A 71112-nucleotide genomic window follows, 5' to 3' on the forward strand; every position below is an offset into this window, starting at 1 on the left:
GACTTTCCAGCTTAAAATTTGGAAGCACATTTTCCTTAAGAGGCTATCAAGTAGCAGTATCTTCACATGTTGATCAGCTGTTACAGACGTCCCTCCAATTCACAACTGAATAGCATGTACCCTACATATTCAAATTTTTCATCTTTCACAGCGCAGAAACAAACTTATTAGGAAAACAGAACAACCACAATCAAAGATGTTACAGAGTCCACACAATTCTAACAGGGAGAGCCATGGTCAAGGAGTGGTTTTCTTTAGGAAACAATTCCAAAATACGACATGAGAATAGAAGTAATTTAAAATGTTCAAGACACTAAATGCAGAGCTGATTCCATATTGCCATTTAATATGCTTTGTATTATAGGATATAAAAACGAACCCTGGCCGGGTGCGGTGGCTCACGCCTGTAATCCCAGCACTCTGGGAGGCCGAGGTGGGCGGATCACCTGAGGTCAGGAGTTCAAGACCAGCCTGGCCAACATGGTGAAACCCCGTCCCTACTAAAAATATGAAAATTAGCCGGGCATGGTGGTGCGCGCCTGTAATCCCAGCTACTCCGGATGCTGAGGCATGAGAATCGCTTGAACCCGGGAGGTGGAGATTGCAGTGAACTGAAATCACGCCACTGCCCTCCAGCCTGGGCGACAAGAACAAGACTCTGTTTCAAAAAAAAAAAAGTTTCTGGAACTACTAAAATACTTGCATTTACAAAATAGTTGATAAAAAGATTCCTCTGGGTTTTACAAGAAGGGAGACAGGGAGCACTGATGAGACGTGGTATACGGTGAATCAGACTGGGCATCAGAGGCTGGGCCTCCTCAGTTTTCCTTTCCCCATTTTCTGCAGATAAATCTTTAGTTTCTTGGTTAGCCACTTAGGCCCGTTTTCCCTTTGCTCCCCTTTGCCCTTCTGTTCACACGTTTTTGTCTGAAGATGTATCCTTCGTGGCTGCCTTTTTCGGCTTCATTTCCACTGGTTTTTTTGTTCTGTTTTGTTTTGTTTTGTTTTGAGGCGTAGTTTCACCCTGTTGCTCAGGCTGGAGTGCAATGGCGTGATCTCGGCTCACAGCAACTTCTGCCTTCCGGTTCAAGCGATTCTTTTGCCTCAGCCTCCCGGGTAGCTGGGATTATAGGCGCGCACCGCCATGCCCGGCTTATTTTTGTATTTTTATTTGTTTCACCATGTTGGCCAGGCTGGTCTCGAACTCCTGACCTCAGGTGATCTGCCCGCCTCAGCCTCCCAAAGTGTTGTGATTACAAGCGTGAGCCACCGCACCCGGCCTGGCTTCCACTTTTGCAGGAGCAGGTTTAGCTGACAACCGCGCGATCTCCTCGTGGGCTCTTCCTTGGCGGCCCCTGTGGCGGAGCTGATCTTCTTCTTGGGCATCCTGGTGGCGGAGAGGGCGCATGCCGGCTGTCTGCGGGCCGCGGCTGCCGAGAGCCTTGGCGAAGCTGGGCTGCCTGGACGCTGCTGCTCCTCCCGCCGCCCGAGCTGCCGAGACCCACAGCGGGGGCGGTGGGAGAACCGAATGGAACCCGAAACTTTCTTATTTTGAGACAGGATCTGGCTCTGTCACCCAGGCTGGAGTGCTTGGCTCACTGCAACGTCTGCCTCAAGTGATCCTTCCACCTCAACCTCCCAAGTAGCTGAGATTACAGGCGCGCGTGCCACTATGCCTGGCTAATTTTTGTACTCTTTGTGGAGATGGGGGTCTCGCTATGTTGCCCACGCTGGTCTTGAACTCCTGGGCTCAAATGATCCTCCTGGCCTGGCTTCCCAAAGTGCTGGTTGTAACGCCAGCAGTTTGGGAGGCCACAGTTGGCGGGATGGATTAGCTAGCAACAAACATTCCAGGCAGAGAATGGTGCTCTCTCAACTCTCAGTCAGCAAGGGGCTAGTATATATTGAAGGGCCTCAGGGCATGTCACCCCAAAGTCATCGCGTCAGCATATGGATTATTTCGACCTGGATGCCTGTGGGAAAAAGCAGATGCATCTGACCTCCCCCTTCCTACCTAAAAGTAGATCGTAAAATTTATCATGAGAAAAACGCCCTTCCTGCGCCAGGAAGAGAAGAATGTTCCTATCAGCGGGGGCCAGGAGTCCATATGCTAAACAACTCAGCTACTAACCCTTATCTTCCTTAAGTTCCCCACTGTTTCCTGGTCACTTCCCCTAGCCCAAGCCCCTTTGTCTTGTCACATCCCCACAATTTATCATTCCTTTTTTTTTTTTTGAGGTGGAGTTTAGTTCTTGTTGCCCAGGCTAGAGTGCGATGGCGCAATCTTGGCTCACTGCAACCTCTGCCTCCCGGGTCAAGTGATTCTCCTGCCTCAGCCTCCCAAGTAGCTGGGGTTACAGGCGCCCACCACCACGCTCGGCTGATTTTTTGTATTTTTAGTAGAGATGGGGTTTTGCCATGTTGGCCAGGCTGGTCTTGAACTCCTGATCTCCGGTGATCTGCCCGCCTCAGCCTCCCAAAGTGCTGGGATTACAGGCATGAGCCACCGCGCCCGGCCTTCATTCTCTTTTTTGTTTTGTTGTGGTTGTTGTTGTTTGAGACAGCGTCTGGCTTTGTCACCCAAGCTGGAGTGCAGTGGTGCGATCTCAGCTCACTGCAACCTCTGCCTCCCGGGTTCAAGCAATTCTCATACCTCAGCCTCCCGAGTAGCTGGAACCACAGGCATGAGCCATCATGCCCGGCTAGTTACAGGGTTTTCCTATGCTCTCCAGGCTGGAGTGCAGTGGCGCAATCATAGCTCACTGCAGTCTTCAACTCCTGGGCTCAAGCAATCCTCCCACCTCAGCCTCTTAAACTGCTGGGATTACAGGTGGTAGCCATCATGCCCTGCCCCAGAGAAGTCTTTAGGCTTCAGCCGGGCACGGTGGCTCAGGCCGGTAAACCCAGCACTTTGGGAGGCTGAGGCGGGAGGATCACTTGTGCCCAGGAGTTGAAGGCTGCAATCAGCTATGACTGCACCACAGCACTCCAGTGTGGGCAACAAAGTGAGACCCTGTCTCATAAAACAACACTGTAGGCCCAGCACGGTGACTCCTGCCTGTAATCCCAGCACTTTGGGAGGCCAAGGCAGGCGGATCACTTGAGGTCCAGAGTTCAAGACCAGCATGACCAACATGGTGAAACCCCGTCTCTACTAAAAATATACAAATTAGCCAGGTGTGGTGGCAGACACCTGTAATCCCAGCTACTTGGGAGACTGAGGGAGGATAATTGCTTGAACCCGGGAGGCGGAGGTTGCAGTGAGCCAAGATCGTGCCATTGCACTCCAGCCTGGTTGACAGAGCAAGGCCCTGTCTCAAAAAGAAAGGAAAAGAAAAAGAATACACCAGAAGGTACCCAGAGAGGCCAGTGTGGATGTACAGCGAGCACATAAGATGCTGGTTAGGGACAGGCGCAGTGGCTCACGCCTGTAATCCCAGCACTCTGGGAGGCCCAGGCGGGGGGATCACCTGAGGTCAGGAGTTCAAGACCAGCCTGGCCAACATGGCGAAACCCCGTCTGTACTAGCAAATACAAAAATTACTTGGGCGCGGTGGCATGTGCCATAATCCCAGCTACTCCGGAGGCTGAGGGTGGAAAATCGCTTGAACCCGGGAGGCAGAGGTTGCAGTGAGCCGAGATCGCGCCACTGTACTCCAGCCTGGGCAACAAGAGCGAAACTCCGTCTCAAAAAATTAAATAAATAGGCCGGGCGCAGTGGCTCACGCCTGTAATCCCAACACTCTGGGAGGCCGAGGAGGGCGGATCACAGGGTCAGGAGATCAAGACCATCCTGGCCAACATGGTGAAACCCCGCCTCTACTAAAAATACAAAAACTTTGCCCTGTATGGCGGCGCGTGGCTGTAGTCCTAGCTACTCGGGAGGCTGAGGCAGGAGAATGGCTTGAACCCGGGAGGCAGAGGCTACAGTGAGCCGGGATCACACCACTGCACTGCGGCCTGGGCAACAAGAGCAAAATTCTGTCTCAAAAAACAAAAAAACAAAAAGAATCAAGTAAGTCGAAGCCACACTGATAACAGCCAATTTTTGTGAACCAAGGGAGTGTCAATTCAAGAATTCACATAGATGTTTACTTTTGCTATCTCCTATGTGCCAATCAAGATACAGGCTCTGGGCAATCAGAAACAAATGAGGCTCACTCGTTCCTCTCACAGTACTCAGTCCTTACTGAGAAAAGGACAAAAGAAAATGTCCTGTCTGGAATGCAGGGAAACCAGAACTTCAGGTCAGGGGACATTTCCATTGAATTGTATGGAGTTGAAGCTGAAAATACTTTTTTTTTTTTTTTTTTTTACACCACAACATGGGTTATTACGTGATTTTTTTACTATACAAACAAAAAATACAGAAATGCAATATGTGAATACAGCTAAATGCAGAATGGTGACTTTTTTCTCTTCAAGAGGCCATGATTCCCATTTCTAGTAAAATAAAGAGACCGCATACAGGTTGGTTATCAGATTCACAATTTTGCCTAGAAATGATCTGTAAATGCATTTTTCCCCCCTGCTACCTACCGTAAAGCGTAAAAAGGGAGTTAAAGCAAAGTTTCCTTGTTGGTTCCTACCATATGAAAGATGCTATATTCCATTTTACCAGGGTCAATATATGGAAAATATCTAAATTAAATATTATTACAAAAATGAAGCCGTAATGAGATTCTGGCTAAAGAGGGCACTAAATGAGAATAATATATATTTAAAGAATCCAAAACAAACAAACAAAAAGAAGTTGTTATAAAAAGCTCTAGGTGCACTGTAAGCATATAGGGTTTTTTTTTATGTGTTTTTTTTTTAAACAATGGAAGTGTCAAAAAATAGGGTCAACTGTGTTAGACTAAATTACATTATTGTATATGCTGCATTGAATGGAACCTTTGAATTATAATTATCATACAGAAGCACAGTTTGCATCATATTATGGCAATTCATCGTCAATGAAAACCTTCCAGAGTCCTTTTATTTTGGAATCTCCTGTAAACTATCAAACCACCAGAACATGATTGTACAACAGTAAAATGTTCTCTTGCATTAAACTGAAGAGACCTGTTTAATAAAAAAAGAAAAAGAAAATGTAGGAAAGGTACTTAGAGCTGTTACTTTCTAAGTACACAACACCCTAGACAATTCGAGGCATCTTAATCTCCATCAAGAACAACAACAACAAAAATAATTTTTGTCATGCTCTTAAATCCATCATTATGGATCAAACTGGTGCAAATTGGTCAAATGAATCCAACAAACACTGATGTCCAAGCTGGCATATTGGCAACTAATACATAACTGGTGGTCAATAGAGAGTTTAAAAGATCTTCCCTTTCTTCTTGTTCTTTTCCAAGGTTCTCGAAGAGTTCTGTTGTTCTAAAATACATTGTTGAGCTTCCCAGTTTGCTTTCTCATCCTCAAACTGACGACGTTTCTCCTCTAATTCTTTGTGCTGTGCTCCCAAATTCTTTTTCAGTTGCACATGGCACCGCTGGAGCTAAATCACAGCACAATATATACCCCAAGGATACTGCCTTCCTCTGACCCTTTTGCCATTAACTTCAGTGATAATATTACTACCCACCAAGCAAGAGGTAAACGGTCCTTTATCTTTTTAACACGTTTCTTTTCTTCTTCATCATCTGTTTCTGGAAATTCATATATTTTAATTTTATGTTCTTGGATTTCTTTCATTATCTGTTTTGTAAACTGTTGGCATTCCTCTGGTGTGAGTGTGTCTGCTTTGGCAGTAAGTGGGATGATATTCACTCTTTCATGCAAATGTTTCATAAACTCAATATCCAGTGGTTTAAGTCTCAACAAAAGGCAATGTCAAGTAGCTACAAACATGCACTACCCAATCCTGCCTGAAGGTGGGAGTCTTCAGTTTTGTAATGGTCCTGTTATCAGGCCTCTGACGTCTGCTCACTCGCGATTCTGCATTTAGGTAGTCCTCAAATTTACTATCAATGTAATCGATAACAGGCTGCCAGCAATTACTACTATCCACTGCATCTCCAAATCCTGAGTTATCAACTATCGTGAGCAGCAACTAAACACCACCTTCTTTGATTAAAATTTTGGATTGTTCCATCCAGGCTTCTATTTTCCCATACAAGTCCAAAAAACGCCCTTGTTTGTTAAGTTGATATATGTAAACCTTTTCTCCAGGCTGTTCCTTGAGGTTTACATAATTGGGAACTCCTTCAAGCATCTGTAAATAAACCTTTTCACCTGTAGATCTCTCTATTTTCAGTTAATTTGCAGACCACCAACTACAGGAGCCAAGTTGAAAGAGAAAAAAGTTTCTCTTCCCAGCACTTTCTTTAGGATGCTTTTCATTGCTTCCCAACTGGAGGCCTCGCCCCTCCACCCACCTGCCCTAGTCCTCAGCTGCCTCCAATTCTGTCCACTTAAATACAGACTCCCGGTAGTAGAGGACTTTTTTGAAATTTTATTATTATTATTATTTTTGACACAGAGTCTTACTCTGTCGTCCAGGCTGGAGAGCAGTGGCACAATCTCAGCTCACTGCAGCCTCTGCCTCCTGGGTTCCAGCGATTCTCCTGCCTCAGTCTCCTGAGTAGCTGGGATTACAGACACCCGCCACCATGCCCGGCTAATTTTTGTATTTTTAGTAGAGACGGGGGTTTCACCATGTTGGCCAGGCTGGTCTTGAACTCCTAACCTCAGGTGATCCTCCTACCTCGGCCTCCCAAAGTGCTGGGATTACAGGCGAGAGCCAATATGTGCACAGCCCAGGTATTAAGGAATTCAATCTCTATTTCTCACCAATGAATTAGGCTCTGGAAGTTAGTAGATTTTAACAAATACTTGTTAAACTAAGTTCTTCTCAAAGGTCTTTAGGAATATTCAGTAAAAGAGGACTCTGTAAACTAAAAACCAGTTCTGTTCCAGTAAATCCTCAACAGATGGAGAAAATGAGACTATGCCCCACCCCTTCCCCTTAGGGCCTCCACATTGATTAGAGAGGAATTCTCCTTTTAATGACTGACTGAGCTATCACTGCTCTCTGTCAGTAAAAACAGCAGCAAAAAAAAATGTCTTGGCTGGGCGCAGTGGCTCATGCCTGTAATCCCAGCACTTTGGGAGGCCGAGGTGGGCAGATCACCTGAGGTCAGGAGTTTGAGACCAGGCTGGCCGAAACCCCGTCTCTACTAAAGATACAAAAATTAGCCGGGCGTGGTGGCAAGTGCCTATTGTTGTACCTGAGCGAGTTAGAAAAACGCCACACTTTGAGATGAATTAAGAGTCCTTTATTAGCCAGTGCCTGAGAGACTGCTAAGGCTTAATATTCTCTCAGCCCGGAGGAAGGGGCTTGATTAACTTTTATACCTTGGTTTAGGAAGGGGGGAAGGGGCGTCTAGTTAAAACAATTTTACAGAAGTAATCAAAAAGTTAGAAGGATAAATGGTTACAGGAAAGTAAAACAGTTCCAGGTGCAGGGGCTTTAAGACTATTACAAGGTGATAGACGCGGGGCTTTGGGCGTTATCAATCAGACGAATTCTTGGGGACTGCGGATATAGCTTCCCACAGTATCTTATCAGTTAACTGCATTCTTGGATGTGCTGGGAGTCAGCTTGCACAAGTTAAGTCCTTGAGGAAGGGACTGCCAGTGAAAGAGCCAAGATGGAATCTGTCTGGTTTTCTTAGCTAAGGGAGAGTCAGTTCAGGTGGAAACAAGGCTAGGTGATTAAAGGAAAGGGAGAGTCTAAAAACAGGGTTAGTAAAAACCAGGTTGGGTATTACACTATAATCCCGGCTGCTTGGGAGGCTGAGGCGGGAGATTTGCTTGAACCTGGAAGATGGTGGTTGCAGTGAGCCGAGGTCGTGCCACTGCACTCCAGCCTGGGTGACAGAGCGAGACTCTGTCTCAAAAAAAAAAACAAATTTCTTGGCCAGGCGCTGTGGCTCATGCCTATAATCCTAGCACTTTGGGAGGCCCAGGCCGGCAGATCGCTTGAGGTCAGGAGTTCGAAACCACTGTGGCCAACATGGTGAAACCCTGTCTCTACTAAAAATACGAAAAAGTTAGCTAGGCGTGGTGGCAGACGCCTGTAATCCCAGGTCCTCGGGAGGCTGAGGCAGGAGAATCGCTTGGACCCGGCAGGTGGAGGATGCAGTGAGCAGAGATCGCACTACTCACTGCCCTCCAGCCTGGGCGACAGAGTGAGACTCTAACAACAACAACAAAAAAAGAAAAAGAAAAAGAAAATTCTGACATCAAGCTCATTGAAATGTATTCTTCCCTTTCCTCAGCTGCTGCCAAGGTGCTCGGTCCTTCCGAGGAAGCTAAGGCGGCGTTGCAGTGAGGCCCTCACTTCATCCCGCGACTAGCACCGCGTCCGGCAGTGCCAGCCCCACACTCGCCCGCGCCATGGCCTCCGTCTCCGAGCTCGCCTGCATCTACTAGGCGTTCATTCTGCACGACGATGAGGTGACCGTCACGGAGGATAAGATCAATGCTCTCATTAAAGCAGCTGGTGTAAATGTTGAACCTTTTTGACCTGGCTTGTTTGCAAAGGCCTGGCCAATGTCAACATCAGGAGCCTCATCTGCAGTGTAGAGGCTGGTGGAGCTGCTCCAGCTGAGGAGAAGAAAGTGGAAGCAAAGAAAGAAGAATCCGAGGAGGCTGATGATGACATGCGCTTTGGTATTTTTCACTGAACTTCTTTTTATAATGTGTTCAATAAAAAGCTGAACTTCAATTAAAAAAAAAAAAGAAATAAATGTATTCTTTGCATCTGGCATAGTGTGCCCAGCGCGTGTAATCCCAGCTATGCAGGAGGATCATTTGAGTCCAGGAGTTCCAGTCCAGCCTAGGTTAACAGGTAGAACCCCTTCTCTGGAAAGAAAAAAATGTAAACAGGCATTCTTTGTGTATTATGTTTTTGAAACAGGGTCTCCCTCTATACCCCAGACTGGAGTGCCTTGGTATCATCACAGCTTACTACAGCCTTGACCTCCTGGGCCCAATCAGTCCTCCCACCTCAGTCTCCGGAGTAGCTGGGACCACAGGTATGCACCACCATGCCCGGCTAATTTTTTATTTATTATTCTCTTTCTCTTTTCTTTTTCTTTTTTTTTTTTTTTGAGATGGAGTTTTGCTCTTGTTGCCCAGGCTGGAGTTTGTAATGGCGTGATCTTGGCTCACTGCAACCTCCCCTTGCTGAGTTCAGGTGATTCTCCTGCCTCAGCCTCCAGAGTAGCTGGGATTACAGGCACCTGCCACCGTGCCCAGCTAATTTTTGTATTTTTAGTAGAGACGGGGTTTCACCATGTTGGCCAGGCTGGTCTTGAACTCCTGACCACAGGTGATCCACCCGCTTCAGCCTCCCAAAGTGCTAGGATTACAGGCGTGAGACACCACGCCCAGCCTAAATAATTCTTTTTTTTTTTTTTTTTTGAGACAGAGTCTTGCTCTGTCGCCCAGGCTGGAGTGCAGTGGCCCTATCTCGGCTCACCGCAACCTCTGCCTCCTGGGTTCAAGCGATTCTCCTGCCTCAGCCTCCCAGGTAGCTGGGATTACAGGCGTCTGCCACCGTGCCCGGCTAATTTTTATATTTTTAGTAGAGACAGGGTTTCACCATCTTGGCCAGGCTGGTCTCGAACTCCTGACCTAGTGATTCACCTGCCTCGGCCTCCCAAGGTGCTGGGATTGCAGTGTGAGCCACCACACCCGGCCATATATTTTTATATATATGTATATATGTGTGTGTGTCTGTATGTGTGTGTGTGTGTGTGTGTGTGTATATATATATATATATATATATATATATATATATTTTTTTTTTTCCTAAAGATGAGGTCTCCCCATATTGCCCATGCTGGTCTCAAACTCCTGGCCTCAAGCCATCCTCCCACCACGGCCTCCAAAAGTGCTGGGATTACAGATGTGAGCCACTGCACAGGGCCAAAAAACCCCACCTTCTTTTGGGGGTTAATAGGCACCTGAAGCCAATAACAATAAAATAATAAAAATAAAAAAGAAACCAATAATAACAGGCCGGGCATGGTGGCTCACGCCTGTAATCCCAGCACTTTGGGAGGCCGAGGCAGGCGGATCACCTGAGATCGGGAGTTCGAGACCAGCCTGACCAACATGGAGAAACCCCATCTCTACTAAAAATACAAAAAAGTTAGCCAGGTGTGGTGGCGCATGCCTGTAATCCCAGCTACTCGGGAGGCTGAGGCAGGAGAATCGCTTGAACCTGGGAGGTGGAGGTTGCGGTGAGCTGAGATCGCGCCACTGCACTCCAGCCTGGGCGACAGGAGCGAAACTCCATCTCAAAAAATAAATAAATAAATAAATAAATGGGCACCTGAAATCTCTTTTTCCGAAGTTGCAAATTATCCAATTCATGCGTTAGAATTTAGTCACATTTCCAGGCCTGTCCCCTGACTTCCATTTCCATTTCCTCAGTGATGTCCCCCAACCTCTCTGCAGATCCAAGCCTTTTCATTGAGGCCGTTTTACACATCAGCACCATCCAACAGAACTTTTTTTTTTCTTTTTTTTGAGACGGAGTCTTGCTCTGTTGCCAGGCTAGAGTGCTGTGGCGCAATCTCGGCTCACTGCAACCTCTGACTCCCTGGTTCAAGCGATTCTCCTGCCTCAGTCTCCTAAGTAGCTGGGATTACAGGCACATGCCACCATGCCCAGCTAATTTTTGTATTTTTAGTAGAGACGGGGTTTTGCTATGTTGGCCAGGATGGTCTCAAACTCCTGACCTTATGATCCGCCTGCCTTGGCCTCCCAAAGTGCTGGGATTACAGGTGTGAGACATCGTGCCCGGCCCATCCAACAGAACTTTATATGCAAGGATGCACCTGTTCTGTACCTGCACTATTCAATATAGTCCTGATGTGGGCCAGGTGCGGTGGCTCATGCCTGTAATCCCAGCACTTTGGGAGGCTGAGCTGGGCAGGTCCCTTGAGCCCAAGAGTTTGAGACCAGCCTGGGCAATATGGTGAAACCCCGTCTCTACAAAAAATACTAAAATTATCTGGACATGATGGTGGGTGTGTGTAGTCCCAGCTATTCAGGAGGCTGGAGGTGGGAGAATCTCTTGAGCCCAGGAGGTCAAAGCTACTGTGAGCCGTGATAGTGCCACTGCATTCCAGCCAGGGTGACAGAGTGAGACCCTGTTTTAAAATATATATATATTTATATTTATATATATTATTATATGTAATATAAAAATATATATTTATTTATCCTAACCTCCGAAAGTGCTGGGATTACCGTCGTGAGCCCCCAAGTCCAGCCTAATTTTATTTTTATTTTATATTTATTTATTTATTTACTTATTTATTTATTTTTTGAGACAGAGTGTCGCTCAGGCTAGAGTGTAGTGGCACAATCTTGGCTCACTGGAACCTCCATCTCCCAGGTTCAAGCAATTCTCCTGCCTCAGCCTCCCGAGTAGCTGAGATTACAGGCACACACCACCACGCCCGGCTAATTTTTGTATTTCTACTAGAGATGGGGTTCTACCATGTTGTCCAGGCTGGTCTCCAACTCCTGACCTCAAGTGATCCTCCCCCTCAGCCTCCCAAAGTGCCAGGATTACAGGCATGAACCACTGCACCTGGCATATTTATTTATTTTTTTAGACAGAGTCTCACTCTGTCACCCAGGCTAAACTGCAGTGGCTTGATCTCAGCTCACTGCAACCTCCGCCTCCCTGGGCCAAGCGATTCTCATCCTCAGCCTCCCCAGTAGCTGGGATTACAGGCTCCTGCCACCATGTCTGGCTAATTTTTGTATCTTTAGTAGGGCGGTTTCACCATGTTGGTCAGGCTGGTCTCGAACTCCTGACCTCAAGTGATCTGCCTGCCTTGGCCTCCGAAAGTCCTGGGATTACAGCCGTGAGCCACTGGGCCTCACCTTTTTTTTCTTTTTCTTTTTCAGACAGAGTCTCACTCGGTCGCCCAGGCTGGAGTGCAGTGGCCCGATCTTGGCTCACTGCAACCTCTCCCTCCTGGGTTCAAGCGATTCTCCTGCCTCAGCCTCCCAAGTAGCTGGGATTACAGGCTCCTGCCACTACGTCCAGGTAATTTTGTATTTTTAGTAGAAACGGGGTTTCACCATATTGGCCAGGCTGGTCTCAAACTCCCGTCCTCAAATGATCTGCCCGCTTTGGCCTCCAAATGTGCTGGGATTACAGGTGTTAGCCACCGTGCCCAGCCCTGTCCACATTTTCTAACAAGCACTCTATTCAGCCATAACTCTTGAGCATGGAACCCAAATATAAATTGTGTGGCTCTGAGTGTCTGGCAAGGCAGGCTCTAGAAGAAGGCAGCTGGAAGACGGTGTTCTTGACCACTGCACGGTTCAGCCACTTTAGAGATAATTGATAGTTCCAGTGAGGACTTATTCAATAGAAATATAAAAAGCAGGCCAAGTGCAGTGGCTCAAGTCTATAATCCTAGCACTTTGGGAGGCTGAGGCGGGAGGATCGCTTGAGCCCAGGAGATTGAGGCTGCAGAGAGCTGTGACAGCGTCACTGTACTCTAGCCCGGGCAACAGAGCAAGACTCAAAATGAAGAAACAGATTTTGGCTGTGCGTGGAGGCTCATGCCTGTAATCCCAGCACTTTGGGAGGCCAAAGTGGGTGGATCATGGGTGGTCAGGAGTTCAAGACCAGCCTGGCTAACATGGCAAAATCCCATCTCTGCTAAAAATACAAAAGGTAGCTGGACATGGTGCTGGGTGCCTTAATCCCAGCTACTTGGGAGGCTGAGCCAGGAGAATCTCTTGAACCTGGGAGGCGGAGTTTGCAGTGAACCCAGATAGCACCACTGGACTCCAGCCTGAGCGACAAGAGAGTGAGACTCCACCTCAAAAAAAAAAAAAAAAAAAAAGCTGGCTCCGAGCACGGTGGCTCACTCCTGTAATCCCAGCACTTTGGGAGGCCGAGGTGGGCAGATTGCCTGAGGTCAAGAGTTCGAGACCAGACTGACCAACATGGAGAAACCCCCCTCTCTACTAAAAATACAAAAATTAGCTGGGCGTGGTGGCGTGTGCCTGTAATCCCAACTACTCGGGAGGCTGAGGCAGGAGAATCTCTTGAACCCGGGAGGCGGAGGTTGCAGAGAGCTGAGATCCCGCCATTGCACTCCAGCCGGCAACAGAGAGAAACTCCGTCTCAACAAAAAAAAAGAAAAAGAAAGAAAAGAAACAAATTTTGAGCATATACCTTGACAGACTCCCCCCTTGACCAAACTTTACACAGGCTGTCCTGAGCCCTCCTGACTAGGCCTGGGCCTTGGCTGCTATCTTATCTTTGACCTTACCAGCCCACTCTTAGCAGAAATTCCTGCTGAGTTATCTCTTGACTCTTCCCATCTAACTGCCCCTGATATCTGATGAAGTGCCTCATCCACCACCTTTGATGTAGGAGGCCTTGGCCCACCTTTAGCAAGAATCCCGTTAGGCCAGTTGAAGCAGAAATCCTCTGTCCAGGGTGCCTCCTTTGTAATTTTCCATCCATGAACCCATCTCTCTGTTCTTTGACTAAATCCCATTTTTGCTTCTTTTTTTTTTTTTTTTTTTTTTGAGACGGAGTCTCGCTCTGTAGCCCAGGCTGGAGTGCAGTGGCGCCATCTCGGCTCACTGTAACCTCCGCCTCTCCAGGTTTAAGCAATTCTCTGCCTCAGCCTCCGGAGCATATGGGATTACAGGCGCGTGCCACCATGCCTGGGGAATTTTTTGTATTTTTAGTAGAGACGGGGTTTCACCATCTTGGCCAGGCTGGTCTCGAACTCCCAACCCTGTGATCCACCCACCTCGGCCTCACAAAGTCCTGGGATTACAGGCGTGAGCCACCGCGTCCGGCCTTTTTTTTTGAGACAGGCTGGAGTGCAATGGCATGTTCTCAGCTCACTGCAACTTTCGCCTCCCAGGTTCAAGCGATTCTCCTGCCTCAGCCTCTCGAATAGCTGGGATTACAGGTGCCCGCCACCACACATGGCTAAATTTTGTATTTTTTGTAGAGATGGGGTTTCGCCATGTTGGCCATGCTGGTCTCGAACTCCTGACCTCAAGCGATCTGCCCACCTCAGCCTCCTAAAGTGCTGGGATTACAGGCGTGAGCCACCGCAGCCTTTGTCCACTCCTTGCCTCGATACTGAGGTCAGCAAACATTTTCTCTAAAGACCTAGATAGTAAATGGTTTAGGTTTTGTGGGTCACATGGTCTCTGTCACAATTTCTCAACTCTGCAATTACTATAGCAAGAAAGTGGCCATAGGGTCAGGCTCTGGCTCTCCTGCAATTCCCACGCTTTGGGAGGCCCAGGCATGAGGATCACTTGAGCCCAGGAGTTTGAGACCAGCCTGGGTAGCATGGCAAAAACCCATATCTACTACAATTGCAAAAAATTAGCCAAGTGTGGTGGCACGAGCCTGTAGTCCCAGCTACTAGGGAGGCTGAGACAGGGGGTTGCTTGAGCCCAGAAGTTCAAGGTTACAGTGAGCCATGATCCAGCCACTGCACTCCAGCCTGGGCTACAGAGGAAAACTCTGGCTCTTTATGAAATAAAAATGAATAAATAGGGTGGGGGGCTAGGGGAGGGAAAACATTAGGAGAAATGCCTAATGTAGGTGACGGGTTGATGGGTGCAGCAAACCACCGGGGCACATATATACCTATGTAACAAAACTGCACGTTCTGCACATGTAACCCAGAACTTAAAGTACAATAAAAATAAATAGATAATTAAAAAATGAATAAATAAATAAGCAGAGCCCAGAGGCTCTTTTCTTTCTTTCTTTCTTTTTTTTTTTTTTGAGACGGAGTTTCTTTCCTGTTGCCCAGGCTGGAGTGCAATGGCGCGTTCTCAGTTCAGAGTCTCTTCCCTTTAGAGGCTGAGATGGGAGGGATACTTGAGACCAGGAGTTTGAGAATAGCCTGGGCAACATGGCCAAGACCCTATCTCCAGTTAAAAAAAAAATGCCACCACGCCTGGCTAGTATGTATATATAGCATTTTTTTTGTAGAGACAGGGTTTCAGCATGTTGCCCAGGCTGGCCTCAAACTCCTGAGCTCAGGCAATCTGCCACCCTTCACCTCCCAAAATGCTGGGATTACGGGCTTGGGCCACCACGCCTGGTCTAATCTTTCTTATACAATGTCCCCCCCAACACCCCCGAATCGAGGATGGACGCCAGCACCCTTTAGGTGTTCCACATATTAAACCATGTGTATTAAATCTTGGAGTGTTAAGAACACAGGCAAACAAAATAAGCAGCCATTAACCGGGGAAAGGTTTAATCTAGTCTGGCAAGAATCTTTCCTTCCTGAACTCATCCCATTGCAGAAAAGGTGGATAAAATGGTAAATTCTCCTTAATGTCATAAGGAGGTTTATCATGCACCCACCCAAAGTCTGTAGATAAACAGTGACTGAGAGAAAAATGGGATTACAGGAATGAATATTGTACATAAAAGGATTTCTCAAACTGTTAGGCTGTTTACAAAAAAAAAATGCTAATCTCATTGTTATGGGGAGCTGGGGCAGATTATGCAAAGGGCTGGGTTTCAGGGTGAGGATTCAGGGTGATTATCATGACAAGGAGGTCTATTGGTTTGCAAACGATGACCTTTCAGCTCAGCAGGAAGAACTTCTGATTAGGCAAAATTTCCTCTATCTGTCCGCTCCTCCCAAGAAGCACGGGCTATGAAATCTCATGTCCTAAATATTTGGGATTTCTGATTCCTTCTGTTATTTTATTTATTTATTTATTTTTTGAGACAGAGTCTCACTCTTGTTGGCCAGGCTGGAGTGCAGTGGCATCATCTGGGCTCACTGCAACCTCCGTCTCCTCGGTTCAAGCGATTCCCTGCCTCAGCCTCCCAAGTAGCTGGGATTACAGGCATGCGCCACCACACCTGGCTAATTTTGTATTTTAGTAGAGATGGGGTTTCGCCTTGTTGGCCAGGATGGTTTGGAATCCCTGACCTCAGGTGATCCACCCACCTCAGCCTCCCAAAGTGCTGGGATTACAGGAATGAGCCACTATGCCCAGCCCATCTCTATATTTTTAAACAAATTATACAACAAAAAAGTAAAATATCACATTGGATCTTTTTTCTTTTTTCTTTTTTTTGAGACAGAGTTTTGCTCTTGTTGCCCAGGCTAGAGTGCAATGGTGCGATCTCGGCTCACCACAACCTCCGCCTCCCGGGTTCAAGCGATTCTCCTGCCTCAACCTCCTGAGTAGCATGCGCCACCACCCCGGCTAATTTTGTATTTTTAGTAGAGACGGAGTTTCTCCATGTTGGCCAGGCTGGTCTTGAACTCCCGACCTCAGGTGATCCGCCCACCTCGGCCTCCCAAAGTGCTGAGATTACAGGTGTGAGCCACCAGGCCCAGCGGATCTTTCTTCTTTTCTTCCAGGGATGGGGTCTTGCTCTGTCGCCTGGGCTGGAGTTCAGCGGCAGGATCAGGCCTCACTGCAGCCTTGAACTCATGGATCCTCCCACCTCAGCTTTCCAAATCGCTGAGATTACAAGCTTGAGCCACTGCCTGCAGTCCTCTTTCAAATGCACTTAAAAATCGTCTTTGACTATACTCTTTGTTGAATGTTGATTAAATTCAATTGCACTAATCACATTTTTTATATTCAAAAATACAAATGTTGGCCGGGTGCGGTGGCTCACGCCTGTATTCCCAGCACTTTGGGAGGCCGAGGCGGGCAGATCACCTGAGTTTGAGAGTTTGAGAACAGCCTGACCAACATGGAGAAACCCCGTCTCTACTAAAAATACAAAATTAGCCGGCGTGGTGGCACATGCCTGTAATTTCAGCTATTCGGGAGGCTGAGGCAGGAGAATCACTTGAACCTGGGAGGCGAAGGTTGTGGTGAGCCGAGATCGAGCCACTGCACTCCAGCCTGGGTGGCTGAGGGAGACTCCGTCTCAAATAAAAAAAAAAAAAAGTCAGCAATGAACTCGCTGTGCTGGCCCAAGGGCAGGAGAAGAAAGCCGCCCTTAAAGGAGAAATTTGCAAAGACAAAATGAGGTGATGAGAAAAAGCTGAGTTCTAGGAAATACCTGAGAGATCATCCAGGTGGTTCACAAATAGCAGAAAATCCAGGTGCAGTGTGAGAGGAGTGAGTAGGTTAGATAGGAATCTGGATGGCTGAGCTGTAAGGACATAAGCACTGACCTCCCGCAACCTTGACGAAGATCAAAGCAAGAATTTTTTTTTTTTTTTTTGAGATGGAGTCTGGCTCTATCACCCAGGCTGGAGTGCAGTGGCGTGATCTGAGCTCACTGCAACCTCTGCCTCCTGGGTTCTAGCGATTCTCGCCAAACATGCTATTTGCTGTCTCATTTCTATCTCTCGCCATCCTTTGCAGCAAATGCTGTACATTTTCATTGATGAAGGAACTAGGTTTAACCAGAAAGGTTGAGCACATACTCCCGTAGCTGGCTAGGATTACAAATGGGAAGGAAACCCTGGCCTCCTGGGGCCCCAAGTCTTCCCCTTCCTTGAGTCATTTATTATTGTGAGCACTTACCATTTTCAAGCCCCTCCTTACCTCTCCAACCCCCACCTTTTTGAGTTCCTCTCTATGCCTCAAGGTCAAAGGAACTCTAGTGGTTTCATTAAATAAAATCAGAAATGTTTCCGCTTGATAAAAACAAAGTTGCTCTCAAAAATGTTCACTACCGCACTGTTTTTTTCTTTTCTCTCTCTCTTTTTTTTTTTGAGACTAAGTCTCACTCTGTCGCCCAGAATGGAGTGCAGTGGTGTGATCTCGGCTCACTGCAACCTCCACCTCCAGGGTTCAAAGGATTCTCCCACCTCAGCCCCCTGAGTAGCAGGGATTATAGGTGTGAGCCACACCGCACCCAGCTTTTTAATTTTTTTTAAATTTATTATTATTATTTTTGAGATGGAGTCTCACTCTGTCACCCAGGCTGGAGTGCAGTGGGGCGATCTTGGCTCACTGCAACCTCTGCCTCCTGGGTTCAAGCAATTCCCCTGCCTCAGCCTCCCGAGGACCTGGGACTACAGGTATCCACCACCATGCCGAGCTAATTTTTGTATTTTTAGTAGAGACCATGTTGGCTAGGATGGTCTCGATCGCTTGACCTCGTGATCTGCCTGCCTCGGCCTCCTAAAGTTCTGGCATTATAGGCATGAGCCACTGTGCCCAGCCTATTTATTTATTTTTTGAGACACGGTCTCACTCTGTCCCCAGGCTGGAATGCAGTGGCACAATCTTGGCTCACTGCAACCTCTGCCTCCCGGGTTCAAGCAATTCTCTTGCCTCAGCCTCCCAAGTAGCTGAGATTACAGGTGCGCACCACCATGCCTGGGTAATTTTTGTATTTTTTTGGTAGAGACGGGGTTTCGCCATGTTGCCCAGGCTAGTCTCGAACTCCCGGCCTCAAGTGATCGTCCGCCTCGGCCTCCCAAAGTGCTGGGATTACAGGTGTGAGCCACTGCGCTCTGCCAAAATACTATATTTAAATATTTGTTGAGTGGATGACTGGTGGAATGATTTTCTTCTGGTTATTTCTCTGTGTTTTCCAATGTATTTATAACGAATACATGTTGGCGTTACTAGTAATAGGGATCACCTAATTTCTATTTGAATCAGTGTTTGAAAAAATTTACGAAGGTGTGTCTGACTAAGGCAAGCTAGGATCAAAGGGAGCAGGGTGGCTTGGGGCGGAGACCAGGGGGAATGAGAGGGTGGGAAGGGGTGGGCTTTAATCCTATCAAAGTTGAGTGGGCTCTCAGCCTATATAAGAACGCAGCCGCAGTGAGCCCTGTTCTTTCTGGAAAACCTGAGGTGTGGATGTATCATTGGCCTCTGTGAGTATTGCCAGGTTATTTTATTTTCTTTTATTTTACTTTATTTTTTAGGGTCAGGATCTCACTGTCGCCCAGGATGAAGTGTACAGGTAGGATGATGGCGCCTTGCAGCCTCGACCTCCTGGGACTCACCCTTTTAGCCTCCAGTAGCTGGGACCCCAGGCGCGCACCACCATTCCCATGTGCGTTTTTTTGGCTTTTTTTTTTTTTTTTTGGAGAGATGGGGTTTTCTATGTTATCCAAGCTGGTCTCGAACTCCTCGGCTCAAGCAATCCTACCACCGTAGCCTTCCGAGTAGCTGGGACTACAGGCTTGAGCCACTCCGCCCAGCCGGGCTGTACTTTTGTTCTATTTCTGTGATTTTTTTCAGTCTTAAGGACGAAGGCCCCACTGTCCCTCACACGTGTTCCTTCCTACTTGGATGGTACTCAGTCCTCATGGCTTGGATCTGGAGGCTATGGGCGGGGGAGTGCTTTGAATATCTATACGTGGAAAGCCTTGTTTTCTTACTTTTTAAGAAAGGGTAGTTAAATTCGTGTTTTGTAGACCTTCAACAGTTCATCAAGGGCTACTCCCCACCTCCTTGCTTAAAAGCCTCTTCTGATGGGTAAGTGCTTCCACTTGCGATCGCCGCCTTGCCGCATCCCCTCAGCCTGTGGCACTCAAACTGTGGGGGCACTTTCTGCTCTCTGGTGAAAGTGCCGCCATCTTTTGAGTGTTACCGCTTGAGAAAACTCAACCTGCGGAGAATATACCATTTTGATTGGGTGGGGGGGGGTGGGTAGCAGGATGGCCCTAGAACCTGCCTATGGCCGTTTCCTGGTAATATAGATTTCTTGGCCAGGGCTCTTGCAGATGGAGCTGCTCACCCTGTGGGCCTCAAATGTGGAGCACTATTCTGATGTCCAAGTGGAAAGTGCTGCGACATTTGAGCGTCACCGGTGACGCCCATATCAACGGATGCCGTGGAGCTCGGTCTTCTGCAGGAACTAAAGAGCCTGTGGTTTTGATTCCCAGCCGGAAACTGTCTTGGGTACAGGTCCCTTACAGCGTCTGGCTCCGGAAAACCTGGGGAAGGAAGGGGGCCTCCTGGGCTTTCACCTGACACCACTAAGGGAATCTGGGTTAGATGGTGAAAGGAACAGAACGTTCAGAGGGCGGCTGTGCGCCTGCGCCGGGCACGGTGGCTCACACCTGTAATCCCAGCACTTTGGGAAGCCGAGGCGGGGCGGATCATGAGGTCAGGAGATTGAGACCATCCTGGCTAACACGGTGAAACCCCATTTATACTAAAAGTACAAAAAATGAGCCGGGCGTGGTGGCGGGCGCCTGTAGTTCCAGCTACTTGGGAGGCTGAGGCAGGAGAATGGCCTGAACCCGGGAGGCGGAGCTTGCAGTGAGCTGAGATTGCGCCACTGCACTCCAGCCTGTGCGACAGAGCAAGACTCATTCTCAAAAAAAAAAAAACAAAAAAACCAGCAGCTGTGACCAAGGGGCTTGTATGCACAAAGAAAGGAATACTTCTTGCTGTTGGTGTTATAATTGATATGTAACTTTCCTCTTCCCCCATAGCAAGCAAATTTATTGCTGACATTTAACATGTGCTTGGATGATTGGAGGCCAACCTCTCGTAGGCAAGAAAGTCACAGTGATGGCAGATCCTTGCGATGAGCTCATACTGGGATACTCAAAATGGGGGCGCTTTCCTTTTTGTCCGTACTGGGAAGTGCTCCGATTTTGGGGTGTCCCTGTTTGAGTAGGGCATCACGAACCATCCTGCTTCAAGGGAGCCTGCGGGTCTTTGACTGCAGCTTCAGCTATGACCTGGAGTTCCCGGCTTCTCTGTGGGGCACCAGTCTGTATGCTCCATGTTAGATAATAAAATGGCATATTCTGGGGTGGGCAGGATCCAGGATTCACCTGCAGATGAACAGGGCAGGAAAAGCTTGATATGGGGTGTCGGGGGAATCTGGTTGGCTTTAAAGGGAATTTGGGGTCCTGTTCCTGAATTTGGTAGGCAGCATGCACGTAAGACTGAAGTGGGTTTGGCCAGAGCATGGGCTGGAGTGCTTCCACCCTGCTACACGGACAATGCCACAGTCTCACTTTTCCTAACTTTTTTTTTTTTAAATAAAATGTTGTGAACAACATCATGTGTTTCTGGTCTATTGGGTTCCTCTGCCACCCACAAGTGCTGGGATTACAGGCATGAGCCTCATGTCTGGCGTTACTGAACCTTCTATGACCCAGGTACATTGCCTAAAAATACTTGTCAGTATTTTGTGCTTCCCTTCTACCCCTGCTAGAACTTAGTTATGCTCTTTGATGAGAGTTCTGCTCTTTAAACTTCAAACAAGTTTAAAAAATAAGGCCGGGCACAGTGGCAGCACTGCCGAGGCCGAGGCAGGCTGATCATGAGGTCAGATCAAGACCATCCTGGCTCACACGGTGAAACAACATTTCTACTAAAAAATACAAAAAAATTAGCCGGGCATGGTGGTGGGTGCCTGTAGCCACAGGCTGAGGCAGAAAGGACATGAACCCGGGAGGTGGAGCTTGCAGCCAGCCGAGGTTGTGCCACTGCACTCCAGCCTGGGTGACAAAACGATACTGTCTCAAAAAATAAAACCACCCAGGCTGAAGTGTGGCGGCACCATCACAGCTCCCTGCAGGCCTGAGCTCCCTAGATCAAAAGATCTTCCCATATAAGCACCCCCTCACCCCACCCTTAGCTGGCACCACAGGAGTGTCCCCTCCAAGCTCCACTAATGTTTAGTAGAAATTGGGGTCTCATACATTGGCCAGCTTGGTCTGAAACTTAGGGGGAATCAAACATCCCTCCTTTAGTAGAGATGGGGTTTTACCATCTTGCCCTGTGTGGCCTCCCTGAGATGATGAGTGTGAGCCACAGTGCCAGGCCTAAGTTCATTTTTGGAAGGTTTTTTGAGACGGTCTCGTGCTCTCGTTCAGGTTGGAGTGCAATGGCGCAATCTTGGTTCACTGCAACCTCCGCCAGCTCAAGCGATTCGCCTGCCTCCGCCTCCCAAGTAGCTGGGATTACAGGCATAAGCCACCACGCCTGGCTATTTTTGCATTTTGTTTAGTAGAGATGGGATTTCTCCACGTTGGCCAGGCTGCTCTGGAACTCCTGACCCCAGGTGATCCACCCACCTCGGCCTCCCAAAGTGCTGGGATTATAGGCGTGAGCCATCATGTGGGGCCTTCAGTAGGTTCTTAGTTGCTGTTTGCCATATCACTGGTTTCCAGGTCTGCTGGCCACTATCCCCTGTAACTGTTCCTATCCCCTGTAGGTGTTCCAAACCCTTGCGGCTGCTTTGCCCATTCCACAGTATCTGAACTGAAGTAACATCTCAAATTCAAGGGAGTTTTGTTTTGCTATTTGTACCCGCAATTCATAAAGCAGTTGTAGCCTCTGTCCCAATACCACCATCACTGGTGGGGAGTCCGCCACGGTAACCAGTAAGACTTCTCTTTATATTTGACCTACCTGGGCCTCCTGTCGTCTTTTCTACGGGCAGCTTGGGGATTGTTAGTTGAGGGGGTTTTTTTGTTTTTTGTTTTTTGTTTTTGTTTTTTAAAGAGATGGAGTCTCGCTCTGTCGCCAGACTGGAGTGCAATGGCATGATCTTGGCTCACTGCAACCTCTACCTCCCGGGTTCAAGCGATTCTTTTGCCTCAGCCTCCCGAGTAGCTGGTATTATAGGCACCCACCACCATGCCCAGCTAATTTTTTTTGGATTTTTAGTAGAGATGGGGTTTCCCCATGTTGGCCAGGCTGGTCTCACTAAACTCCTGGCCTCAAGTGATCCACCCACCTTGGCCTCCCAAAATTCTGGGATTACAGGTTTGAGCCACTGCGCCCATCCATTAGTTGAGTTTCTTAAGCTTGTTTAGGGTTTAGCCTGTATGGCCAGCAGGGTGTAGGTGGGGGTGGTTTGTAAGCAGGGCTGTTTGCTTCAGAAGCAGCTGTGGAAACAGGACTGAATGCAGACATATAAAGAATATTGGGTAAATAACTTTTTAAAAAATTTACAGATAGGATCCCACTATGTTGCCCAATCTGGTCTTGAAACCTAAACAATCTCTTATCCCAAAGTGCTGGGATTGCAGAAAGTTTAAGGTACAGTTTTACGTGGTAATGGTGGGCCATTTTTAGTTTTTTTTTTTGTAGACGATCATGTCATCTAGGCTGGAATGTAGCGGTTCTATCGAACTAGGTGTAGCCTCCACTTCCTGGACTCAAGCATTCCTTTTTCCTCAGCTTCAGTAGCTGGGTCTACGCGTGAATACCCCTTCTGGGGTAGATAAATAGTAGTACATAGAGTAGATAATTTTTTTGTGTTCAGGCGGCACCTTAAGGTTGGTGTAAAAATTCTTGGCCTTCTAAAGAGCTGGAATTACACATGAGCTGTTGCACCTGGCCAATGGGACAATTATGTCTACAGGACTGAGTCAGTATCTGATCTCTGGAGTTGTAAGGTCACTTTTTCTGAAATTGCCTCAGTCTCCTTGCAGGTTCTGGTCTGTAGATCTCCAGTGTGTGGGCTGAGCACAGCATGGGGACCTGATTTCCCACCGGGCACTGACATAGTTTAAAGATTCTTAGTTCGAATTCCTAGTAATGGGAATATAGGTTTCTGTGTATTGAAATGGGAATATGGATTTTTTTTTTTTTTTTTTTAAGACAGAGTCTTGCTCTGTCACTAGGCTGGAGTGCAGTGGCACAATCTCGGCTCACTGCAACCTCCACCTCCTGGGTTCAAGTGATTCCCCTGCCTCAGCCTCCTGAGTAGCTGGGACTATAGGTGCCCTCCACCACGCCCTGCTAATTTTTTGTATTTTAGTAGAGATGGGGTTTCACCATGTTGGCCAGGATGGTCTTGATCGCCTCACCTTGTGATCCACCCGCTTTGGCCTCCCAAAGTGCTGGGATTAGAAGCGTGAGCCTCTACACCCAGCCAAGGGAATATGGATTCCTTTTTTTTTTTTTTTTGAGATGGCATCTCACTCTGTCACCCGGGCTGGAGTGCAATGGCGTTATCTCGGCTCACTGCAACCTCTGTTTCCCAGGTTCAAGTGATTCTCCTGCCTCAGCCTCCCGAGTAGCGGGGATTACACGCATGGCTATCACGCCTGGTTAATTCTATATTTTTATTAAGAGACGGGGTTTCTCCATGTTGGTCAGGCTGGTCTTGAACTCCCGACCTCAGGTGATCTGCCCTCCTTGGCCTCCCAAAGTGCTGGGATTACAGGTATGAGTCACCACACCCATATATATATTTTTTAAGATGGAGTCTCGCTCTGTCGCCCAGGCTGGAGTGCAGTGGCGCGATCTCGGTTCACTGCAACCTCTGCCTCCCAGGTGCAAGCGATTCTCCTGCCTCAGCCTCCCCAGCAGCTGGGACTATAGGTGCATGCCACCACACCCAGCTAATTTTTTGTGTTTTTAGTAGAGATGGGGTTTCACCGTGTTAGTCAGGATGGTATTGATCTCTTGACCTAGTGATCCGCCTGCCTCGGCCTCCCAAAGTGCTGGGATTACAGGCATGAGCCACCGTGCCCAGCCTAATTTTTGTATTTTTAGTAGGTTTCACCATGTTGGCCAGGCTGGTCTCGAACTCCTGATCTTAGCTGATCTGCCTGCCTCCACCTCCGAAAGTATTTGGATTACAGGCGTGAGCCACCGCATCTGGCAGGCTCTGTATTTTTGTTGAAAGCACAGTGTATAATAGGTTATGGCCAGCCTACACGTGGCCTTGTAGGTGTCAGTTCTTGGCAGGGCCCAGTGAATTCCAGGCAGGGGGCCATCCTGACATGCCTGCCACGTTAAGATTTCAGGCATTATCCCCTCCAGCAAGGGAGGATCAGGGCTGTTGGCATAACAAGCATTCTGAGGGTTAGCTTGCATACCAGTCTCTTCCCAAATGCTGAGTGCCCCATGTATCCTGTGACATTTGAGAACAGGCTTTCCTCAACTTGGCACAATTTGCCTTTGGACCAAGTGCTTTGTCCTGTGCATTCCTTGCTGGATGTTGGCATGTATTCCTAGTGTCGTCCACTAGATGGCAGTGGCACCCACCCCAGAGCTCAAATATTACTATGTCCTGATGTAGCCAGGGCTTGGCAGGGCTGGGTGGCCTCTGAGGGCCCCTACTGGCCATTTTTCACCGTCTCCCTCTGTTGCCCAGGCTGGGGCGCAGTGGTGCAATGACAGCTCACTGCAGCCTCGACCTCCTGGGCTCAAGCGATCTTCCCACCTCAGTCCCCAGAGTAGCTGGGACTACAGGCATGTGCTGCTACTCCTGGGTAATTAATTGTACTAATTAATAGTAGTTGGCTAATTAGTAATAGTGGAGTCTTGCTATGTTGCTTAGGCTGGTCTCTAACTCCTAGACTTAAGCAACCCATCTTGCCTCCACCTTCGAAAGTACGGGGGTTACAGGCGTGAGACACCGCACCTGGCCCCTGTTGGGCTTTACCCCTCCTGTTAGGGGCCATCAAACCTCTCTTAGTTGGTCATCCCTTAAAACTCCGTCAAACTTTTTTTTTTTTTTTGAGATGGAGTCCCACTCTGTCGCCCAGGCTGGAGTGCAGTGGCGCGATCTCGGCTCACTGCAACCTCCACCTCCCGGGTTCAAGCGATTCTCCTGTCTCAGCCTCCTGAGTAGCTGGGACTACAGGTGCCCACCACCATGCGTGGCGAATTTTTTTTTATTTTTAGTGGAGACAGGGTTTCACCATCTTGGCCAGGCTGATCTCAAACTCCTGACCTCGTGATCCACCTGCCTCGGCCTCTCGAAGTGCTGGGATTACATACATGAGCCACCACGCCTGGCCAGCTCTGTCAAACATTAATTTGATCCCAAGCAGAGGGACTTTTGATCTCAATCTGCATGAGTCTGTCTCTAGGAAGGAGGCTGATCATTATGCTGTGGGGGTGATGAGCACCCTCCCATCTTCCTCTGTCCAGATCTCAGGGGAGAGCCAGCAGATAGGACCATTCAGCAGCCAATGTCCAAATAAGGTTTTGTTACTCGAAGCGCTGCCAACCTACTGTGGGTCATTTTATTCAGGTCCATCCCAAATAACCTGTGGACACAAGAGTTGATATTATTCCAGTGCACTACTGTGGCATTCAATTAATAAGCCTTAAGTATCTATCGTGCACTACCGTGGTAAGATCATTCCATGATCCTCCAGAAATTCCACCCAACGCTGCTGGAAAGTAGGCTTACCACATGCTACATGCAAGTCCCCAAGCTGTGTTAACTGCATAATTTTTTTTTTTTGAGACAGAGTCTCATTCTGTCACCCAGGCTGGAGTGCAGTGGAGAGATCTCGGCTCACTGCAACCTCCGCCTCCCAGGTTCAAGCGATTCTCCTGCCTCAGCCTCCCCAGTAGCTGGGACTACAGGCGCCCGCCATCACGCCCGGCTAATTTTTTGTATTTTTAGTAGAGACAAGGTTTCACCGTGTTAGCCAGGATGGTCCTAATCTCCTAACCTCGTGATCCACCCGCCTCGGCCTCCCAAAGTGCTGGGATTACAGGCGTGAGCCACCACGCCCAGCCATAATTTTTTTTAATACTGAGTCTTGCTGTCACCCAGGCTGGAGTGGGGTGGTGTGACCTCGGCTCACTGCAACCTCCACATCCCACGTCCTAGTGATCCTCCCACCTCAGCCTCCCTAGTAGCTGGGACTATAGGTGCGTGCTACCATGCCCAGCTAATTTTTGAATTTTTAGCAGAGACAGGGATTCACCATGTTGGCCAGGCTGGTCTGGAACTCCTGACCTCAAGCGATCTGCTCATCTTGGCCTCCCAAAGTGCTGGGATTACAGGTGTGAGCCACCACACCTGGCCAATTCATAATTTATCATAGCCTTATGAAGATGCAACTATGTTCTCCATTTTTTTTTTTCTTTCCCCAAGATGGAGTCTTGCTCTGTTGCCCAGGCTAGAGTGCAGTGGCATGATCTCAGCTCACTGCAACCTCCGCCTCCTGGCTTCAAGCGATTCTCCTGCCTCAGCCTCCCAAGTAGCTGGGATTACAGACACGTGCCACCATGCCTGGCTAATTTTTGTATAGAGCCACCCGCTCCCAGCCGTAAGTTTTTGTATTTGTAGTAGAGATGTGGTTTTGCTATGTTGGCCAGGCTGGTCTTGAACTCCTGGCCTCAAGTGATTTGCCTGCCTTGGCCTTTTTTTTCTTGAGACAAGTTCCTGCTGGGTCACCCAGTGGCGTAATCATGGTTCACTGCAGCCTTGAACTCCTGAGCTCAAAGGATCCTCCCACCTCAGCCCCCTGAGTAGCTTTGACTAGAGGTGTGTGCCACCATACCTGGTGTGTGCGTCTGTGTGTGTGTGTGTAAAGAAAGCAATTTTCCTAACTCAGCCTGTCAAAGTACTGGGATTACAGGCGCCATCCCCTGCACCCTGCCTAAACTCCCCTGCACCCTGCCTAAAGTTTGATTGCATCACTGCACTCCAGCCTGGGCCACAGCAAGATCCTGTCCAAAAAAAAAGCAATTGGAGTTTGAACCCAGGCAGAGTAATTCTAGATTCTCACTCGAATTACAGTGACCTCCAATGCAATTGGTGAGCCACGATGGTCCCCTTCAACAGACAAGGAAATTTTTTTTTTTTGAGATGGAGTCTCACTCTGTCACCCAGGCTGGAGTGCAGTGGTGTGATCTTGGGTCACTGCAAGCTCCACCTCCCAGGTTCACACCATTCTCCTGCCTCAGCCTCCTGAGTAGCTGGGACTACAGGCGCCCGCCACCACGCCCGGCTAATTTTTTGTGTTTTTAGTAGAGACGGGGTTTCGCCATGTTAGCCAGGATGGTCTCGATCTCCTGACCTCGTGATCCACCCGCCTCGGCCTCCCAAAGTGCTGGGATTACAGGCGTGAGCCACCGCGCCCGGCCTCAGACAAGGAAATTATCCAAGGTCAGTAGATGACATAGGTAATATGTGGCCTCATCTGTATGCCCCCTAATTGCATACACCAGTGCATAACGTATTTGTCCATCCAGCTTATCTACCCTCATGCTCCCAGCCCAATGTCCAGGCTCCTCCAGAAAGAACTGGTCATCATCCCTCACCAGAGGACTCGGAGTTTGCAGCCAGGATGGCTCAGCCGCTTGCAAAGCAGTCGGACGCCTGTGTCCCCTAGGGCGTTGTTCGTCAGGTAAAGGTCGGTCAAGGTCTGGTTGATCCCCAGGGTGAAGTAAAGATTCTTACAAGCCTTGGCTGTGAGGCCACAGCTATCCAGCCTGGTGAAGATAAGGAGTTGGTTAAGGTAATACCAGGGGCTACTTATGTTATTTGGAGTCAGAGTCTCACCCTGTCTCCCAGGCTGGAGTACAGTGGTGAGATTTCAGCTCACTGCAACCTCCGCCTCCCAGATTCAAGCGATTCTCCTGCCTCAGCCTCCTGAGTAGCTGGGATTACAGGCGTGCACCACCACCAATTAGTGTGGCTAATTTTTGTATCCTTTTATTTTTGTTTTGTTTGAGATGGAGTCTCCCTCTGTTGCCCATGCTGGAGTGCTGTGGCACGATCTCGGCTCACTGCAACCTCTGCCTCCCGGGTTCAAGTGATTCTCCTGCCTCAGCCTCCCCAGCAGCTGGGACTACAGGCAAGAGCCACCACACCCAACTAATTGTTGTATTTTTAGTAGAGACAGGGTTTCACCATGTTGGCCAGAATGGTCTCAATCTCTTGACCTCGTGATCCACCCGCCTCAGCCTCCCAAAGTGCTGGGATTACAGGCATGAGCCACTGTGCCCAGCCGTAATTTTTATATCTTTAGTGGAGAGGGGATTTCACCATGTTGGCCAGACTGATCTCAAACTCCTGACCTCAAGTGATCCACCAACCTTGGTCTTCCAAAGTGCTGGGATTATAGGCGTGAGCCACTACGCCCAGCCTCTGAAACATTTAAAAAAATTATCTGGGTTAGGCCGGGCATGGTGGCTCACACCTGTAATTCCAGCACTTTGGGAGGCCGAGGCAGGCGGATCACCTGAGGTCGGGAGTTCAAGACCAGCCTGACCAACATGAGAAACCCCGTCTCTACTAAAAATACAAAATTAGCTGGGGTGGTGGCGCATGCCTGTAATCCCAGCTACTTGGGAGGCTGAGGCAGGAGAATTACTTGAACCCGGGAGGCAGAGGTTTCGGTGAGCCCAGATCGCACCATTGCACTTCAGCCTGGGCAAAAAGAGCGAAACTCCGTCTCAAAAAAAAAAAAATATCTGGGCTAGATGGTGCATGCCTGTAATCCCAGCTACTCGGGAGGCTGAGGCAGGAGAATTGCTTGAACCTGGGAGGTGGAGGTTGCAGTGAGCCAAGATCGTGCCACTGCACTCCAGGGTGACAGGGAGGCCCTGTTTAAAAAAAAAAAAAATCCCAAATAAACTAGATGATGCCTCATCCCATTCTAAATCCTTCAGATTAGGGCTACAGCTGGCCTGGCAGAAAGGTGAGGGAGAGAGTCACAATTAACATTTGATTGGAATTTACAGAGCACCAGATTGAATTATTATTATTATTTTTTTCTCGAGAGGGAGTCTTTCTCTGGCACCTAGGCTGGAGTGCAATGGTGTGATCTCCACTCACTGCAACCTCCACCTCCTGGGTTCAAGTGATTCTCCTGCCTCAGCCTCCTGTGTAGCTGGGATTACAGACACCCACCACCACTCCAGGCTAATTTTTGTATTCTTAATAGAGATGGCCATGTTGGCCAGGCTGGTCTCGAACTCCTGACCTCATGATCTGTCCGCCTTGGACTCCCAAAGTGCTGGGATTACAGGCATGAGCCACCGTGCCCGGCCTGAATTATTATTTTTGAGACAGAGTCTTGCTCTATCACCCAGGCTGGAGGGCAGTGGCATGATCTCAGCTCACTGTAATCTCACCTCCCAGGTTCAAGTCATTCTCCTGCCTCAACCTCCTGAGTAGCTGGGATTACAGGCATGCGCCACCACACTGGGTTAATTTTTGTATTTTTGTAGAATGGTGTTTCACCGTTTTGGCCAGGCTGGTCTCGAACTCCTGACCTCAGCTGATCCACCTGCCTCGGCCTCCCAAAGTGCTGGGATTGCAGGCATTAAGCTACCGTGCCCAGCCTCTTTTGTAATTTTTAAATTTTAATTTTTTTTTTTTTTTGAGACAGAGTTTCACTCTTGTTGCCCAGGCTGGAATGCAATGGCATGATCTCGGCTCACTGAAACCTCTACTTCCCAGGTACAAGCGATTCTCCTGTCTTAGCCTCCCAAGTAGCTCGGATTACAGGCATGTGCCACCAGGCCCGGCTATTTTTTTTGTATTTAGTAGAGACAGGGTTTCACCATGTTAGGCTGGTCTTGAACTGCTGACCTCAGGTGATCACCCACCTCGGCTTCCCAAAGTGCTGGGATTACAGGCATGCGCCATCGCGCCTGGCCTTAAGTTTTTAAAATTTTAAGTCGGCTAGCACCCCCAAATCAGAATAAGTTCAGAGAGACTTCCTGTCTTTTCTTTCCACCTCTCTTCTTGCTACCTGAATCTTCTGTAGTGAAGCAGGATAGTTCATAAATAGAAAAATGAAGGATGAGAAAGCGCTTCCACTGTCCAAACGTGACCACTGCCACCCCGTCACTCCCTGATGCTCACCACAGTTTCTGGAGTCTGCAGGCAGGATGTTGCAGCCCCTCAGCCAGCAACCACAGGCCCCAGTCTCCCAGGTCGTTGAAACTCAAGTCCAGCTCCCGGAGGTTGTGGTTGGCCTGGAGCACCACAGAAAGACCCTCACAGGCGGCAGAGCCCAGCCGGCAGATGCCCAACCTGCAAAGACAGGATGCTAGGGCGGAGTGGGAGGCATTCCTCCTGCAAAATCTGCTGGGAGGGCCCTGTGCCAAGCCCTGTGCTGGTTGCAGACAGAGGGACAGACTCAATCTCTACCCTTGAGAGACAAAAAGAAAAAGACGACAGAAGTAGGAAGATGAGAGGAAGGGAGGAATAAGAGAACAGAAGGAAGCAACTAAGAATTAGGCCAGGTGCCCTGGCTCATGCCTGTCATCCCAGCATCTTGGGAGGCTTGAGGCTGGAGGGTTTTTTGAGGTCAGGAGTTTGTGACCAGTCTGGACAACCAATAACTTGTCTGTACAAAAAAAAATTTTTTTTTCTTTTTGCGATGGAGTTTCCCTCTTGTTGTCCAGGCTGGAGTGCAATGGTGCAATCTCAGCTCACTGTAACCTCCACCTCCCAAGCTCAAGCGATTCTCCTGCCTCAGTCTCCCAAGTAGATGGGATTACAGGCATGTGGCAACATGCCCGGCTAATTTTTGTATTTTTAGTACAAGCGGGGTTTCACCGTGTTGGTCAGGCTGGTTTCGAACTCCTGACCTCAGGTGATCCACCCGCCTCAGCCTCCTATCTACGAATTTTTTTTTTTTTTTTTTTTTTGAGACAGAGTCTTGCAATGTCGCCCAGGCTGGAGTGCAGTGGCATGATCTTGGCTCACTGCAACCTCCGCCTCCTGGGTTCAAGTGATTCTTCTACCTCAGCCTCCTGAGTAGCTGTGACTACAGGTGCACACCACCATGCCCAGCTAATTTTTGTATTTTTAGTAGAGACGGGGTTTCACCAGTTGGCCAGGATGGTCTCCATCTCTTGACCTCGTGATCCACCCGCCTCAGCCTCCCAAAGTGCTGGGTTTACAGGCATGAGCCACCGCGCCCAGCCGCGTGTGATTTTTTTGTTTTTTGTTTTTTGCTGGTGCCTTGATAAAAAAAATACACAAAGTGTGTTTTTTGAGCACTTCTACCCACGTCTTATACTAGTCACTAGGAGATACAGTTGGCATAGCTCCTATGCTTGTGGAATGCCACCACACACACATATACACAAATTACAAATTTTTCTTTTCTTTTTTTTGAGATGGAGTCTCGCTCTGTCGTCCAGGCTGCAGTGCAGTGGCACAATCTCAGCTCACTGCAACCTCCGGCTCCTGGGTTCAAGCAATTCTTCTGCCTCAGCCTCCTGAGTACCTGGATATCAGGCGTCCGCCACCATGCCTGGCTAATTTTTATATTTTTAGTAGAGACGGGGTTTCACCATGTTGGCCAGGCTGGTCTTGAACTCCTGACCTCAGGTCATTCTCCCACCTTGGCCTCCCAACGTGCTAAGATTACAGGTGTGAGCCACCGCATCCTGCCTTCAGATTTCAATAAATGATGCTGAGGGGGAAGTATGAGGTCACATAGGATCATAAATCTAGGAACCCAGATTTTAGCTAGGGATTAGAAAGGGTGTCCAGCTGGGTGTAGTGGGTCACACCTGTAATCCCAGCACTTTGGAAGGCCAAGGCCAGAGGATCTCCTAAGGCCAGGAGTTTGACACCAGCCTAGGCAACAAATCGAGACCTTGTCCCTACAAAAAATAAATAAAAATTGGCCAGGCGCAGTGGCTCACGCCTGTAATCCCAGCACTTTGGGAGGCCGAGGCAGGTGGATCATGAGGTCAGGAGAGAGAGACCATCCTGGCTAACACGGTGAAACCCCATCTCTACTAAAAAAATGTGTTTAAAAATTAGCCGGGCATGGTGGCGGGCACCTTTAGTCCCAGCTACTCGGGAGGCTGAGGCAGGAGAATGGTGTGAACCCAGGAGGTGGAGCTCGCAGTAAGCCAAGATCGCGCCACCGCACTCCAGCCTGGGCGACAGGGCAAGGCTCGTCTCAAAAAAAAAAGTAAAAATTAGCCAGCTGTGGTGGCATGCGCTTGCAGTCCCAGCTACTCAGGAGGCTGAGTTGGGAGGATGGCTTCAGCCCAGGAGGTTGAGCTATGATCACACCACTGCACTCCAGCACTGGTGACAGAGCAAGACCCTGTCTCGAAATACAAAGTAAAGAGTGTTCAGAAGAAAAATTGAACTCCGGGCAAAGAGGGGACAGAAAGCAGAAGGCATGCCAGGGAATAAGAATTGCTTGTGCAAAGGGCCGTGCATCAGAAAACCCCCCCCTTTTTTTTTTTTTGAGACAGAGTTTCGCTCTTGTTGCCCAGGCTGGAGTGCAATGGCGCCATCTCAGCTCACAGCAACTTCCACCTCCCGGGTTCAACGGATTCTCCTGCCTCAGCCTCGCGAGTAGCTGGCATTATAGGCATGTGCCACCATGCCTGGCTACTGTTGTATTTTTAGTACAGATGGGGTGTTTCTACATGTTGGTCTGGCTGGTCTCGAATTCCCCACCTCAGGTGATCCTCCCACCTCGGCCTCCCAAAGTGCTGGAAGTAAGGTGTCAGCCACCATGCCCGGCCAGAAAAATCCTTTTAAAAAGGCTGATGTAGGCTGGGTGCAGTGGCTCAAGCCTGTAATCCCAGCACTTTGGGAGGCCAAGGCGGGCAGATCATGAGGTCAGTAGATCGAGACCATCCTGCTAACAGGATGAAACCCTGTCTCTACTAAAAATACAAAAAATTAGCTGGGCGTGGTGGCGGGCGCCTGTAATCTCAGCTACTTGGGAGTCTCAAAAAAAAAAAAAAAAAAGGCTGATGTAGTAGCTAGAGTTTAGGAGCAGAGACAACCTGGCCTCCGTGGTCCCAGGTGAGAGGGCTGCGTTCATGTATTGGGACTCCTAGCGTGGTGAGCAAAACGGGACTCACCGGAGGGTCTGGAGCTTGCACGTGGGATGCCTGAGGCCCTCACACAGCAGCAGCACCCCGAGGTCCCCCAGCTCATTCAGGCTCAGGTCCAGCTCTCTCAGGCTCTGGTTCACACTGAGAGTTGAGGCCAGCTCGTCACAGGCAGCAGCAGTGAGGCGGCAGATCTTCAGCCTGCACAAAGTCCAATTCAACAAGCATTATGGAGGCTTTCCTTTCTTTCTTTTTTTTTTTTTTGAGACAGAGTCTCACTCTGTTGCCCAGGCTGGAATGCAGTGGTGCAATCTCGGCTCAGCTGCAACCTCCACCTCCCATGTTCAAGTGATTCTCCTGCCTCAGCCTCCCGAATAGCTGGGACTACAAGCGTGTGGCATCACGCCTAGTTTCTGTATTTTTAGTAGAGACAGGGTTTCTCACCATGTTGGCTAGGGTGGTCTCGAACTCCTGACCATGGGTGATATGCCTGCCTCAGCCTCCCAAAGGACTGGAATTACAGGCGTGAGCCACTGCGCCTAAGCCCCCAATCTTAACAGTAATGCATTTTCAGACAATCTAATTTAAAAATGGGCAAAAGGGCCCGGCCTGGTGGCTCACACCTGTAATCCCAGCACTTTGGGAGGCCGAGGCTGGCAGATCACCTGAGGTCGGGAGTTTGAGACCAGCCTGACCAACATGGAGAAACCCCCTCTCTACTAATAATACAAAATTAGACTGGGCACAGTGGCTCACGCCTGTAATCTCAGCACTTTGGGAGGCTGAGGTGGGTGGATCACCTGAGGTTGGGAGATGGAGACCATCCTGGCTAACATGGTGAAACCCCGTCTCTACTAAATACAAAAAATTAGCTGGGCGTGGCGGCGCATGCCTGTATTCCCAGCTACTTGGGAGGCTGAGGCAGGAGAATCACTTGAACCCAGGAGGCGGAGGTTGCCGTGAGCTGAGATCACGCCATTGCACTCCAGCCTGGGCAACAAGAGTGGAACTCCATCTCAAAAATAAATAAATAAATAAATAAATAAATAAAAATAAATGAGCAAAAGACTTGCATACACATTTCTTCAAGGAAGGTGTACAAATGGCCAAAAAGCACCTGAAAAGATGCTCAATCTCAATAATCATTGGGGAAATACAAATGAAAACCACAATGAGATAGCATCTCATACCCATTAGGATGCCTACTATTAAAAATAAATAGAATGCAGCTGGGCATGGTGGCTCACGCCTGTAATCCCAGCACTTTGGGAGGCCGAGGCGGGCGGGTCACGAGGTCAGGAGATCAAGACCATCCTGGCTAACACGGTGAAACCCCGTCTCTACTAAAAATACAAAAAATTAGCCGGGCGTGGTGGCCGGCGCCTGTAGTCCCAGCTACTCGGGAGGCCGAGGCAGGAGAATGGTGTGAACCCAGGAGGCGGAGCTTGCAGTGAGCAGAGATGACGCCGCTGCACTCCAGCCTGGGTGGCAGAGGGAGACTCTGTCTCAAAAAAAAAAAAGAAAAACTGGGGAAGATGGTACATTTTATGTTGCATGTATTTTACCACAATTAAATTTACTTTTTATTTTATTAGGGACAGGGTCTCACCCTGTCACCCAGTCTGGGGTACAGTGGCTTGATCCCCACTCACTGCAGCCTTGGCCTCCGAGGCTCCTGAATAGCTGGGACTCCAGACACATACCACCCACCCCAGCTAATTATGTTTATTTTTTGTAGAGATGAAGTCTCACTGGTTCCCAGGCTGCTCTTGAGCTCCTGCACTCAAGCCATTCTCCTGCCTTGGCCTTCCAGAGGGTTGTGATTACAGGCGTGAGCCACCGCGCCCGGCCCTTCTGAATATTTTTGATCCATGGTTGATGAAATTCACGAATGCAGAACCCGTGGACACAGAGGGCTGACTGTGGCTCAGTGGCATGAAGTAGTTTCACGCTATTGGGAAATCATCACTGCTATCCATCTCTGGAACTTTTTTTTTTTTTGAGACGGAGTTTCATTTTTGTTGTCCAGGCTGGAGTGCAATGACACAGTGTTGGCTCACCACAACCTCCGCCTCCCAAGTTCAAGTGATTCTCCTGCCTCAGCCTCTCGAGTAGTTGGGATTACAGGCATGTGCCACCATGCCTGGCTAATTTTGTATTTTAGTAGAGATGGGGCTTCTCCATGTTGGTCAGGCTGGTCTCGAACTCCAGACCTCAGGTGATCTGCCCACCTTGTCCTCCCAAAGTGCTGGGATTACAGGCATCAGCCACCGTACCTGGCCCATCTCTGGAACTTTTTCATCTTCCAAAATGGAACCTCTGCTCCCGTTAAACGGTAACTCCCCATTTCTTCCTGTTCTAGGCCTTGGCAGCCACTATTCTACTTTGTTTTTTGAGATAGAGTCTCACTCTGTCACCATGGCTGGAGTGCAGTGACGTGATCTCAGCTCACTGCAACTTCTGCCTCCCAGGTTCAAGTGATCCTCCTGCCTCAGCCCCCTGAGTAGCTGTGATTACAGGCGTGTGCCACCACATCCAGCTAATTTTTGTATCTTTAGTAGAGATGGGGTTTCACCGTGTTGGCCAGGCTGGTCTCAAACTCCTGACCTCAGATGATCTGCCCTCTTTGGCCTCCCAAAGTGCCGGGATTACAGGCGTGAGCCACTGCGCCCGACCTGTGGATGCATTTTTATACCGTCATTCAATATGAAGAGATTTGCCATTTTATTATAGTTGACCCCAGGAAGAACTCACCACAAAGTCCGTAGTCTGCAGACTGGGTGCCTCAGTCCCTGGCATAGTAACCTCAGGCCCAAATCCTCCAGTGCATTTCCTGTCAGGTCCAACTCAACCAGATGTGGGTTGGTGCCGAGCACAGAAGCCATCTCCTGACAAGCCCCGGACTCCAGCTGACACTTCCTCAACCTTGGGAGGAAGGAGAGGTTGAAGGGGGCGCCATCTAGCTTTTCTATGTCGTGATCACTCATGCCCCAGCCTGTTTATTATTATTTAGGAACAGGTTCTTGCTCTGTCACCCAGGGTGAAGTTCAGTGGAGTGATATCAACTCGCTGAAGGCTCGACCTCCGGGCTCCCGTGATCCTCCTGCCTCAGCCTCCTGAGTAACTGGGAATACATGTGTGCACCACCATACCTGCCTAATTTTGTTTGTTTGTTTTTTGTGTGTGTTTTTTTTTTTTTTTTTTTTGAGGTAGAGCCTCATTCTGTCGCCCAGGCTGGAGTACAGTGGCATGATCTTGCCTCACTGCAACCTCCACCTCCTGGGTTCAAGTGATTTTCATACCTCAGTCTCTCGAGTAGCTGGGAATACAGGCTGGGCTACAGGTGTGTGCCACCACGCCCAGCTTAGTTTTGCATTTTTAGTAGAGACGGGGTGTTTCTCCATGTTGGCCAGGCTGGTCTCGAACTCCTGACCTCATGTGATCCGCCTGCCTTGGCCTCCCAAAGTGCTGGGATTATAGGCGTGAACCACCGCTCCTGGCCCATACCTGGCTAATTAAAAAAAAATTTTTTTTGTAGGTTGGGTGCAGTGGCTCACACCTGTAATTCCAGCACTTTGGGAGCCCAAGGTGGGTGGATCATTTGAGGTCGGGAGTTCAAGACCAGCCTGGCCAACGTGGGGAAACCCCATCTCTACTAACAATACAAAAAAAAGTTAGTTGGGTGTGGTGGTGGGTGCCTGTAATCCCAGCTACTTGGGAGCCTGAGGCAGGAGAATCACTTGAACGCAGGAAGTGGGGGTTGCAGTGAGCCGAGATTGTGCCACTGCACCCCAACTTGGGCAACATAGCAAGACCCCGTCTCGGGAGGAAAAAAAGAAGAGATGGGGGATGGCCCCAGGGACTCTTCATCATGTGGAATTGAGTGTGGAGTCAGAGGAGGGCAGAAGGAGGTCTTCTGAAGTGCCTGGAGTCCAGGGCCAGGGTCTTAGGTCATGGAGTTAAGGGCCAGCCCTGATTTAAAGGTGGAGATTTGGGGATTACCAGCATTTTGTGATATTTCATGCCCCAGGAGACAATGAGCTTAAGAAGTTGCTCCCGGGGATAGAGACTCACTGAATCATCTGCAGCCTGCACTGGGGATGCCGCAGGCCCTCACAAAGCAGCATCATGCCTGGGAATCCAACGCCGTTGCCACTGAGATCCATCCTTGTCAAATTCTTATTGGCTATGAGAGCTGCAGAGAGGTCCTCGCAGGCTGAGCTGGAGATGCGGCACCTCTTCAGCCTGGGGTGGAAAAGAGGAGAAAGAGCTGGTCATTTCTTTTGCTCCAGTTTTGTGGATTATTTTCTTTTGCTTTTTTTTTTTTTTTCTGAGACAGAGTCACTCTGTCACCCAGGCTGGAGTGCAGTGGCACAATCTTGGCTCACTGCAACCTCCGCCTCCCAGGTTCAAGCGATTCTCCTGCCTCAGCCTCCCAAGCAGCTGGGATTACAGGCGCCTGCCACCACGCCCTCCTGATTTTTGTATTTTTTGTAGAGATGGCATTTTGCCATGTTGGCCAGGCTGGTCTCAAACTCCTGACCTCAAGTGATCTGCCCACCTTCACCTGTCAACATACTGGGATTACAACGTGAGCCACGGCACCTGGCTTTGTGACACTTTTTTATGGCAGCCGTAGCCAACGAATACACCATCCCGTGATAGAACCTTTGTGACCGATCCCCATGAGAGGCCACGGTGGGGACCACCTGAAACGCCCAGACCAGCCTGCACTCACCTCAGGTTCTGAAGTTTGCAGTTGGGGTGTCTGAGTCCTTGACAGAGCAGCTTCACCCCCCGGCTGCCCAGGGCATTTCGGTACAGAGACAGCTCTATCAGGTTTGGATTGGTGCACAGGGCCGCTGCCAGATGTTCACTGTAGGCGTCCAGCAGAACAGTCCTCTCTGGTCTGCTTGAAGGAAAGACAGGCCACTCTCTGGTGTTACTGGTGCTTGACAACTATGGCCTTTGCATGTCATTTCACCGTTTATGAAGCATGCTATCCTTTTTTGAGACGGAGTTTCGCTCTTGTTGCCCAGGCTGGAGTGCAATGGCTCAATCTCAGCTCACCACAACCTCCGCCTCCTGGGTTCAAGCGATTCTCCTGCCTCAGCCTCCAGAGTAGCTGGGATTACAGGCATGAGCCACCACGCCCAGTTAATTTTGTATTTTTAGTAGAGATGGGGTTTCACCTGTTGGCCAGGCTGATCTCCTACTCCTGACCTCAGGTGATCTGCCCGCCTCAACCTCCTGAAGTGCTGGGATTACAGGCATGAGCCACCACATCCGGCCAAAGCATGCTATCTTTTAATTTTTTTTTTCTTTTTTTTTTTTAGAGGGCCTTGCCCTGTTGTCTAGGCTGGAGTGCATGGTGAGATCATGGCTCACTGTAGGCTTGACCTCCCGGGCTTAAGCAATCCTCCCACCTCAGCCTCCTGAGAACCTGGGGCTACAGGTGTGCACCATCATGACCAGCTAATTTATTTTATATTTTTAGAGATGGGGATCTCATCATGTCATCCAGGCTGCACCTGGCTCTATCTGACGCTCCTGATTGTTGATAGCTGGTTTACTTGTTTCCCTCTTTATTATCTGTCTCGGTTCTCATTAGGATGCGTGCTCTCTTGGGACCATTGGCTTATTCACACAGTCTTCTGTCTACAGAAGATTGTTGGGTCCACAGATAAAAGGGATATAGAGGCTGGGTGTGGTGGCTCACACCTATAATCCCAGCACTTTGGGAGGCTGAGGCCGAGAGTTTGAGACCAGCCTGGCCAACGTGGTGACACCCCATCTCTACTAAAAAAATACAAAAATTAGCTGGGTGTGGTGGCACACTCCTGTGGTCCCAGCTGCTCAGGAGGCTGAGACACGCAAGGTGGAGGTTGCAGTGAGCCGAGATTGTGCCACTGCACTCCAGCCTTGGTGACAGAGCCAGACTCTCTCAAGAAAAAGGGACTTAGTAATATTTGTTGATTGAATAAATTCTCCCAGTTGTCGACCTCAATTTAGTCCCAATGGGTGTTGTTTAGTCTCTGCTGTGGCACTATTGACACTTTGGGGCCAGAGGGACTGTCCTGTATACTGTAGGATGTTTGCAGCATTCCCAGCCTTTATCCACTAGATGTCAGTAGTATTACTTGCTTCCGAGCTGTGACCACCAAAAACTTGTCTCCAAGCATTGCCAAATGTCAGAGCAAAATCACCCCTAGCTGAGAGGCACTGGTTAAGAGCATGAACCTCAAGGCCAAGGTGGGTGGATCACTTGAGGTCAGGAGTTCAAGACCAGCCTGGCTAACACAGCAAAACCCCATCTCCACTAAAAATACAAAAATTATCCTGGCATGGTGATGGGCACCTGTAATCCCAGCTACTCAGGAGGCTGAGGCAGGAGAATCGCTTGAACCCGGGAGGCAGAGGCTGCAGTGAGCCAAGATTGCGCCACTGCACACCAGCCTAGGAGACCAAGAGAGACTTCGTTTAAAAAAAAAAAAAAGCGTGGGCCGGGTGCAGTGGCTCATGCCTGTAATCCCAGCACTTTGGGAGGCCAAGGCGGGCAGATCACGAGGTCAAGAGATCGAGACCACCCTGGCCAACATGGTGAAACCCTGTCTCTACTAAAAATACAAAAATTAGGTGGGTGTGGTGGCGTGCACCTGTAGTCCCAGCTACTTGGGAGGCTGAAGCAGGAGAATCTCTTGAACCCGGGAGGCGGAGGTTGCAGTGAGCTGAGGTCACGCCAGTGTACTCCAGCCTAGGCAACAGAGCCAAAAAAAAAAAAAAAAAAGACACGAACCTAAGCAGCCCCAGGGGATACCCCAGGGATACTTACAGCTGCACCAACAGCGTGTGCGTTCCTGCGGAGCACCTCGCGCGGTCTTCCCCGTCCGCGCTGTAGGTGGCGCCATACAAGTGCAGCACCTGGGCGCTCCTGCAGTGCTTCAGACAGAACGAGGAGACCATGTGCTCCATCTTGGAGGCAATGTTGCTGACCACGATCACCTGGAAGTGGCTCAGGGCCTGCTGGGTAAACTCCTTCTGGATCTCGTACAAGCAGCTGAAGAACTCCAAGGAGCCCTGCTGCAGGGTGGAGCCGTCGCTCTGAGCTTTGCTTTGGATCCACTGCAACAGGTCCATCTTGATGTGCGGCGAGACCTTCCAGCAGAGACTCTTCTCCAGGTGGCTCCTGGTCTCCTCGTTCAGGAGTCCAAACAGGAAGCGGCTGGTGAGTGCCAGGAAGCTCCTTTCAGAAAACGCGTACTCGGTCAACAGCCTGGTCACGTCCTGGTCTGGGCCTGCCCCGCGCTCCCCCTCGTCCAGGATATAGTACATAGCTGCAAAGAATTCCTGGAAACTCAAGTGGATGAAGCTGTAGTACCTCTCACAGTTCATGTCCTTCTGGAAGATGTTCATGTTGAGGAAGGCAGAGACGTCTTCCCCGTCTAGGCCGTGCTTCCGGAGGTCCTGCTCCTCAAATAGGATTTTCTGATTCCAGATCCCATCTGCCGCCAAGGAGCACAACCCTCTCTGGTTGGGTGGGGGCTGGAGGCGCGGGGCCCCGGGCTTGGGTTGCATCAGACTCAGCAGGTAGAGCATGTACACCGCAGTGGTGGTCCTGGACGTCTGTCTCAACAGCCCCCCACCCTCCAGCTGCTGCTGGAGGCAGGTACACACCACCCAGCACACCAGGGGGACGAAGCACATGGTGAAGAGAGGCTCGTTGTCCCTCACGTAATTGAAGACTTGGCCCGCCTGCTCTGCATTGTGGAAATACTTGTAGAAGTATTCCTTCCTTTCTGCCTCAGAGAAGCCCAGGATCTCCACATGCCTGGGGTGCTCCAGCAGACGGTGGAGCTTCTCCAAAGCCGTGGGCCGTGTGGTGATGAGCAAAGATAGCTCAGGGAGCAGCTTCTTCCGAATTAAGCTGTTAAGAAGCAGCTCCGTGGGCCGTTTCTCCTCCCAGCAGAGGCACCAGGGTCCCTGAGCATCGTGGAAAGAAGGCTTGAGCTCATCGAAGCCGTCGATGATGAAAAGGAGGCGCTCGGGAACTCGGATGAGCTCCTGGAGAGGCGCGCTGGGCTCGGGCCAGCAGCCGGAGATGAGGTCTTGCATGCTGCATTCCGTGGCACTCTGGTTCATCTCCCTGCAGTTGATGTAGAAGAGATAATCAAATCTGCCTTGGAAGAGCTTCCCGTCCGCCCAGTCCAGCATCACCTTGTGTGCCAGCATGGACTTGCCTATCCCTGCCGCGCCTTGCATGACCACGGTGCGCGGTGGCTCGGGGCGCTCCTCGTCTGGCTCAAAGAGGGTCTCTATCTTGATGGGGCTAGCCTGGTGTCCCACGGTCCTCGCGTGTCCCCGGCCTGTGTCCAGAAGCTGCTGCTGGGCCTGCATGGGGTTTGAGTGCTCCTTCACCAGCAGGAGCCGGGTGTACCGGTGGCTGAGGTTGACACATTCCCCTAGGCGCGCATTGCGGTCTTCCATGAGCCGGAATTTCCTGCGGACATAGTCCCTGTAGGTTTCCTGGGGATCTAGGGGAGAGGAATGAAGGTTTTGTGGAAGACTCATCAGCAACCTCTAATGAGTTCATGAGGTAAAGCGCTCCTCATCTGGCTCAAAGAAGGTGTGTGCCTGTAGTTCCAGCTACTCAGGAGGCTGAGATGGGAGAATCACTTGAACCCCTGAGGTGGAGGTTGCAGTGAGCTGAGATCGCACCACTGCACTCGAGCCTGGGCAACAGAGCCAGACTCCATCTCAAAAAAAAATTTTTTTTTAATTAAAATAATTTATTTGTTTTGAGACTAGGTTATAAGACTGGCTAATTTTTTTTTTTTTTTTTAGATGGAGTCTCACTCTGTTGCCCAGCTTGGAGTGCAATGGTGTGCTCCCTGCAACATCCACCTCCTGGGTTCAAGTGATTCTCCAGTCTCAGCCTCCCGAGTAGCTGGGATTACAGGCACATGCCACCAGGCCTGGCTAATTTTTGTATTTTTAGTAGAGACGGGGTTTCACTATGTTGGCCAGGATGGTCTCGATCTCTTGACCTCATGATCTGCCCACCTCGGCCTTCCAAAGTGCTAGGATTAGAGGCATGAGCCACTGTGTCCAGCCCCACAAAGTGACTTTCAGCAAAGGATTTATAGAACGGGTACATTACCAGATAGTGCAGACATGAATCTGCCTTTTTTCAAAGGGGGCACAAGCCAGGTGCGGTGGCTCACGCCTGTAATCCGAACACTTTGGGAGGCCCAGGTGGGAGGATCGCCTGAGCTCAGGAGTTTGAGACCAGCCTGAGCAAAATAGTGAGACCCTGTCTCTATTAAAAACAAAAGAAAGAGAAAACAAAGGGGGCACAGATAACTTGGGAGCAGTGCTTCTCAAACTTTTTTTTTTTCAATACAGACAGGGTCTTGCTGTGTTATCCAGGCTGGTCTACAACTACTAGCCTCAAACAATCCTCCTGCCTGAGCCCCCCAAAATGCTGAGATTACAGGCATGAACCACCGTGCCTGGCTGTGCTTCTCCAACTTTAAGACGCATACATATCATGCAGCAATCTGGTTAGAAATGCAGTCCCTGGGCTAAGTGCAGTGGCTCACACCTGTAAGAGATCGCCCCACTGCACTCCAGCCTGGGCGACAGCGTGAGACTCTGCCTCAAAAAAAAAAAAAAAAAAATCTAGAACAATGTTCTTAATTGGGGTGACTGTGTCCCCCAGTCCCCCAGGGCACGTTTGGCAACGGGACAAGTGGGTTGGTTGTTACAACTGGGAAAGTGCTACTGCCACCTAGTGGATAGAGGCCAGAGGTGCTGCTCAACATCCCAGGAACCACAGGACGACCCTATAGCAAAGAACGCTCTGGCCCCGAAATGCCAATAGTGCCAACGTGGAGAAACCCTGGCCTAGATACAAATGCATCCCTTGGTATTGGATGCCAGCAGAGGCCCATGATAGCTGCCTGAGAGAAGCTTAAAAAAAAGAATCTGAGTTTGATACTAAAATTTTCAAAACAAATACGTGTACTTTTAATTGTAGTGACATATACATAAAAAATTTACCATCTTAACCACTTTAAAGCGTACAACTCTGTGACACTAAGTTCACGATGTTGTGCAATCATCATCAATATCTTTTTTTTTTTTTTTTTTTTGAGACAGAGTGTTGCTCTGTCCCCCAGGCTGGAGTGCAGTGGCATGATCTCGGCTCACTGTAAACTCTGCCTCCCAGGCTCAAGTGATTCTCCTGCCTCAGTCTCCTGAGTAGCTCGATTTACAGGTGCCCGCCACCACGCCCAGCTAATTTTTGTATTTTTAGTAGAGACGGAGTTTCACCACGTTGGCCAGGCTGGTTTCGAACTCCTGACCTCAAGTGATCTGCCCGCCTCGGCCTCTCAAAGTGCTGGAATTACAGACGTGAGCCACTGTGCCTGGCTGCCAATGTCTATTTCCAGAATGTTTTCATCATTCTAAACAGAAACTCCATATCCATTAAATATTAACTCATAATTTCTCCTCTCCCTGGCAACTGCTATTCTTTTTTTTTTGTTGTTGTTGAGACAGAGACTTGCTCTGTTGCCCGGGCTGGAGTGCGGTGGCACAATCTCGGCTTACTGCAAGCTCCGCCTCCCAGGCTCACACCATTCTCCTGCCTCAGCCTCCCAAGTAGCTGGGACTACAGGTGCCCGCCACCATGCCTGGCTAATTTTTTTGTATTTTTAGTAGAGACAAGGTTTCACCGTGTTAGCCAGGATGGTCTCGATCTCCTGACCTCATGATCCGCCCGCCTCAGCCTCCTAAAGTGCTGGGATTACAGGCGTGAGCCACCATGCCGGGTGTGGCAACTGCTCTTCTACTTTCTGCCTCTGAATTTGACTACTCTAGGTGCCTTAGATAAGTGGAATCATACAATATTTGTACCCCTCTCCCGCCTTTTTTTTTTTGAGACAGGGTCTTTCTCACTCCCCCCAGGCTGGAGTGCAGTGGCGTGACCTCGGCTCACTGCAACTTCAACCTCCTGGGCTCAACTAATCCTCCCACCTCAGCCTCCTGAGTAGCTGGATCTACAGGCACAAGTTTCCATGCCCAGCTAATGTTCGTTTTTTTGTTTTGTTTTGTTTTGTTTTGTTTGGTAGAGATGGGGTCTTGCTCTGTTGCCCAGGCTGGTCTCAGAGCCTGGCCTCCCAAAGTGCAGGGAGCCACCTCGCCCAGCTGGTGAACCCACTCTTATTCTACTTTAGTAGAGCTGGAGACTAGATTCATTTCATGCTGCCCTTGAAAAAAATAGCCAGAAACATTTGTGGCATTGTTAACAGTGTTGCTGTCTACCCAGCAGACTGTACCCCAGTTTCTTCCCTGCCAGCAAACCTGATTCTGTTTGGTTGGTGGATGCTGATTCATGACTCGAGCGAGTGGTGAATCCTGCCCCTTCACAAGCCTCAGAGGATGAATTATGGTTTTGCTAAACCAGTCATGAGTAACCTCGTTCCCCTCTGTCAGTGGTTGCTCTGAGAATGGGCAGATTACCCAATACTGACCAGTGGGTTACGTGGGTGTGACTGGTAACAGGGAGGAAGAAGGCCTTTACCCGTCCTTTCTTTGCTTTTTTTTTTTAGAGATGGAGTCTCACTCTGTTGCCCAGGCTGGAGTGCAGTGGTGCAATCTTGGCTCACTGCAACCTCCACCTCCCAGGTTCAAGTGATTCTTCTGCCTCAGCCTCTGAGTAGCTGGGACTACAGGTATGCTCCACCACACCCTGCTAATTTTGTATTTTTAGTAGAGACAGGGTTTTGCCATGTTGTCCGGGCTGGTCTTGAACTCCTGACCTCAGGTGATCTGCCCGCTTTGGCCTCCCAAAGTGCTGGGATTACAGGCGTGAGCCACTGTACCTGGCCTCTTAGCCTCCCTTGTTGCCCCTGCGTGTATGAGATGGTTTGGTAGCCATCTTTCAGCCATGAGATGACACATGTCAGGACAAAATGCTGACGTGGAAAGGTTGATGAGTTGAAACACAGGAGGAAACTGCCCCTTTGATGGTGTCATTAATCCACCCCACGAATTCCTCAATCATGCGTTTGTGGTTGGCCTACACCCCGTGGGGTCATCTGCTCTGTGTAGACGAATACATGTAGGTACATGGCTTGAGGCTCACCTTTCCTTGGAGTGACAAGAGAGACTTCCAGAAGGCATGTTGACTGGTTCCCAAGTGAGGACGGGCCACCAGGTGGGGTATCTGGAAGAGAAATTGTGGAAGATGAGCTAGCACACATCTGGCTAGTAGCACCGCGTCATATTAGCTGCGATTACGTCGAAATGCCTGCATAACTCCCTGGTCACCCGCACCCCAGAATGTTCAGTAGTGACTGCATAGGCCGTGTGTGGGAAATAGCTCATCCCTTCTTCCTTGTAGCCCACCCTCCTCCCTGGGTCCCCCTCATGGTCATTGGCACCTCCATCCATCCAATCAGTCTTTTTTTTTTTTTTTTTTTTTTTTTTTTGAGACGGAGTCTTGCTCTGTTGCCCAGGCTGGAATGCAGTGGCATGATCTCGGCTCACCACAACCTCCACCTCCTGGATTCAAGCGATTCTCCTGCCTCAGCCTCACGAGTAGCTGGCATTACAGGTGTGTGCCACAATGCCTGGCTAATTTTTGTATTTTTAGTAGAGACGGGGTTTCACTATGTTGGCCAGGCTGGTCTTGAACTCCTGACCTTGTGATCCACCTGCCTTGGCCTTCCAAAGTACTGGGATTACAGGCGTGAACCACTGCACCCGTCCCCAACCAATCTTTTTGACTGGGAAGTTCTGAGTCAGTCTGGACTCCTCCCTTGTCAGCTCTGGGCCACATCTCATCCATTATCTTTTTTTTTTTTTCCCAAGACAGAATCTGGTTCTGTTGCCCAGGCTGGAGTGCAGTGGCACAATCTTGGCTCACTGCAACCTCTGCCTCCCGGGTTCAAGTGATTCTCCTGCCTCAGCCTCCTGAGTAGCTGGGACTACAGGCATGTGTCACCACGCCCGGATAATTTATTTTGTATTTTTAGTAGAGACGGGGTTTCACCATGTGGGTCAGGCTGGTCTTGAACTCCTGACCTTGTGATCCACCCACCTCGGCCTCCCAAAGTGCTGGGATTACAGGCGTGAGCCACCGCGCCTGGCGACTCTGTCTCTTAAAAATATTTTAATATATATATATATATTTTTTGGTAGAGATTAGGTCTCAGTATGTTACCCAGGCTGGTCTGGAACTCCTGGCTTCAAGCAGTCTTTCGACCTTGGCCTCTTGAAGTGTTGGAAATAGTGGTATGGGCCATTGTGCCCAGCCCAAAAAAGGCCTTTGTCTGGATATATCATAAGATTCTACACGTCGAGTCCTTCCTTGGCATCTTTGGTCCTCAGAAGGCCCCTGAAAGTCCTAAGCGTGAGTTCCTATGCTCTCACTCCATGAGAAAGTCTTCCCACCTGGCTAGTTCGCCCATCAGCTGAGCCAGCGGCACCCCATCTGGTCCTCACTCTGATAAGTTTTCACCTCCCTGCTGGTTGCTAGTCCATGAAATGATTCATGAAAGCAAAGAACATCCTTTTGAAGGAGCCAGGAGGCACCCCACCCTCTTGTTACTACACAGCCCGCCCCCCCAACAGTCTCTGTAGCTTCATGTGACCCTCTTGGCATACGGGGACACCTTCCCTGTGAGTCTGTGTGACTAATAAACTATTGTCTTTCCTCTATTCAGTGCTGGCTCTGGTAGATTCAGTCATCTGGCACCATTTTATTTATTTATTTTTATTTATTTATTTGAGAGTCTCGCTCTGTCGCCCAGGCTGGAGTGCAGTGGCGCAATCTCGGCTCACTACAATCTTCACCTCCCAGGTTCAAGTGATTCTCCTGCCTCAGTCTCCCGAGTAGCTGGGACTACAGGCACCCATGACCACACGGGTGGTGGTAAAAATACAAAAAAATAATTTTTGTATTTTTAGTAGAGATGCGGTTTCACCATGTTGGCCAGGCTGGTCTTGAACTCCTGACCTCAGGTGATCTGCCCGCCTCGGCCTCCCAAAGTGCTGGGATTATAGGCGTGAGCCACTGCACCCGGCCACTCACAAATTTTTAATTGGAGAAGGTTATCATTGACAGGAAAGGGGAAAATAGGGAATTGTTTAATGGGTATCAAGTTTGTTTTGCAAGATGAAGAGTTCTGAAGATTGAATGCACATCAGTGTAAATGTACAACACTCAGCAGCATACTTAAAAATGGTTAAGAGGGCCGGGTGCGGTGGCTCACACCTGTAATCCCAGCACTTTGGGAGGCCAAGGCGGGCGGATCACGGGGTCAGGAGATCGAGACCATCCTGGGTAACACGGTGAAACCCCGTCTCTACTAAAAATACAAAAAAAATTAGCCGGGCGTGGTGGCAGGCACCTGTAGTCTCAGCAATTTCGGAGGCCGAGGCAGGTGGGATTACCTGTTGTCAGGAGTTCAAGACCAGCCTTACCAACGTGGTGAAACCTTGTCTCTATTAAAAATACAAAAATGAGCCAGGCATGGTGGTGCGTGCCTGTAATCCCAGCTACTCGGGAGGCTGAGGCAGGAGAATTGCTTGAACCAGGGAGTCAGAGGTTGAAGCGAGCTGAGATCGCACCATTGCATTCCAGCCTGGTGACGGAGCGAGACTCCATCTCAAGAAAGAAAAAGTGGTTAAGAGGAGGCCGGGCGCGGTGGCTCATGCCTGTAATCCCTGCACTTTGGGAGGCCAAGGTGGGTGGATTACCTGAGGTCAGGGGTTCAAGACCAGTCTGACCAACATGGAGAAACCCCATCTCTACTAAAAATACAAAAATTAGCCGGGTGTGGTGGCAGATGCCTATAATCCCAGCTACTTGGGAGGCTGAGGCAGGATAATTGCTTGAACCCATGAGGCAGAGGTTGCAGTGAGCCGAGATCGCGCCACTGCACTCCAGCCTAGGCAACAAGAGCGAAATTCCATCTCAAAGAAAAAAAGAAAAAGAGGGCAAATTTCATGTTTTGTGTATTTTAGCACTATTTATTTATTTATTTATTTATTTATGAGACAGAGTCTCACTGTGTCGTCCAGGCTGGTGTGATGTTGGCTCACTGCAACCTCTGCCTCCCGGGTTCAAGTGATTCTCCTGCCTCAGCCTCCGGAGTAGCTGGGATTACAGGCATGTACCACCACGACCAGCTAATTTTTGTATTTTTAGTAGAGACAAGGTTTCACCGTGTTGGCCAGGCTGTTGTCGAATTCCTAGTCTCAAGTGATTCACCTGCCTCAGCCTCCAACATGCTGGGATTACAGGCATGAGCCACTGCCGCTGGTTGACAATTTTTTTTTTTTTTTTTTTTTTTTGAGAGAGGGTCTTGCTCTGTTGCTCAGGCTGGAGTAGTGTGGCATGATCTTGGCTCACTGCAGCCTTCACCTCCTGGGCTTAAGTGATCCTCCCATCTCAGCCTCCCAGGTAGCTGGGTCTGCAGGCATGCACCACTGTGCCTGGTCAATTTTGTAGAGAAGGGGTTTTGCCATGTTGCCTAGACTGGTCTCAAACTTCTGGGCTCAAGTGATCTGCCTGCCTCAGCCTCCCAAAGTGCTGGGATTATAGGTGTGGCCACATTTTTTTTTTTTTTAAATGTAATCCAGGCCGGCGCGGTGGCTCACGCCTGTAATCCCAACATTTTGGGAGGCTGAGGTGGGTGGATCATGAGGTCAGGAGATTGAGACCATCCTGGCTAATATGGTGAAACCCCATCTCTACTATAAATACAAAATTAGCCGGGCGTGGTGGCGGGTGCCTGTAGTCCCAGGTACTCGGGAGGCTGAGGCAGGAGAATCGCTTGAACCCGGGAGGCGGAGCTTGCAGTGAGCCGAGAACGCACCACTGCACTCCGGCCTGGGTGACAGAGTGAGACTCCATCTCAAAAAATAAATAAAAATAAAAAAGGTAATTCTTGAAAATTGCAGCTGAAAAAGGCCTCAGAGATGTTCTCCCTCGGTGTTTCCTAGGCATGCCGCGAGAACCAGCCACATCAAAATGCAGATTCCTGGTGCCTAAGACCTGCTGATTCAGAATCTCGGGTTGAGGGTCTTGGATTCCCCATTGGCCACGAGGGTCTCGAGAGACTCTTAAGCACAGTAACACGAGAACTGCCGATCTTGTCTGATGCCCTTGTTTTACAGATGGAGACGGAGGCCCAGGGGCATATCGATTCTCCAGCATCACACAGACAGAAAGAGCAAAGCTAGACATCTGTCTCCTTGGGAACGCTGAGCTGCCTCTCAGTAGACTAAACGGATGCAGTCCGGGGAAGAACGCTCGGCAAATGGTTATGCATTGTCAATGCTGGGAGAGATTTAGGCGGAAGAGGGAGAAAAGTGGGACTTTACTTTTGATTCTATATTTGTGCATTATTTCCATTTCTTAAAATAACTATGTAACACTTCCATTTAGATATAATTATACAATATGACAAGTAAGTAAATTGATACTTTTTTCTTTCTTTTCTTTTTTTGAGATGGAGTCTCGCTTTTGTCATCCAGGCTGGAGTGCAGTGGCGTGATCTCGGCTCACTGCAACCTCCGCCTCCCGGGTTCAAGTGATTCTCCTGCCTCAGCCTCTCAAGTAGCTGGGATTACAGGCGTGCGCCACTACGCCTGGCTATTATATATATATATACACATACACATATGTGTATATATATGTGTGTATGTATACATATATATACACACACGTGTATATATGTGTGTGTATATATACACGTGTGTATATATATATATGTATATATATATGTATGTATGTATATTAAGACGGAGTTTTGCTCTTGTTGTCCAGGCTGGAGTGCAGTGGCGGGATCTTGGCTCACCGCAACCTCCGTCTCCTGGGTGGTGGAGAAAAGGGAAAGAGAAAGAGAGGAGAGGGAGAGAAAAGAAGAGAAAAGAAAAGGAAGGAAGGAGGGAAGGGAAGGGAAAGTGAAAGGAAGGAAGGAAGGAAGGAAGGAGGGAAGAAAGGCTACAAACAAGTGCCTTTGGTTTTTTCAGAGTCATTAAAGACTTTGTTTTTTACAGAGATGTTTCCCAGCACACTACTACCGGCACACCTCATTAACGATGAGTCATTAAGCTTTGCAGAAGTGACTGTGTATATCCAGTTATTGGCAGGGCTTGCTTACTCATTCAGCAAATGTTCACCAAAGTTTACTCGGTTCCTAGCCCCAGCCAGACACTGGAATCGCAGAGAATCACACAGGTGAGTCAACACTCTTTCTACCTTTGAAGGCGTCCATGTCACAGTAGAGAAAACAGGTGAGAAATGACATTAAAAACCACAGCTCAAGGAGGGTGCAGTGGCTCACGCCTGTAATTCCAGCATTTTGGGAGGCCGAGGTGGGTGGATCACCCGAGGTTAGGAGTTCAAGACCAGCCTGGCCAACACGGTGAAACCCCGTCTCTACTAAAAATACAAAAATTAGCTGGGCGTGGTGGCACACACCTGTAGTCCCAGCTACTCAGGAGGCTGAGGCAGGAGAATCACTGGAACCCGGGAGGCAGAGCTTGCAGTGAGCCAAGATTGTGCCACTGCACTCCAGCCTGGGTGACAGAGTGAGACTCTGTCTCAGAAACAAAACAAAACAAAAAACCACAGCTCAAATGGGGCTCTGTGGTGCACACCTGTAGTTCCAGCTGTTCAAGAGGCTGAGGCAGGGGGATCACTTCAGCCCAGGAGTTTGAGTCTAGCCTGGGCAACATAGTGAGACCCCATCTCTAAAAGATAAATTTTTTTTTTTTTTTTTTTTTTTTGAGACGGAGTCTTGCACTGTCCCCCAGGCTGGAGTGCAGTGGCGCAATCTCAGCTCACCGCAAGCTCTGCCTCCCGGGTTCACGACATTCTCCTGCCTCAGCCTCCTGAGTAGCTGGGACTACAGGCGCCCATCACCGCGCCCAGCTAATTTTTTGTAAAAAATAAAAATATTTTTAAAAAAACAATTCCACAGCTCAAGTGCCATCTCTGCCACTTCAGCAATAGCCCATATTTGCTGAGCACTTGCTACCTGCTCTGAATTGTGTTAAGCACTTTGCATGTATTATCTCTTGAGCTTGTGCCTGAGTATAAATCATATTTTTTCTTTTTTTTTTTTTTTTTTTTTTTTTGAGACAGAGTCTCACTCTGTCACCCAGGCTGGAGTGCAGTGGCGCAATCTTCGCTCACTGCAACCTCCACCTCCTGGGTTCAAGTGATTCTCCTGTCTCAGCCTCTAGATTAGCAGGGATTACTGGCGCCCGCCACCACACCTGGCTAATTTTTTTGTATTTTTGGTAGAGACAGGGTTTCACCATGTTGGCCAGGCTGGTCTCGAACTCCTGACCTCAGGTGATCCATCCACCTCAGTCTCCCAAAGTGCTGGGATTACAGGCGTGAGCCACCGCACCCAGCCCACTGTGATTATTTTATGAGATAGAAGATATAATAAAAGAAATCATGTTGGCCGGGCACGGTGGCTCACACCTGTAATCCCAGCACTTTGGGAGGCCAAGACGGCTGGATCATGAGGTCAGGAGATCGAGACCATCCTGGCTAACATAGGGAAACCCCGTCTCTATTAAAAATACAAAAAATTAGCCAGGCATGGTGGCGGGCACCTGTAGTCCCAGCTACTCGGGAGGCTGAGGCAGGAGAATGGCGTGAACCTGGGAGGTAGAGCTTGCAGTGAGCCGAGTTCGCGCCACTGCACTCCAGCCTGGGCGACAGAGCAAGACTCTGTTTCAAAAACAACAACAAAAAGAAATCCAAGAGTGCTAAGGAGGCACAGAAGTGGGGTTTCTGAGCCAGCCAGAGTGGTGGGAGCGAGGAATCAGAAGGAGTGGGGGAAGAGGAGTAAATACTTTACTTTAGAGAAGGTAGTGGCTTCAAGGTTTCAGTAAGTAATACTTTTCCAGGCAAAGAAGATGGAGAATATTCCAGGCAGAACACAGCATGAACAAAGACCAAAGGGATGAAATTAGAATTCCGTACACAGTCATAAAAAAGAACAAAATCATGTTCTTTGCAGTAACATGGACGCAGCTGGAGGCCATTATCCAAAGCAAACTAATGCAGGAATAGAAAACCAAAGACTGCATGTTCTCACTTATAAGTGGAAGCTAAACATTGGGTTCTCATGGACAGAAAGATGGGAAGAAGAGACACTGGGGACTCGTGGCGGGGAGAAATCTCACCATTGGGTACTATGTTCAAGTACCTGCATGATAGGATCAATCTTATTCTGAATCTCAGCATCAATCAATACACCCATGTAACAAACTTGCACATGTACCCCTTGAATCTAAAATAAAAGTTGAAATTTTTATATAGATATAGATGTGTGTGTACGTAAATTAGAATTCCAGATCTCCCAGGCTCAGGGATTAGTATGAAAGAAAAGGGAATTGGTGGCCAGGCAGTGGTCATTCATGCCTGTAATCCCAGCACTTTGGGAGGCTAAGGTGGAAGCTCGCTTGAGCCCAGGAGTTCAAGACCAGCCTGGGCAACATAAGGACACCTCATCTTGGCCGGGCACAGTGGCTTATGCCTGTAATCCCAGCACTTTGGGAGGCTGAGGCGGGTGGATCACGAGGTCAGAAGTTCAAGACCAGCCTGGCCAAGATAGTGAAACCCCGTCTCTACAAAAAATACAGATACAAAAAATTAGCCAGGCATGGTGGCAGGTACCTGTAATCCCAGCTACTCGGGATGCTGAGGCAGAAAATTGCTTGAACCCGGGAGACGGAGGTTGCAGCGAGCGGAGATCGCGCCACTGCACTCCAGCCTGGGCAACACAGCAAGACTCAGCCTCAAAAAAAAAAAAAAAAAAGGATACCTCATCTCTTTCTTAATTTATTTTTGAGATGGGGTTTCACTCTGTTGCCCAGCCGGGAGTACAGTGGTGCGATCTCAACTCACTGCAATCTCCACCTCTCAGGTTCAAGCGATTCTCCTGCCTCAGCCTCCCATGTAGCTGGGACTATAAGCGTGTGCCACCACGCCTGGCTAATTTTTGTATTTTTAGTAGAGACAGGGTTTTGCTATGTTGGCCAGACTGATCTCAAATTCCTGACCTCAGGTGACCCACCCACCTTGGCCTCCCAAAGTGCTGGGATTATAGGTGTGAGCCACTGCACCTGGCTACCTCATCTCTTAAAAAAAATATATATATATATATACACACACACACACACACACACATATATACACATATATATACATATATATACACATATATATACGTGTGTGTATATATATATATAAATTCCAGATCTCCCAGGCTCAGGGATTTTATATATATGTATTTTAAATATTTATTTTAATAATGTATTAAATATTTAATATATAATATTTATTATTTATATTTATATAATAAATATAGTCTATATTTATATAATAAATATAGTCTATATTTATATAATAAATATAGTCTATATTTATATAATAAATATAGTCTATATTTATATAATATAGTCTATATTTATATAATAAATATAGACTATATTTATATAATAAATATAGTCTATATTTATATAATAAATATAGACTATATTTATATAATAAATATAGTCTATATTTATATAATAAATATAGACTATATTTATATAATAAATATAGTCTATATTTATATAATAAATATAGACTATATTTATATAATAAATATAGTCTATATTTATATAATAAATATAGACTATATTTATATAATAGACTATATTTATATAATAGACTATATTTATATACTATATTTATATACTATATTTATATAATACACTATATTTATATACTATATTTATATACTATATTTATATAATAAATATACTATATATACTAAATATACTATATTTATATACTATATTTATATACTAAATATACTATATTTATATACTAAATATACTATATTTATATACTAAATATAGTATATTTATATACTAAATATAGTATATTTATATACTAAATATAGTATATTTATATACTAAATATAGTATATTTATATACTAAATATAGTATATTTATATACTAAATATAGTATATTTATATACTAAATATAGTATATTTATATACTAAATATAGTATATTTATATACTAAATATAGTATATTTATATACTAAATATAGTATATTTATATACTAAATATAGTATATTTATATACTAAATATAGTATATTTATATACTAAATATACTATATTTATATACTAAATATAGTATATTTATATACTAAATATACTATATTTATATACTAAATATAGTATATTTATATACTAAATATACTATATTTATATACTAAATATAGTATATTTATATACTAAATATACTATATATACTAAATATAGTATATTTATATACTAAATATACTATATTTATATGCTAAATATACTATATTTATATATAAATATATATAGTATTATATACTATATAATAAATATACTATATTTATATAATATACTATATTTATATAATATACTATATTTATATAATATACTATATTTATATAATATACTATATTTATATAATATACTATATTTATATAATATACTATATTTATATAATATACTATATTTATATAATAAATATACTATATTTATATAATAAATATACTATATTTATATAATAAATATACATTTATATAATAAATATACATTTATATAATAAATATACATTTATATAATAAATATACTATATTTATATAATATACTATATTTATATAATAAATATACTATATATAATAAATATAGTATATTTATATAATATACTATATTAAATATACTATATTTATATAATATAGTATATTTATATAATAAATATAGTATATTATATAAATATAGTATATTTATATAATATACTATATTAGTATATATTAGTATATTAGTATATTAGTATATTAGTATATATAGTATATTAGTATATTAGTATATATTAGTATATATTATATTTAATATAATATACTATATTAGTATAAATATAGTATATTATATTAAATACAGTATATTTAATATACTATATTTATATAATATACTATATCTATATAATATACTATATATACTGTATTTATATAATAAATACAGTATATATAGTATATTATATAGATATAGTATTTTATATAACAAATATAGTATATTTATATAACAAATATAGTATATTTATATAATATACTATATTTATATAATTATACTATATTTATATAATATACTATATTTATATAATATACTATATTTATATAATAAATATACTATATTTATATAATATACTATATTTATATAATATACTATATTTATATACTATATTTATATAATATATATACTATATTTATATAATATATATACTATATTTATATAATATATACTATATGTATATATTATATAACATACATATTTAATATATATTTAATAATATAATTATATACATATTTTAAATATATATTTAAAATATATAATTTTAAATGTATATATTTAACATATATATTTTTTAAATATATATTTTTAAAATATGTATATTTAAAATATATATTTTAAAAATATATATGTTAAATATATAATTTTAAATATATATATGTTAAATATACATATTTTTAAAATATATATTTTAAATATTTGAGGCAAGGTCTCGTTCTGTCACCTAGGCTGGGGTGCAGTGGCAGGATCATAGCTCACTGCAGCCTCGACCTTCTGGTCTCAAGTGATCCTCCCACCTCAGCCTCCTGAGAAGCTGGGATCACAGACATACACCACCACACCTGGCTAATTTTTTTTAATTTTTGGTATAGACAGAGCCTCACTATGTTGTCCAGACTGGTCTTGAACTCCTCACCTCAAGTGATCTGCCCTCTTCAGCCTCCCAAAGTGCTGAGATTTCAAGTATGAGTCACTGGACCCGGCTGGCATTCTAGCCTTGCCTGTCCCGCCACCTCCTTACCCCTCACCAGGTCCTCTCTCTGTCCTCTCTCCCACAGGTCCTTCCTGTTTATCCGCTCAAAGGTGCTGAGAGCCAATCTCCAGGCCTCCTCTGGCCCGAAGTGGGTGATGAGCAGCTGGGCCATTTCCAGGGGACCGGCCTTCTCCATGCGTCCCCAGGGGATCTTGCCTTCTCCCAGCTCTGTCGCGGTCCCCAGGTATAACTTGAACTTCTTCAGTTCCACAGCCTCGAGTTCTTCCAAGTTGGTGGACAGGCGACAGAGGCCGTCCCTGCCTGCGGTTCGTAGCATGGGGGTGCCATGAGCCCCAAAGGAGAGGACCTGGAGGCTGAGATGCTCCTATGCACGGGACACAGGGCGACCCCAGCACACCTTCCATTGCATCATTCACAGGCAGCGGGCAGAGAGGCTGAGCCAGTGGTTGGAGGAGTGAGCGAGGGAGGAAAGACCTTTTGCTGAAATAATGCTATCTCACTCTTCAGTTCCCTCCTGCCCTGCCCCACTCACCAATGGCTGTTCTGGGTGGAGAAGAGGAAGTCGGGGGGGAGATTAAGAAATCCTAGGAGCCACTTGGCTGATGAAAAAGATTTTCACTTCTGCTGTCTCTTCCTGGATCTCTTGACAAAACAGTCACTCTCTTTCCGCTTTCCTCTTGTTTTCCTCATTTCACTAGTGTGTGTGGTAGAGTGTATTATCAAAACTGCAACTGCGCCTCTTCCAGGGAGAATTTTTTGTTTTTTTGAGACAGAGTCTCACTCTGTGGCCCTGGCTCTGCGATCTTGGCTCACCGCAACCTCCGCCTCCCAGGTTCAAGCGATTCTCCCACCTCAGCTTCCCTTAAGTAGCTGGGATTACAGGCGCCGGACACCACACCCAGCTAATTTTTGTGGTTTTAGTAGAGACAGGGTTTCACCATGTTGGTCAGGCTGGTCTCGAACTCCTGACCTCAGGTGATCCACCTGCCTCGGCCTTCCAAAGTGCTAGGATTACAGGTGTGAGCCACCGTGCCTGACTTTTTTTTTTTTTTCTTTGAGACAGAGTCTCACTCTGCCACCCAGGCCAGAGTTCACTGTTGTGATCTCAGCTCACTGCAACCTCCGCCTCCCAGGTTCCAGCGATTCTCCCACCTCAGCCTCTCAAGTAGCTGGGACCACAGACATGCGCCACCATGCCTAGCTAAGTTTTTCTAGTTTTGGTAGAGACAAGGTCTTCTTATGTTGCCCAGGCTGGCCTTGAACTCCTGAGCTCAAACAATCCGCCCACCTCAGCCTTCCAAAGTGCTGGGATTACAGGCATGAGCCACTGAGCCCAGCCTCAGGGAGAATTATTAAGGACCCCACGTAGGTCTGCTATTTTTTTCCTGTTCTCTCAGTCACAAGAGTGGCATGAGAGGGACTCTGTGGTAGGCAGGATGATGGTCCCCAAAGATATTCATGTCCTAATGGCCAGAACCTGCGACATTTCACCCTACATAGCAAAAGAGACTTAGCATATGTGACCAAATGAAGGCACTTCAGATGGGGACATTATCCTGGTTATCTGGGCAGGACCCATGGAATCACAAGAGTCTTTTTTTTGAGACAGAGTCTCGCTCTGTTGCCCAGGCTAGAGTGCAGTGGCACGACCTTGGATCACTGCAAGCTCCGCCTCCCAGGTTCACGCCATTCTCCTGCCTCAGCCTTCCGTGTAGCTGGGACTACAGGTGCCCGCCAACACGCCTGGCTAATTCTCTTTTTTTTGTATTTTTAGTAGAGATGGGGTTTCACCATGTTAGCCAGGATGGTCTCGATCTCCTGACTTCATGATCCACCTGCCTCAGCCTCCCAAAGTGCTGGGATTACAGGCGTGAGCCACCGCACCCAGCCACAAGAGTCTTTATAAGAAGAAGACAGGAGGGTTAGTGTAAGAGGAAGATGTGACTGGGTGCTATGGCTCACGCCTGTAATCCTAGCACTTGGGGAGGCCAAGGCAGGTAGATCACCTGAGGCCAGGAGTTTCAGACCAGACTGGTCAACATAGTGAGGCCCCATCTCTACAAAATACGTGTTAGCAGAATTTATGAATTCTGATGGAAGAGCAAGTTTATAATTCCCTCTGTCTCCTGTATCATGCCAACTTTGTTTCATGCTCCTAATCAATTAAGACCCCTCAGACTCAGACACAGACTCAGACACACACACACACACACACACACACACACACACACACACACAAAAGCCTTCATAGCCAGGCACAGTGGCTCACACCTGTAATCCCAGCACTTTGGGAGACTGAGGCGGGCAGATCACCTGAGGTCAGGAGTTTGAGACCAGCCTAGTCAACATGGTGAAACTCCGTCTCTACTAAAAATACAAAAATTAGCCGGGCTTGGTGGCAGGCACCTGTAATCCCAGCTACTTGGGAGGCTGAGGCAGGAGAATCACTTGAACCCGGGAAGCAGAGGTTGCGGTGAGCCGAGACTGCGCCACTGCACTCCAGCCTGGGCAACAGAGCGAGACTCTGTCTCAAAAAAAGAAAAAAAAAATTAGCTGGGGTTTGGTGGCGGGTGCCTGTAGTCCCAGCTACTCAGGAGGCTGGGGCAGGAAAATCACTTGAACTCAGGAGGCAGAGGTTGCAATGAGCCAAGATCCCGCCATTGCACTCCAGCCTGGGTGACAGAGTAAGACTCCGTCTCGAAACAAAACAAAACCAAAAAAACCTTCACAGCTTTTTATGAGACATTCTCCCACATCCAGTCCTTTCCAGGACTAATATTCTGTTGCATGGCATGCAGCGGTTTTGAGCAGGGGAGGGATGGAGTCAGGTCTGGGTTAAGGAAGATTCCTCAAGGCCCTTGTGGAAGGCAGACCAAACAGAGGAGGCCTGGATTGGGAGAGCGAGAAGCTGAAGCCTTCATGTTTCAGGAGATGGAGATAATGCCTGAGTGAGGGCAGGCAGTGGGTGCATCCTGGGAGTGTGGGGATGGCAGTGATCATTAGAGGGGAGGAGAAAGGTTTGGCAAACCTGAACTACCTACAGACCCCATCTGAGCTTCCTCAAGTGGCTCACGACGCAGGCTCCTTCCACGCCACTGCTGCAGGTGGTGGTAAAACTAATTTCTAGGAATTCGGAAGCGAGGCTTGGGGGAAGCTGAATCCACATCTGTCTACTTCATGCTTCCACTTTCAAGATAGTCCTTTCTCATGGGGAAAGAAGAGAATTGGCAACTTCTATAGCCGCTTCTGGGCTTAGTGCCATTTCTGGAAACACAAGAATGAATCAAAAGACAAGGAATGCAATTTTCCTTTTTTTTTCTTTTTTCTTTTTCTTTTGTTTTTAGTAGATGGGGTTTCACCATGGTGCCCAGGATGGCCTTCAACTCCTGGGCTCAAGCAATCCTCCCACCTCGGCCTCCCAAAGTGCTGGGATTACAGGCATGAGACACCGCACCCAGCCCAATTTTCCTTTTTTAAAAAATTTTTTTTGCTGGGTGCAGTGGCTCACGCCTGTAATCCCAGCATTTTGGGGGGCTGAGGCGGGTGGATCATTTGAGGTCAGGAGTTCAAGACCAGCCTGGCCAACATGGTGAAACCCCGTCTCTACTAAAAATACAAAAATAACCTGGGTATGGTGGTGGGCACCTGTAATCCCAGCTACTCGGGAGGCTGAGGCAGAAGAATCACTTGAACCCAGGAGTGGAGGTTGCAATGAGCCAAGATCACACCACTGCATTCCAGGCTGGGTGACAGAGACACCATCTCAAATAAATAAATAAATAAATAAATAAATAATAGAAGTTGTCACCACCACCTGCTTGCCACTCCCTTGAATTCTTTCCTGTGTGAGGCCAAGAACTATCCCGGGGTAAGCCCTGTTTTGGGGCCTCACTTGCCTAGCATCACAAGGATAAACCCATTCAAAGCAGGTGCTAATTTGCCCTGTTGGTTTTCAACTAGAAGAGAAATTATTATCATCAGGGACATTTATAAAAATTATATATAGAAGGCTGGGTGTGGTGGCTCACGCCTGTAGTCCCAGCACTTTCGGAGGCCAAGGTGGGCAGATCACTTGAGGTCAGGAGTTTGAGACCAGCCTGGCCAACATGGCGAAACCCCGTCTCTACTAAAAATACAAAAATTAGCCGGATATGCTATCGCGCACCTGTAATTCCAGCTACTCGGGGCTGAGGCACGAGAATCACTTGAACCTTGGAGGTGGAGGTTGCAGTGAGCCGAGATCACACCACTGCACTCCAGCCTGGGTGACTGAGTGAGACTCTGTCTCAACAACAACAACAAATTAAAAATAAAAAAATAAATAAAAATACAAAAATTATCCAGGCGTGGTGGCATGTGCCTGTAATCCCAGCTACTCGGGAGGCTGTGGCAGGACAATCTCCTGAACCTGGGAGGTGGAGGTTGCAGTAAGCCGAGATCGCACCACTGCACTCCAGCCTGGGCCACAGAGTGAGACTCCGTCTCAAAAAGAAAAAAATTATATATAGATGAAATATTTTATATACATTACAATAAGAATTATAAATATATAAATATGTATATGATATTGGTCCCTCCCTAGACTTCCTGAATCAGGATCTTGGTGGGGCAGGGGCCATCAAACATACGTTTCTTTTTCCTTTTTTTCTTATATTATTTTTTTGAATAGAGATGAGGTCTCACTATGTTGCCCAAGCTGGTCTGGAACACCTGAGCTCAAGTGATCCTCCCACCTCAGCCTCCCAAAGTGCTGGGATTACAAGTGTGAACTACCATGCCTGGCTAAATACATGTTTTTATAATATAAAGCTCCCCTAGTGATTCTGCTGAGAAACATTTCTCTGTGTTAGTACTATAAAGGCACAGAGAAATGCTTGTTTTTCTATCAGCAGAATTTCCCTTTTGCCATTCCGGAAGAGACCTGTTTCCTTTGAGGGAATACTTTGAAAAGTCACTTGAGTATGAAACCTGTTAACTGGAGGAATTTTGCAGTATGGTGTTTGCTTGTTTGCAGGTAAAACTAAATCATTCAGGATAAAAAGGCATTTTAGAAGCCACGTGGGGAAAGGCAGAAGGAAAGGAAATAGGAGGTGTCAGGTGCCTGGGAAGAACATTTGGAGGGTTTATGGAGATGAGTAATAGGAATTTAAATTGCTTTACTATACGGTGTACGATGAAAACTGTCTTCTACCCCACCAAACCCATCATCAGTAAAACCTATGCTACTAGCTAGCATGTTGTGAACATGGATTTGCTGCGTTTTTTTTTTGTTTTTTTTTTTTGCTTTTTTTGAGACAGAGTTTCGCTCTTTCTGCCCAGGCTGGAGTGCAATGGCGCCATCTTGGCTCACTGCAATCTCCTCTTCTCGGGTTCAAGCGATTCTCGTGCCTCAGCCTCCAAGTAGCTGGGACCACAGGCGCGTGCCACTACACCCGGCTAATTTTTGTATTTTTAGTAGAGACAGGGTTTCACCATGTTGGTCAGGCTGGTCTCAAACTCCTGACCTCAGGTGATCTACCTGCCTCGGCCTCCCAAAGTGCTGGGATTACAGGCGTGAGCCACCGCGCCTGGCCTGATTTGCTTTTACAGGCAGTGTGACAAAATGGTGTCTCTAACTGGCATTGAATGACTGTCCCGTGGGAGGCCACATCTGAGGTTTCTGTGCCTCTTTGTTGTTACATAGAGAGGATACCGAGTGCTACCCACTGTTCCCATGACCATCACCAGCATCACTAGCTCACCACCAACTGGCTAGAAAATGGAAATCATCATTCTCCACCTATGAATGGGGAAACTGAGGCTGAGAGGGAAGCTCTGAGTGTGTGGCCTACACAGCAGTGCTGGAAAATGATGGAGACGACTCTGAAAGCCAGTTCTGGCTCCAAACTTCAAGCAGCTAAAATCCTCATCAGCTTGTACAATGAGGCCAACCCTCCAATTTGAAAGAGGGATAGACTGAGGTCCAAAGTAGCAAAGTCACCTGCAGACCATCATATAGCACTCAAAAGTTGCCCAGGGGCTACTAGGATGCAGTCTTCTTTTTTTTTTTTTTTTTCAAATGAGATGGAGTCTTGCTGTGTCACAAGGCTGGAGTGCAGTGATGTGATCTCGGCTCACTGCAACCTCCGCCTCCTGGGTTCAAGCAATTCTCCTGTCTCGGCATCCCGGGTAGCTGCGATTACAGGCACCTGCCACCACGCCCAGCTAATTTTTGTATTTTTAGTAGAGACGGATGATCTCGATCTCCTGACCTCATGATCCACCCGCCTCGGCCTTCCAAAGTGCTGGGGTTACAGGCATGAGCCACCGCGCCCAGCCACAGTCACTTTCATCAGGGCCTGAGTGTAGGGGTTGTGAAACTTCCTCCCCTGTGAGCTATGTCCTCACTTTTACCGCAGACCCTGGCAGGAAACATCCTGGCTGTGACTTTCCCTGTGGGTTTTAGGAACAGTTGCACCGGGTCCAGCCCCACCACAGGCTCCACTACCCTTGCCCTGATCAATCGGGAAGATTCAGCCACAGCTGATGATACTAAAACTTTGGTTTTTTTTTTTTTTTTTGAGATGGAATCTCACTCTGTTGCCCAGGCTGGAGTGCAGTGGTGCCTTCTCAGCTCACTGCAACCTCCGCTTCCCAGGTTTAAGTGATTCTCATGTCTCAGCCTCCGCAGTAGCTGGGATTACAGGCACCCACCACCATGCCCGGCTAAGTTTTGTATTTTTAGTAGAGATGGGGTTTCACCATGTTGGCCAGGCTGGTCTCGAACTCCTGACCTCAAGTGATCTGCCCGCCTTGGCCTCCCAAAGTCCTGAAATTACAGGCATGAGCCACCTCACTCAGCCGGATGATACTTAAAACTTAGTATCAGGGAGAAGTAGGTGGCACTTAAAGAAAATGTATTATGTTCCTTCCTTCTCAGACCAATAATCTCCCTCTGTATTAGCTAAGTTTCCTCAGAGAAACAGAATCAATGGAAGGGAGACATCCACACACAGAGAGTTAGAGAGAAAGGGATTTATTATGGGGACTGGCTCACAGGCACGCAGAGCCCTAGGAGTTGCACCATCTGCCAGCTACCAGCTGTAGAACCAGGAAAGCTGGTGTGGAATTCACTCCAGGACCAAAGGCCTGGGAACCAGGAGCTCCGATGTCCTAGGGCAAGAGAAGATGGACTTTCCAGTTTAAAAAAAGAGGGCAGGCTGGGCGTGGCAGCTCACGCCTGTAATCCCAGCACTTTGGGAGGCCGAGGCAGGCAGATTACCTGAGGTCAGGAGTTCGAGCTCCGCCTGACCAACATGGAGAAACCCCATCTCTACTAAAAATACAAAATTAGCTGGGTGTGGTGGCACATGCCTGTAATCCCAGCTACTCAGGAGGCTGAGGCAGGAGGATCGCTTGGACTCAGGAGGCGGAGGTTGCGGTGAGCCAAGATAGCAGCATTGTACTCTAGCCTGGGCAAAAAAAAGAGCAGTCCGGGCGCAGTGTCTCAAACCTGTAATCCTAGCATTTTGGGAGGATGAGCCAGGAGGATTGCTCGAGCCCAGGAGTTTGAGACCAGCCTGGGCTGTCAGGCCTCTGAGCCCAAGCCAAGCCATCGCATCCCCTGTGACCTGCACGTATATACGCCCAGATGGCCTGAAGTAACTAAAGAATCACAAAAGAAGTGAATATGCCCTGCCCCACCTTAACTGATGACATTCCACCACAAAAGAAGTGTAAATGGCCAGTCCTTGCCTTAACTGATGACATTACCTTGTGAAAGTCCTTTTCCTGGCTCATCCTGGCTCAAAAAGCACCTCCACTGAGCACCTTGCGACCCCCACTCCTGCCCACTGAGCACCTTGCGACCCCCACTCCTACCCGCCAGAGAACAAACCCCCCTTTGACTGTAATTTTCCTTTACCTACCCAGATCCTATAAAACGGCCCCACCCTTATCTCCCTTCGCTGACTCTTTTTGGACTCAGCCCGCCTGCACCCAGGTGAAACAAACAGCCATGTTGCTCATACAAAGCCTGTTTGGTGGTCTCTTCACACGGACGCACATGAAATTTGGTGCTGTGACTCGGATCGGGGGACCTCCCTTGGGAGATCAATCCCCTGTCCTCCTGCTCTTTGCTCTGTGAGAAACATCCACCTACGAGCTCAGGTCCTCAGACCGACCAGCCCGAGAAACATCTCACCAATTTCAAATCTGGTAAGCGGCCTCTTTTTACTCTCTTCTCCAACCTCCCTCACTATCCCTCAACCTCTTTCTCCTTTCAATCTTGGCGCCACACTTCAGTCTCTCCCTTATCTTAATTTCAATTCCTTTCATTTTCTGGTAGAGACAAAAGAGACATGTTTTATCCGTGAACCCAAAACTCTGGCGCCGGTCACGGACTGGGAAGGCAGCCTTCCCTTGGTGTTTAATCATTACAGGGACGCCTCTCTGATTATACACTCACATTTCAAGGGTGTCAGACCACGCAGGGACACCTGCCTTGGTCCTTCACCCTTAGCAGCAAGTCCCGCTTTCCTGGGGCAGGGGCAAGTACCCCTCAACCCCTTCTCCTTCACCCTCAGTGGCAAGTCCCACTTTCCTAGGGGGCAAGAACCCCCCAGTCGCCTATTTCCGCACCCCAACCTCTTATCTCTGCGCCCCAATCCCTTATTTCCGCACCCTGACCTCTTATCTCTGTGCCCCAATCCCTTATTTCCATGCCCCAACCCCTTCTCTGCTTTTCTGGAGGGCAAGAACCCCCCACCCCTTCTCCGTGTCTTTCTCTACTCTTTTCTCTGGGCTTGCCTCCTTCACTATAGGTAAGTTTCCACCTTCCATTCCTTCTTCTCCCTTGGCCTGTGTTCTCAAAAACTTAAAACCTCTCAACTCACACCTGACCTAAAACCTAAATGCCTTATTTTCTTCTGCAATGCTGCTTGACCCCAATACAAACTCGACAGTAGTTCCAAATAGCCAGAAAACAGCACTTTCAATTTTTCCATCCTGCAAGATCTAAATAATTCTTGTCGTAAAATGGGCAAACGGTCTGAGGTGCCTGACGTCCAGGCATTCTTTTACACATCAGTCCCTTCCTAGTCTCTGTGCCCAGTGCAACTCGTCCCAAATCTTCCTTCTTTCCCTCCCGCCTGTCCCCTCAATACCAACCCCAAGCGTCGCTGAGTCTTTCTAATCTTCCTTTTCTACAGACCCGTCTGACCTCTCCCCTCCTCGACAGGCCGAGCTGGGTCCCAGTTCTTCCTCAGCCTCCGCTTCTCCACCCTATAATCCTTCTACCACCTCCCCTCCTCACACCCGGCCCCGCTTACAGTTTAGGTCTGCGACTAGCCCTCCCCCAACTGCCCAAGAATTTCCTCTTAGAGAGGTGGCTGGAGCTGAAGGCATAGTCAGGGTACATGTACCTTTTTCTCTATCAGACCTCTCTCAGATCAGTCAACGTTTAGGCTCTTTCTCATCAGACCCCACTAAATATATACAGGAATTCCAATATCTAACTCTGTCCTACAACTTAACCTGGAGTGACTTAAATGTCATGCTGACTTCTACCCTCTCCCCAGATGAACGGGAAAGAGTTTTTTCTCTAGCCCAATCTCATGCTGATAACCGCCGGCTTTATGAACCAGACCTCCAGGAAGGCATTACAGCAGTTCCCCGAGAGGATCCCCAATGGAACTACCAGGCAAATTCCCCAGGTATAGCTAGGCGAGATTACATGCTTTCCTGCCTAGTTGAAGGGCTTAAAAAAGCAGCTTACAAAGCTGTTAATTATGACAAACTTAAAGAAACTACCCAAGGTAAAGATGAAAACCCAGCCCAGTTCATGGCTCGTTTGGCAGCAACCCTGAGACACTTTACAGCCCTAGCCCCTAAAAGGTCAGAAGGCCATCTTATTCTCAATATACATTTTATTACCCAATCTGCTCCCGACATGAAATAAAACTCCAAAAACTGGAATCTGGCCCTCGAACCCCACAACGGGACTTAATTAACCTCACCTTCAAGGTGTGTAATAACAGAAAAAAGTTGCAATTCCTTGCCTCCACTGTGAGACAAACCCCAGCCACATCTCCAGCACACAAGAACTTCCAAATGCCTGAACTGTAGCAGCCAGGCGTTCCTCCAGAACCTTCTCCCCCAGGAACTTGCTACACATGCTGGAAATCTGGCCACTGGGCCAAGGAACGCCCGCAGCCTGGGATTCCTCCTAAGCCACGTCCCATCTGTGTGGGACCCCACTGAAAATCGGACTGTTCAACTTACCTGGCAGCCACTCCCAGAGCTCCTGGAACTCTGGCCCAGGGCTCTCTGACTGACTCCTTCTTGGCTTACCGGCTGAAGACTGACGCTGCCCGATTGCCTCAGAAGCCCGTAGACCATCACGGATGCCGAGCTTTAGGTAACTCACAGTGGAGGGTAAGTCCGTCCCCTTCTTAATACGGAGGCTACCCACTCCACATTACCTTCTTTTCAAGGGCCCGTTTCCCTTGCCTCCATAACTGTTGTGGGTATTGACAGCCAGGATTCTAAACCTCTTAAAACTCCCCAACTCTGGTGCCAATTAGACAATACTCTTTCAAGCACTCCTTTTTAGTTATCCCCACCTGCCCAGTTCCCTTATTAGGCTGAGACACTTTAACTAAATTACCTGCTTTCCTGACTATTCCTGGACCACAGCTATATCTCATTGCCGCCCTTCTTCCCAATCCAAAGCCTCCTTTGCGTCCTCCTCTTGTATCCCCCCACCTTAACCCACAAGTATAAGATACCTCTACTCCCTCCTTGGTGACCGATCATGCACCCCTTACCATCTCATTAAAACCTAATCACCCTTACCCCACTCAATGCCAATATCCCATCCCGCAGCATGCTTTAAAAAGATTAAAGCCTGTTATCACTCGCCTGCTACAGCATGGCCTTTTAAAGCCTATAAACTCTCCTTACAATTCCCCCATTTTACCTGTCCTAAAACCAGACAAGCCTTACAAGTTAGTTCAGGATCTGCACTTTATCAACCAAATTGTTTTGCCTATCCACCCCGTGGTGCCAAACCCATATACTCTCCTATCCTCAATACCTCCCTCCACCACCCATTATTCTGTTCTGGATCTCAAACATGCTTTCTTTACTATTTCTTTGCACCCTTAATCCCAGCCTCTCTTCGCTTTCACTTGGACTGAGCCTGACACCCATGAAGCTCAGCAAATTACCTAGGCTGTACTGCCGCAAAGCTTCACAGACAGCCCCCATTACTTCAATCAAGCCCAAATTTCTTCCTCATCTGTTACCTATCTCGGCATAATTCTCAAAAAAACACACGTGCTCTCCCTGCCAATCGTGTCCTAGTGATCTCTCAAACCCCAGCACCTTCTACAAAACAACTCCTTTCCTTCCTAGGCATGGTTAGCGTGGTCAGAAGTCTTACACAAGAGCCAGGACTGCACCCTGTAGCCTTTCTGTCCAAACAACTTGACCTTACTGTTTTAGCCTAGCCCTCATGTCTGCATGCAGGGGCTGCCATTCCATTAATACTTTTAGAGGCCCTCAAAATCACAAACTATGCTCAACTCACTCTCTACAGTTCTCATAACTTCCAAAATCTATTTTCTTCCTCATACCTGACGCATATACTTTCTGCTTCCTGGCTCCTTCAGCTATACTCACTCTTTGTTGAGTCTCCCACAATTACCGTTGTTCCTGGCCCAGACTTCAATCTAGCCTCCCACATTATTCCTGATACCACACCTGACCCCCATGACTGTATCTCTCTGATCCACCTGACATTCACCCCATTTCCCCAAATTTCCTTCTTTCCTGTTCCTCACCCTGATCACGCTTGATTTATTGATGGCAGTTCCACCAGGCCTAATCGCCACACACCAGCAAAGGCAGGCTATGCTATAGTACAAGCCACTAGCCTGCCTCTTAGAACCTCTCATTTCCTTTCCATCGTGGAAATCTGTCCTCAAGGAAATAATTTCTCAGTGTTCCATCTGCTATTCTACTACTCCTCAGGGATTATTCAGGCCCCCTCCCTTCCCTACACATCAAGCTCAAGGATTTGCCCCCACCCAGGACTGGCAAATTAGCTTTACTCAACAAGCCCTGAGTCAGGAACTAAAATATCTCTTAGTCTAGGTAGACAGTTTCACTGGACAGGTAGAGGCCTTTCCTACAGGGTCTGAGAAGGCCACTGCAGTCATTTCTTCCCTTCTGTCAGACATAATTCCTCAGTTTGGCCTTCCCACCTCTATACAGTCTGATAACAGACCAGACTTTATTAGTCAAATCAGCCAAGCAGTTTTTCAGGCTTAGTATTCAGTGAACCCTTTATATCCCTTATGGTCCTCTGTCTTCAAGAAAAGTAGAACGGACTAAAAGTCTTTTAAAAACACACCTCACGAAGCTCAGCCACCAACTTAACAAGGACTGGACAATACTTTTACCACTTTCGCTTCTCAGAATTCAGGCCTGTCCTCAGAATGCTACAAGGTACAGCCCATTTGAGCTCCTTTTTATTAGGCCCCAGTCTCATTCCAGACACCAGACGAACTTAGACTGTGCCCCCAAAAAATACTTGTCATCCCTACTATTTTCTGTCTAGTCATACTCCTATTCACCATTCTCAACTACTCACACATGCTCTGCTCTTGTTTACACTGCCGGTTTACATTGTTTCTCCAAGCCAGCACAGCTGATATCTCTTGGTGCTATCCCCAAACTGCCACTCTTAACTCTTGAAGTAAATAAATAATCTTTGCTGGCAGGACTATGCTGAATCTCCTTAGGCACTCTCTAATCAGATGTCCTGAGTCGTCCCAATTCTTAGACCTTTTATACCTGTTTTTCTCCTTCTCTTATTCCATTTAGTTTTTCAATTCATACAAAACCGTATCCAGGCCATCACCAATCATTCTAAATTACAAATATTCCTTCTAACAACCCCACAATATCACCCCTTACCACAAAATCTTCCTTCAGCTTAATCTCTCCCACTCTAGGTTCCCACGCTGCCCCTAATCCCGCTTGAAGCAGCCCTGAGAAACATCGCCCATTCTCTCTCCATACCACCCCCCAAAAAAATTTTTGCCGCCCCAACACTTCAACGCTATTTTGTTTTATTTTTCTTATTAATATAAGAAGGCAGGAATGTCAGGCCTCTGAGCCCAAGCCAAACCATCGCATCCCCTGTGACCTGCACGTATACACCCAGATGGCCTGAAGTAACTAAAGAATCACAACAGAAGTGAATATGCCCTGCCCCACCTTAACTGATGACATTCCACCACAAAAGAAGTGTAAATGGCCGGTCCTTGCCTTAACTGGTGACATTACCTTGTGAAAGTCCTTTTCCTGGCTCATCCTGGCTCAAAAAGCACCCCCACTGAGCACCTTGCGACCCCCCACTCCTGCCCACCAGAGAACAAACCCCCTTTGACTGTAATTTTCCTTTACCTACCCAAATCCTATAAAACGGCCCCACCCTTATCTCCCTTCACTGACTCTCTTTTCGGACTCAGCCCACCTGCACCCAGGTGAAATAAACAGCCATGTTGCTCACATAAAGCCTGTTTGGTGGTCTCTTCACACGGACGCGCATGTAATGGGCTACATGGAGAAACCCCATCTCTACAAAAAATACAAAATTAGTTGAGGGTGGTGGCACAGTCCCAGCTACTCGTGAGGCTGAGGTGGGAGGATCACCTGAGCCCAATAAGTCAAGGTTGCGGTGAGCTGTGATCGCACCACTGCACCTCAGCCTTGGCAACAGAGTGAGACCGTGTCTAAACAAAAACAAAACAAAAAAACACCCAAAAACAAAAAGGGCGAATTTGCCCTTGTTCACTTGGCCAAGGTCACACAGCCATGAGGTACAGGGGCAGACACTGGACTTGGGCCACACTGTAATCGCAGCCGTCACCCCTACTCTGTCACATACAGGCATCTGTGTAAAAATAAAATAAAATTACAATTACAAAAATAAAGTAGGGCCAGGTGCGATGGCTCATGCCTGTAACCCCAGCACTTTGGGAGGCCGAGGCGGGTGGATCACAAGGTCAGGAGTTCAAGACCACCCTGGCCAATATGGTGAAGCCCCGTCTCTACTAAAAACACAAAAAAATTAGCCGGGCGTGGTGGCAGGCACCTGTAATCCCAGCTACTCAGGAGGCTGAGGCAGGAGAATCACTTGAACCCAGAAGGCAGAGGTTGCAGTGAGCCAAGATCGTGCCACTGCACTCCAGCCTGGGTGACACAGTGAGACTCTGTCTCAAATAAGTAAATAAATTAAATAAAATCAAAATAGACCTACCATTTGATGCAGCAATCCCACTCCTGGGTGTCTACCCAGAGGAAAAGAAGTCATTATACAGAAAAGATACTTGCACACACATGTTCATTGCCACAATTTGTAATTGCAAAAATATGGAACCAGCCCAAATGCCCATCAATCAATGAGTGGATAAAGAAAATATGGTATATATATATATATGCCATGGAATACTATTCAGCCATAAAGAGGAACAAAATAATGGCATTCACAGCAACCTGGGTGGAATCGGAGGCTATTATTTTCAGTGAAGTAACTCAGGAATAGAAAAGCAAACATCACATGTTGTTACTCATAAGTGGGAGCTAAGCTATGAGGTCACAAAGGCATAAGAATGATACATTGAACTCTGGGGACTTGGGGGAAAGGTGGGAGTAAG

At 47.7% G+C, this 71112-nt stretch overlaps 1 protein-coding gene, 3 non-coding genes and 1 pseudogene across 7 annotated transcripts; 4 read left to right on the top strand and 1 right to left on the bottom strand.

Moving 5' to 3' along the window:
• Window positions 1–8293: 8293 nt before the first annotated feature.
• LOC112206375 (large ribosomal subunit protein P1-like) lies at window positions 8294–8696 on the top strand (annotated as a pseudogene).
• A 10823-nt stretch (window positions 8697–19519) lies between these two features.
• Window positions 19520–19585, top strand: MIR371 (microRNA mir-371). The gene has a single exon (NR_035773.1). It is a non-coding gene; the product is annotated as a microRNA mir-371 (primary transcript).
• Window positions 19586–19736: 151 nt separating this feature from the next.
• MIR372 (microRNA mir-372) lies at window positions 19737–19802 on the top strand. Its single transcript, NR_035774.1, has one exon. It is a non-coding gene; the product is annotated as a microRNA mir-372 (primary transcript).
• A 741-nt stretch (window positions 19803–20543) lies between these two features.
• Window positions 20544–20612, top strand: MIR373 (microRNA mir-373). The gene has a single exon (NR_036025.1). It is a non-coding gene; the product is annotated as a microRNA mir-373 (primary transcript).
• Window positions 20613–25580: 4968 nt separating this feature from the next.
• NLRP12 (NLR family pyrin domain containing 12) lies at window positions 25581–56922 on the bottom strand. 4 transcript variants are annotated; one of them, XM_524387.7, is made up of 10 exons: window positions 56435–56922; window positions 45647–45727; window positions 40331–42029; window positions 38237–38407; window positions 37573–37743; window positions 36253–36423; window positions 33529–33699; window positions 30542–30712; window positions 27988–28158; window positions 25581–25973 (listed from the first exon to the last, which is right to left on the bottom strand). In XM_524387.7, the coding sequence occupies exons 1-10, from the start codon at window positions 56721–56723 to the stop codon at window positions 25886–25888; spliced, it is 3183 nt and encodes a 1060-aa protein (XP_524387.5). In that variant the 5' UTR covers window positions 56724–56922; the 3' UTR covers window positions 25581–25885. The 4 variants fall into 4 exon arrangements, with proteins under 4 accessions (XP_524387.5, XP_054528860.1, XP_009434532.4 ...); XM_054672885.2 differs by lacking the exon at window positions 56435–56922 and having other exon boundaries at window positions 25581–25844; window positions 25883–25973; window positions 45647–46379; XM_009436257.5 differs by lacking the exon at window positions 30542–30712.
• Between the last annotated feature and the right edge of the window lie 14190 nt (window positions 56923–71112).

The sequence above is a fragment of the Pan troglodytes genome, chromosome 20 (assembly GCF_028858775.2).
Source record: "Pan troglodytes isolate AG18354 chromosome 20, NHGRI_mPanTro3-v2.0_pri, whole genome shotgun sequence".
Lineage (NCBI taxonomy): Eukaryota > Metazoa > Chordata > Mammalia > Primates > Hominidae > Pan > Pan troglodytes.

Coding starts and splice junctions, on each gene's coding strand:
- NLRP12 (XM_524387.7), bottom strand. CDS start 56,723: ATGCTACGAACCGCAGGCAGGGACGGCCTCTGTCGCCTGTCCACCAAC. Junction 42,030..45,646: donor TCTTGTCACTCCAAGGAAAG/GTGAGCCTCAAG, acceptor CCTCTCCCCTAG/ATCCCCAGGAAACCTACAGG. Junction 30,713..33,528: donor TGCAAGCTCCAGACCCTCCG/GTGAGTCCCGTT, acceptor CTGTCTTTGCAG/GTTGGGCATCTGCCGGCTGG.